Raw genomic sequence first — 69,966 nt, 5'->3', positions numbered from 1 at the left:
AGACTGTCAAAAAAAAAAAAAAAAAAAAAATTTTTTTTGGAGTGAGGCAGACAATGCTGACTCCACCACTTAGTGGGCCTGTAACTTTCACGGAGTTTGTACCCTCTAACGCCTTATTCCCGCTTTTGGCTGATGGAGGGAGGCAGTTAATTATTGCCACCTCACAGGGTTCTTATGAGGATAAAGGAGATAAATATATGGAAATTTTACATTTACTCTTAAAACCTTGAGGTGAAACCACAGCAGTAAGCAGGAAAAGAAGGAGCTGCCCTCAGGGTAAATGCCAATATCAACGCAATAATCCAGAGCTGGACTTTAAGCAGAGGGAGAGCAGAATCAACTCGGGTTCCCAGATTATGCCTGACACAAGGAAAGGGGCTAAAGGAATTGCAGGTCTGTAGCTGTCCAAGGCTGTTGCAAACACAAGCCCAAATCTTCTCTGGAAGAAAGAATCCTGAATTCAGCTCCTAGGTTTTCCACGGACTGAAATAAACTAAATCAAGGATTACAAAACCCTTCTCTCAGGGAATGCATTTCCAGTCATCCCTAAATGCCATCAGGGATTTGGCCCAGAAGGCTCCTTTCCAGTGAATGAATTCTGTGTGTGGCAGGATCTGGCTTCTCCTCGGGCTTTGATCTGGAGCAACCTGACCTCAGTTTCTTCTTAGAGGGAGAATGTTTGCTAACATTCTGATGCCCTGGACTATTCTGCTTAGCTAATGCACTGGCTTTGCTAAGAATCAGATTTTACTTTCTGTTGCTATGGGGTTTTTTCTTCTTTTTTAGATATTTTGCCAGTGATCTTATATAATTTTATGCCAGAAGACTTGGACTCAAGCATTAAGATGTAAGTGGACATCTGGTGTGACTCAGTCTTGCCTTGTAGGTCTGCTTATGATTAGAAAGGGGCATACCTACATTGTAGGGATATGGGTGGGCTTCAGTTAGTACATAGGCTGCAGCATTTATATTAATTCATACATAATTTATGTATGTATGAATGAATTTATTAAGTTGGCACTGACAGCCAACTTAGATCTCAGTATTGTATCATCTGTAAAGTCTCAGGTGTTCTCATTACGAAGACTTCATGCCCTATGGAAGTCACAGTCCATATAGATCAGTCTCTATGTGGTGTCATGTTCAAGATACACAGAATAAGAACTAGAAAAGTAATTATAGAAGAATTTTATTAACTTGCTTTTCCAAAAGAAGATGAGAGTGGATCAATCTCATGAGTTGTAGCAACACTTCTCATATTCCTAGGTCTCTTCCCCTCTACTTCTTCCCTTCTGTGTCCCCCAGCACCTTTCGTTTGCTGCCTCCACCTCTCTACCACGTTTTTCACCTTCAGCCTCCCTCGCCTCCACTTTTCTCACCTCCTATCCCTCCAACTTTCTCCCTGGGTCATTCTCCCTGCCATAAAATCCTTCTTGATCCATTCTTACAAAAGTCTAGAGACTGGTCTGGCAATGACAAATGTAGGGAGTGAGGGATGAGAAAAGCTTGTGGAGGAGTGGGGAAAGGACCATCAGGCAGTTGCATTCACTTTGGTGGACCGGGGGAAAAGGGAAATTTGTGGATAATCCATGGTGAATATTAACTTTTATAACAGCATCTTATGCCTATGAAAGATAGATACTCATATAATTATAAATGTATGTTACTTAGTGCTTCATATTGTTATTATAATAAATATTAAAAGTAATCTATACCCCAACGTTCTTTTTTTAAAAAAGTTTAAAGTAGCTTTCAAAGATGCATACAACATAATAATATGTTCTATTTTTAAAACAGTCAAAAATATCTAACAAAATAATACATGCATTTCCCCTTGACCCAGCAATCCTATGTCTAGAAATCTATGCCTAAGATATGTTGGCAAAAATAGAGAATGAAATACACAAACCGCTGTTCACGACTATGTTGTTTGTAGCAGTCAGAATTGGAAACAACCTCAAGTGTATTGCAGACCTTACTATAGTAAGATACGAGAGGAATAAAATATGAAACATCACCCAGTGAAGAACTATGGAGCTAAACAAAGGAATGAGGATTATCTCTATAAACCATTACAGAGTGATATCCAGGATAGCCTCTTATAAACAAAAAAAGAAAAAGAAAAAACCAAGGGGCAGAACTATATATAAAGATTGCTACCTTTCCTCTAAGGATGAAAGATACATATTTGACTGTATTAAAAATGAATGGGAAGATAAGTTAAAAACTAAGGAATATGATTGCTCACTGGGGAGGAGGGAACAGGGTAGAGGAGACACAGGTAGAAGACAGATATTTCTAAACGTGTTTTGTTGTGTTGTTTTGTTTTGGGTCCATGTTATTTTTTACGTAGTTATAAAACAAAAACTTGAATTTTTAAAAATTCTGAAAACTTGGGGAAAAAATTAATCTCACATTATGAAATCTGTGGCTTACTCAATAGTGAATTATTTCAAATGACTTTAAAACATAATAATTTGACTGTTTCCGTGTACCTCAAGGAGGTTGAAGTATGGGGATGGGGAGTAATTACAGTGTTATTATTTTTATTTTAATAGAGTAAGTAACACATTGTATTAGTCCTTCCATTAATGTTACTGGGAACCAAGACTTGTATGGTATTAAAATTCCTATTATCTGAATTTGAATTGGAAATATAAGTATCGTATCATAACGAAATTATATCGCCAATAAAAATTATGAACTTCCTAACTTTGCCTATTACACAGACCTGAAAGAAATAAATCATCAATCCATTAGCAACAAGTGCCTCTCAGCACCTAGATCACCAAAAGTGATCAGAACTTTCTGGAAAAATAACTCCTTCAGATCTAAGTCAATAAATGCATAAAATGAGCCTGGAATATTTTCTTGTACCAGATTTCAAAAATTCCTAGGGTCACATCAAAAGACAAAAGGCAAATGAAACTAACCTGAAGAAGTGTTCACTGGCCAAAAACAAAATAATTGGATCATCAAAAAGAATAATGACTGCAACTCATTGAAATGCATCAAATATGCTAAAAGTCCATAAATTAATAGTGATATTTTAAATAAAAGAATACCAACTATTAATTTCAAAAAGAGACAAGGGAAAAATATTAATTTATCTTGGCTTTCTTATGTAATCTGCATTTTGTGATAACCAAATAATAGTTGAGGGAAAGCTATTCTTTATAGAAGAATTACAACTAATAAAAGAAAAGGGCCTGGGTGCAGTGGCTCACACCTGTAATCTCAACACTTTGGGAGGCCAAGTGGGGAGATCACCTGAGGTCAGGAGTTTGAGACCAGCCTGACCAATGTGGTGAAACCCCATGTCTACTAAAAATACAAAAAAAAATTAGGTGGGCCTGGTGGCCCACACCTGTAATCCCAGCTACTCAGGAGGCTGAGGCATGAGAATTGCTTGAACCCACGTGGTGGAGGTTGCAGTGAGCTGAGATTGCACCACTGAACTCCAGCCTAGGTGACAGAGCAAGACTCTATCTCAAAAAATAAACAAATAAAAAAAAAAAAGGGAACCATAGGATCAGAATATCACTATGTTGCAGTCCTAATGAAATAATGATAAAGATAAAAACCATCTAAATCTGCTAAACTCATTAATTAAGATGTTGTGGGGAACGTTATAATGGATAGGTCAGGCTGACACCATCTGATCTTACTGATCAATTAAGAAAAGAAAGGCAATCAGACATCACATGTCTCCTAATATAACCCTGCAGGAACTGTCCAACACTAGCACTGAAATATTCACATTAAAAAATCCAAATCTGGCTGGTCATGATGGCTCACACCTGTAATCCCAGCACTTTGGGAAGCCAAGGTGGGCATATCACGAGGTCAGAAGTTCAAGACCAGCCTGACCAACATGATGAAACCCTGTCTCCATTAAAAATACAAAATTTAGCCGGGCACGGTGGCACGCGCCTATAATCCCAGTTACTCAGGAGCCTGAGGCAGGAAAATTGCTCGAACCCGAGAGGCGGAGGTTGTAGTGAGTCAAGACTGTGCCACTGCACTCCAGGCTGGGTGACAGAGTGAGACTTCAAAACAAACAAACAAACAAACATATCTGATCAGGCCTGTAGATAATCTAGAAGAAATATGAAGTATGAGGAAACGTCTCAGACAAAAACCACAAGAATGTATCAGCAAAGTCCAAAAAGTGAGCAATTCTACAAGATATATGAATTTTTTTTTTCCAAATAAAAGAGGGAAGGAGGACTGCTACCAAGTTAAAAAGAATTGAGATATACAACCCGATGTGATGTGTGGACTTTCCGATTGAATGAAATCAACTATAAAAAGGCATATTTGAGATAACATCGACAATTTATTTATGCACTAAATTAGATGATTTTAAGGAATTCTTTTTGAAGAATTATGAGGAATTATGAAGAACGATTATGAAGAATTTCTAGGAGTTGCATTTGAAAATTTGAAATTAAAAAAATTTTAGCAGTAAAAACAAAAGCAGAAGGTAAAGGGGAATAAAACTGTAAATAAGATGGATCCAGGACTGGATTTGGTGCACAGATGTATACATGTGTTACAGGAGTACCACAAAACAAGCTCTATGTTTGCAGCTACCAATGTGAGAAGGGCGAGAAAAATAGTGAGAAAGTGTTCAGTACCTATTCAGCAAAAACAAACAAGATTTTTGGGTAGAGCATCATTCTAGTGCTAAGTCCTGAGCAAATCCTCTGCCCTGGATCATCACTCAAAACAAACCCAGGACAGCTTCCCTTCAAATCAAATTAGATTTGCCAAACATTTAAATCCCTTACTCCATACCCCAACTACCTGAACTGTATGAGACCAAAAGATCCCTCATCATTTAAGAGACATTTATTGAACTCTACTATATTTCAGTATGTGTGGTAAGAGTAAAGTATTTATTTACAAAGAAGGCAGGTTCTGCTGTCAGTGAACTTAGAGTCTATAGGGATTTGCTGGCATTCATATAACCATCAGATCATGCAAAGATGAGATAGGTCATGAGAACGAATAAGAAAGATCTCTGGAAGTAGAGAAGGATTCCACTTCAAATTCTCAGGACAATTTAAGGTTTCTTAGAGAAACGCCATAACTATGTGTTGTTGCACAAGATGGGTTTTGCTGGGGTTGGCATTCCACATAAACCAAAGGCAGAGGTGGTCTGCACATTCTTCTGTGGTGCTTGGTACGTGAGCTCCCCTCTTATCCAAGGTTTGCTATCCGTGGTTTCAGTTACTCATGGTCAACCATGGTTTGAAAGTAGGTGAGCACAGAGCAATAAGATATTTTGAGAAAAAGAGATCACATTTACATAATTTTTATTACAGTATATTGTAATCATTGTTCTATTTTATTATTGTTAATTTCTTACTGTGTGTAAGTTTTATTTGTTTGTTTGTTTTGTTTTTTGAGATGGAGTCTCACTCTGTCACCCAGGCTGGAGTGCAGTGGCGCGATCTTGGCTCACTGCAACCTCCACCTCCCAGGTTCAGGCGATTATCCTGCCTCAGCCTCCCAAGTAGCTGGGACTACAGGCATGCACCACCACACCCAGCTAATTTTTGTATTTTTAGTAGAGATGGGGTTTCACCGTGTTGGCCAGGATGCTCTCAATCTCTTGACCTCGTGATCCGCCTGCCTTGGCCTCCCAAAGTCCTGGGATTACAGGCATGAGCCACCACACTCTGCCCACTCTGTGTAATTTATAAATTATCATATATCATATAATTTATCATAGGTATGTGTGTATAGGAAAAAACGTAATATATATAGGTTTCAGTACTATCTGCAGTTTCATGTATCCACTGGAGATCTTGGAATGTATCTCCCATGTATAAGGGGGGACCACAGTACAGAGACAAGCATTAAATTAGTGTTTACAATTGACCATCAGTCAGAAAAATTATACACAAATTTTGATAGGCTCCCACAGTGGTAGAGATGTTTATAGGGTTCGAGGCCCTTTAATGACTATTCTTCTCCTTCAAGTAAAACTGATAAGTTATTAGTTAGTCAGACAGTAGCAGGGGCTTTCGTTCATTTGGTGGTATTTGTCCAGCTCTTGAGGTGCATTTGGTCTTCTGTGTTGACTTTTAGAAATGTCAGATTTCTAGAAATTCAAGTCTATATAGATTATTTTATTTATGCATACATATATAACATGTGAGTTATTTGATTAAATACATATATGCCTAAAAAGGTATATCCACATGTAAATATGTATTTATATGTATGTATGTATGTATTACATATAAGCACCTAATTTATGTAAACATCCATGGTTTTATTTTAAAAAACTGAATGCAATTGTCTATTCTCAGTGTCTAGAGAATTATTCAGTATGAGCTCTGTAGCAACACATAAGTGATAAAGTCTATAACGTAATGGCATCTCTCGAAAGCCAGCCTTGGGCCCTGTCCAGGTAGCTGAAACATTTGGCTGCCCAGTGCTCTGGAGGATTGCTAAAATTAGCTAGAGAGAAAAGAGGCAAATATATCTTAAGGATGGCCGGGAGCTGAGTCTAACTTCACTTCTTTTCCAATAAAGTGACTGTCAAAAACCTAAGATCTGGGCTAAAAAGGGCTTCAGAAAGCCATTTGATTTCAGTTCCAACTGATGTGTGAATTTCTTGTACAGCACAAAATTAGTTGTCTATTGCTACATAAAAAGTTGTCCTAAAACTTGGCTTAATTCACCCAAAGCAGTTATTATCTCATAAAGTTTTTGTGGGTCAGGAATTAACACATGGCTTAACTGAGTCATTTGGACCCAGAGTCTCTCATGAGGATGCAGTTAAGATGTTGACCAGGGTCACAATGCCCTGAGGGTTTGACTGGGGTTGGAAGATCCATTTCTGAAACAGCTCATTTGCATTGCTGGCTGTTGTTAGGAGGCCTCAGGTTTCTAGTCTCATGGGCCTCTTCAAAAAGCTGCTAGAGCACCTCCTGACATGATGACTGGTTTCTCCAGAGGCAATAATCCAAATACCACGGAGGTAGAAACCACAATGTCTTTTATAACCTACTACCAGAAGTAACACTGTCTTTTCTGCAGTATCTTACTTGTTACATAGTTAATGCTATTCACTAAACAAGGTATGAACACCAGGAGGCAAGGATCCTGGGGTGCCACCAAGTAGTCTGGCACACTCACCCACAGTCCTCCCACTGTTGCTTGAATGCTTGCAGTAATGGAACCTCATTCCACAAGGCAGCCTACCTTACCATTAGCCGCTGTGATGGAAATTACTCTCTTGCTTTGGGTTGTGATATGGTTTGCTTGTGCCCCCACCCAAATCTCACCATGAATTGTAATAATCCCCATGTGTCAAGAGTGGGGCAAGGTGGAGATAATTGAATCATGGGGGTGGTTCCCCCATATTATTCTCATGTAAATGAATAAGTTTCATGAGATCTGATGGTTTTATAAATGGGAGTTTCCCTGCACATGCTCTATTGCCTGCTGCCATGTAAGACGTGCCATTGCTTCTTCTTTGCTTTCTGTCATGATTGTGAGGCCTCCCTAGCCATGTGGGACAGTGAGTTCATTAAACCTCTTTCCATTATAAATTACCCAGTCTTGAGTATATCTTTATTAGCAGTGTGAGAACAGACTAATACAGGTTGTAACTATTATCCCCGTCTTTTTAATTCTTCTTTGTGTAGGGAGGCTGAGGAAACAATGCTAATCCCTTCTGGGGAAAAAAAATAATCCTTCAGATATTTGAAGATGGTAATTCTGTACCTTCTAGTCATCCTACCCTATGCTCCACCCCATTCTCCAGTTCCTTCACTTCTTTTTGTCTACGTGGGAGCTTTAAGATAAGACTCCTTATCCCAAAATATTTATTTAAGAATAGGTGAGGGCACTTGTCCCCTCCCCAGCTCTTCCCTCACCTGCTGTCTAGCTGTTGTGTCAGTGTCCTCACCTCTCCTAAGCAGGTCATCTACCCTGGGGGAGTGCCCACATGCCATCTCATCAGCTACCAAAGCTCAATTTTCAATCAGGAGTTTCATCCTTCTTTAAAAAGGTCAGCTGAATCCCATACAAATTTTATGTGGTAACAAGAGAAGGAGAAGAGAGCCCTGGCCCAGTAGGGCTTCTCGTCAACTTCATGACCCACATAAACCCCAGTGATCACTAACCTAAGACACAAAGGTCTAAGCAATAAAGAACTCTGTCTTGGGGCAGTCTATATTCTAGGGTGATGGGAATATTTCTGTCAGCAATAATTTTCTATTTTACCATCCTACTTCCCTTTTTGTCACCTAGATTCATTTTTCTGCCCAGCAGTCAGAATGACAGCTTAAAAATATAATTTAAATGATACTGCTCCCCTGCTCAATTCTGCAATGGATTCACATCACTTTCAGAGTAATATCCAATTTTCTCACCGTACATACAAGGCCCTACCTATCTTTCCAACTCATCTCTTGCTACTTCAGCCTCCCTCACTCTGCTCTTACCAAAATGACTTTCTTGCTGTTCTTCAAACATACCAGACTCTTTCCAACTCAACACTTTTGCCCTTGAGGTTTCTTTTACCTACACTCTTCCCCGGACCTTCCCATGACTTGCTGTCACTTCATTCACGTTTCTGCGTATCACCCTCTGAGTGGTTTCCATGAATCACCCTATTACCCTCTATTTCTTCACCATTAGTTCACTTTCATGTTAGTACTTATCACTAACTAGCATTATATTGCAGTAGTTGTTTGCCTATTTGCTTATTGTATTTGTTCAGCTTTGTTTTCTAATGCCAAGAACGGTGTCTGGCACTCAGTAACATCAAGTAAATAAAAGAATGAAACACCCATTAAAATGAATTTGCCTAGCCTGCTTTCTGAGTAGCGCTTGGTATCTGAGTTAATGATATTGCAAAATACATCATTTTTGAAAACATTCTATTTGGTACCTGAGTACCTGCTGACTGTATCTTGGTAAATCTATTCATGCCAAATTTCTTTCTGTTCTGATGATTCAAACCCTAGCAAAGTCAGACAGAGCTGAACTTGGTGCTAGTAATAAAAGCCTTTCCCTTAGGACAGCTCTTTGCAACTGAGAGATGTGGTCTCCTAAACCCCCAGGTGTAATTTGAGCAAGCAAGCAAGGTGAAACCCAAGCTGGTAAGGAGTAAGACAGGATACAGATGATGATATTGTTATGGCTGTTCTAAGACACAAGGGGGCAGCAAATCCAGTTCTTATTTATTTATTTAACCCGGTAAGAATCTTTTTTTTTTTTTTCAACTTTTATTTTAGATTAATGGGGGATATGTGCAGGTTTGTTACCTGGGTATACTGTTTGGTACTGAGCTTTGGAGTACAAATGATCCCGTCGTTCAGGTACTGAGCATAGTACCCAATAATTATTCAACCCTTGCCACTGTCCCTCCCTTCCCGCTCTAGTAGTCCCCATTGGCTATGGTTTCAGCTCTTATTTTTAAAGATAAAACAGGAATTTTGACAACTGTCATTAGTTATCAAAACTGATGGAAATGTTCAATAGATTAGATAAATCTATGGAGATTCAATCGATTAGCTAAATTTCAGTATGTCCACACAATGAGTTTCTTCTGGAGGAATGCATTAATAATTTCAGCTAAAATTTAAACCTTGGCCTAAGTTATAAAAGGACTGATAGGTTAAGGAGTGAGGGCTTAACTGTTACCAGGGAGACAGCCCATGTGTTCTCTCGGGCCACTGGGAACTTTGTGAGGACGTGAGCCACAGGAGAACACGCTTTCCCAGCAGGAAGTGGGGCTTCTGTTGAAATCAGGATTGTAAGATGCTTAAAACCTAACTGCCACCCCCTTGGGCCTACACACTGGGGCAGGAAACTTACCAAGATGTCCCTGTCAAAACGTGCTTTGGAGCCCACACTCTTAGCTCTTTTTCCACCCAAACTTTACAAAAACACCAAAAAGTTCAAAAATATTGAGTAATCACCTGTAATACTCTGAACAACAAGGAATAGTATCATGAATGGACCCGAAACTTAAAAACATTTTTTCAGGAAACGATCCAGATGGGAAGAGATTGCACAAAGCCTTGACCAACTAGTCATGTGTGAAAAGAGGGCCTGAGAGAAAAGTAAATGAATAAACCCCTTACCGGAACCTGAGAAAACCATCAAAGTAAAGCAGAAAGGCTCAGGGTGAAGGCAGGCATGGGCAGCTGAGGCGATCTGACCGAAGGAAGATGGGATAGAAAGAAAGTTGTCCCATTCCAGCAGGTATAGCTAAAAATAAAAATAAAAAAAAATAGAAAGTCATGGAAAGCAACAATGTAATCATTTTAAACATAGTTATGGAACAATGTTTGGTTACTATGTAATTCTTGAGTGATAAAGTAGGCTGCAAAAAAATCAATAATCCATAAAACTTAATAGTAGATAAGCTTTATTGAGCAACTACTATGTACGGGCACTATGCTAAGTGCTTGACATGCATTATCTCATTTAATCTTAACATAATTATCTATATGGTAAATTCCATGGTTATAGCCACTTAAAGGATAAAGAAACAAACTCAAAGAGAACTTGACCAAACCCACACAGCACCAAAATGCTACGTAGGCTGGTCTGACTCCGAAGCCCACGCTTTTAATGACTACAGGCAAGCCACACCTTGGCCTCTTACTCTCACATCACCGTATTCTCGCTGCAGACCATTGCGACTAAACAAGCCACAACTTTGCCAAGGATTCCTACCTTCCAAGCACCTACAGATTTCTACCTTCAAGTTATGAGCCCAGAAATTCCCTTGGTACTTCATCCCTACTTCATACTACACACCTATTAATTTTGTTCTTTCTTTCTTTTTTTAAGGGAGGGTCTCACTCTGTTGCCCAGGTTAGAGTGCAGTGGCATGATCATGGTTGACTGCAGCGTCAACCTCCTGGATTCAGGCAACCCTCCCACCTCAGCCTCCCAAGAAGCTGGGACCACAGGTGTGCACCTCCATGCCTGCTAATATTTTTTATTATTTTTGTAGTGACAATGTCTCCCTATGTGGCCCAGGCTGGTCTTGAATTTCTGGGCTCAAGTGGTCCTTCCACCTCAGCCTCTCAGAGTGCTGGGATTACAGGCATGAGCCACTATGCCCGGCCTATTAATTTCATATCAGAATTTTCCTATCCAGCAAAGCCTAGGATCTACTGACCAGCTTTACCGAAACCTCCAAGAGACCTCCACTGCTTCTCTCCCCATCTCTAACTGTTAAAGCAAATCCATCTTTCGGGGGCTAGCCCAAAAGCCATCTTTTCCCAGAAGCTTTCCTGATTCTCCCAGAAACAATTTCTCTCTCTCAACTCTGATTCCAGGGGTCAACTGTGGCTTTCCCTTATAGTCTTCATCCATGTAGATAAAAGTGCAGCCTCACACAATCCTAGCAACATGCACAGAGCCTATCAGAGAAAGCACTGGTTGTAGGTTCAGGCTCAGCCATAGGTAGATTACTCATATGGTCCCAGACCTTGCCACTGTGTCCATCCTGATTAGCTCACATTAGCAATCATAATTTTTCTGGCTTAATCAGTACCTAACCCAAGAAGCAGCTATAGCAGGAAGACCACCTCAGCTGAGACATGGGCAATGTGGGATACACAGCAAAGGACCTACCCGCAATAGGGCCTCCTCTCAGCTTCAGCTAAATATGCATTCTGGATGGAGAATACTCACTGACCACATACACAGTCACTCCCTAGAAGGAGGTATAAGCAAGAGTATTCAGGAATCATTGCAAAGAGAATGCAGGCAGACTCGAATCTTCTTGTTGCCTACATAAGGCCAAGCTAAAGGGTTCTTAGAGGCTGCCTGATCAACATTGGAGCTGAAAGTTCTAATATTGTGGCTCACAGTTCCAGAGGCCTGAGAGAGCATGACCATGGGAGCTCCTCCGTCATAAAATTTGCCATTACCAGGATTTTTCAAGGGGTGCCTTTGCACGTGTGTGGGAGGAGAGAGGAGGAGTTAAGGGAAAAACAGTTTGTTCCACATGGACTCTGACTTCACGCAGCAGCAGGCCCCGCTCTGGATGTTCCTCAAGATGACCCCTCTCCCTGGGGGTGGGGTCCTGACTTCTTTGGCCTCTCTGTGTTGCGAATATGACAGCCAACGTCATGCTCCTGCAAGCCTGGACCTATTAACACTGCCCAGAGGGGAGCAGCCGAGGGAGAGGCCCCAGAACAGGCAAAAGCCGCAGCTTCAGAAACCCACAAACCAAAAAGAAGGAGGTAGCAGCTACAGGACTTCACTGTTTTTCTTGGCTAGGGTGGCTGGGGGAGATGGCAGATTACAGCAGGGGGGAAAGTAAGAAAGGAAAATGGGGAAAGGAGAGTGGACGGAGAGGAAGGAAGAAAATATAATAGTGATAAATGGGCAAAAGGGAAGAAGGAAAGAAGGAGGAAAGGAGGGTCAATAAAGGAACACAAATAAGAGGGAATCTTTAGAAAAAGTAAAGCAGAGACTCAGAGAAACAGAGGGAGAAAGAGTAATACAAAGAAGAAGAAGAGAAGCCAAGGAACAGTCAGAAACAAGAACAATAGGAAGAAATAAAGGGGAGAGAGAGTAAAAAAAAAATGTGGATAAGACAGAACTTCACTGTCCTTCTTGGCTAGGGTGGAAAGACTAAGGAACAGAAGAGTAAGAAGAAAGCCACCAGGGGAAGCAGAGGTAGGAAGGGCAGGAATAGAGAAAGAAGAGCAAGAGACAGAGCCAGGAAGATTGAGAGACAAAGACAGACATGGGGAAGGGGGAGGGAGAGTCCTTGAGATAAGTGATACAGGTGGAATGAAGAAAGGAGAGAAGGAAAAGACAGTCCAAGAATACCAAAAAGAATCAAAGGAAGAAAGGAAGGGAAAAGAAAGAGAGAAAAGGGCAGAGAGCATGAAATAGGAGGAGGGAATTCAGAATGTGGAGACAAAAGACATGGGAGAAACAGGAAGCTAGAGAAACAGAAGCACAGAGGGAGAATTTGAAAGGGAAAATTTCTTCCCGTAACTCTCTACCTACACACCTGGACATTATCCCCTCCCAAGGGGCCTCTTAGGAGTCAGTTGCCTTGATGAACTAAAGGGGCTTGAAAAAGTGTAGATAACAGGAGTGGGTGTTAAGGAGAAGAAGAAAGCGGAATGGGAATAACAAACAGAAAAAAGAGAAGAGAAAATGTGAAAGGGTTGGGTTAGAAACAGGATGCAGGGGCTTTGTCCACCCATTGTCTAAATTGCAATCCTGTCCGAGCCTCAATTTTCTCACCCATTAAATGAAATGCTTACTTTACTAATTTTTTTAGGACAATTAAACTCAAGAATGTACATAAAGCACCTGAAATGCCAGACTCTCTTAGTGATTCTTTCTATTTTGTGGGTTGTAGTTCTGATGCCAACAATGAACTAGGTTACAGAAAAACAGAATCTCGTTTTACTCACCTTTATATTCCCATCCCTTAACACATACCCTGTTATGTAGATGCATCTAATGTGTCAAATGAATTGAACAAAGACAGAGAAGGGAAGATACAGAACTCTTAGAAGCAAAGAAGAAAAGAGAAATGGAGACAAGAGAGATAAAGAAAAGATTTTTTTTTAATGGAGGAAGAGAAATAACATAGAAGAAAAAGAAAAAGGAAGCAAAGAGCTTTGCTTTGGTGACGACCAGGCAGCTCAGTACAGAGCTCCCTCACAGTGAAATCTGTAGTTCTGTGGATCTCTCCCTGATGATGTAAAGCTGCCAGACTGACATTGAAGCCACCTTTGCAAAATTATGACTGAGACTGTGAAAGAGATCTAACTTAATCAACTCCATCTTGCTTCTAACCTCCAAGCTGTCCTTGTTCATTCTTGGGTGTAGGCTGAACTAACTTTGGGAGAAACTTAGTTTATACTTTATAATTTAAAACAAAAATGATAACAGCTCTTTCCCAAAGCGGATCTCCTTCTTGCCTGGGGACTAGACTGCCTTTGTAGGACAAATATTAGCCACAAGATTAGAAATTATGGTTTGGGAGTCATGCAGCTGGAAGTTACAGGATTCTGACTCTCTCTAAACTGCTCCTAAGGTCAGTGCTTGAGATATTTTGCAGACCCTGCACGTGATGGATCAACTGGCACCACCCAGATCAATAAACTGGCTCATTTGATCTTGTGGCCCCCACCCAGGAACTGACTCAGTGGAAGAAGACAGTTTTGACTGCCTATTATTTCATTCCTGGCCAATCAGCACTCCTGGCTCACTGGATTCCCCTTACCTCCCACGTTGTCCTTAAAAACTCTCCTCCCTGAATGTTCTAGGAGACTGATTTGAGTAATAATAAAAATCCAGTCTCCCACACTGCTGACTCTGTGTGAATTACTCTTTCTCTATTGCAATTCCCTTGTCTTGAGAAATTGGCTCTGTCTAGGCAGCAGGCAAAGTGAACCTCTTGGGTGGTTGCAACATGTCTGCCTGAGACCTGGATCTTCCATAAGAGCCAGAGCAGAGGCAACCCTGACGAGGGTCACAGGGATGTATGGAGGATTGAAGAGTAGCTCACAAAAATCTGTCACCTTTTGGGATGAAATTAAAACAAAACCCTCTGCCCAGCCTGACTTCTTCAAGCTTCATCTCATTTCAGCACCTATTCCCAGGCAGTAAGCTCTGTTTGTCAGAGCCACACCATCATCCTGCTGAGCACTAGAGAGCTCAGCCCATGGCCACCTTCAGCAGAAAATGAAGTTATGAAGTTAGTGAGGGCTCAGCAACCATCTCACCAAACAGAGAAGTTTGCCCCAAGCTGCAGAAGAACTAAATGGGATTGATAAATGAATGAATGAATCAGCCAAACACTTCCCTTAACTCTCTGCCTACACACCTGGACATTATCCTCTCCCTCTTAGGAGTCAGTTGCCTTGATGAACTAAAAATGGGAGTTTGGTATCAGAATCTATACGTTATGTTAGTAGATATCTGGGTAAATAGTGAATTGGCTAAATGAGCTCATTAAAAGCAGTGAACATGAAAAACAGGGGAGAAGTTCAGGCAGAAGAACTTGATAACCCAGTGACATCAGATGGGAAGGGACCATTCTGAGTATAACACGCTGTTTATCATGTGTCCTGGGAACAGGGTTGGGATGGAAATTAGAATGAAAATTAAAGAATGATTTTGCTAGATACTGTGTTGAACCCTGAGGCACAACATCATGGTCATGGTGCCCAGTAGCCAAATACAACACCCAAGAGAGAGGGATGTTCTTTCCCATAGAATGCTGAGGAGTTCTGTCATATGACAGCACCACTGCATCATGGTCACCCATCCCAGTGGGAGTTGTAGCACCCAGGAGACCAGCAGCAATGCCCAGTAAGGCAAGGCGTTATCCAATGGGAAATGGTAGCTCCTGAGAACTACCACCAACAGCCAAAAAAGGATTTTTGCAAAGGAGCAATCTCTTCAGGACAGGCAGATTGCAAGGCTTTGCTTCCAATATCATCAGGTAAAGTGTCTCTGTGTGGTTTCATTTCAGGTGTTTCTAGAAGGTAGGAAACATTGAAGTCCATTGTTGGGCAAAGACTCAGGGTACACCAAGTGTGTTTCTAATAACAGGGAATTTTTAGATGGCTCACAAATGAGATGGAATCTAGTAAGGCAACAAAAGTTGTGACAATATGCATCACACAGGGAACAAGGAACCCGGGAAAAAGACATCCTTTTCCTAGGCTATAAGATAATACCACTTATCTGACTAGAAGTGCTCATGGCTAGGACAAAGGCCAGAGAAAAGTCACCATACTAGATATTCAACAGGAAATGTGCAGTAAGACAAATATCTACTGCTATAGTTTATATATTTGTGTCCCCCACTCACCCCCAAAATTATGCTGAAACCTAATCCTCACTGTAAGGATACAAGATTGGGCTTTTAGGAGGTGATTAGGTCATGAGGGTAGAGTCCTTATAAATGGGATTAGAGCTGTTGTAAAAAAGACTCCAGAGAGCTCATTTGCCCCTCCACCATTTGAGGACGCAGCAAGAAGATGCTATCTATGAACAAGGAAGTGAGCCCTTGCTAGACACCAAATTTGCTGGTGCCTTGACCTTGGACTTCCAGCCTACAGAACTGTGGGGAATAAATTTTTGTTTTTTATAAGCCACCCTGTCCATATTAGTCCGTTGTCGCATTGATATTAGGAACTACCTGAGACTGAGTACCGTATGAAGAAAAGAGGTTTAATTGACTTACAGTTCCACGGGCTGTACAGGAAGCATGGCTGGGGAAGCCTCAGGAATCTTACAATCATGGCAGAAGGTGAAGGGAAAACAGGCACAACTTCACATGGCAGAACAGGAGAGAGAGAAAGTGAAGGAAGAAGTGCCACACGCTTTGAAACAACCAGATCTTGTGAAAACTCATTATCTCAAGAACAGGAATGGGGAAGTCTGCCTCCATGGTCCAACCACCTCCTACCAGGCTCTTCCGCCAACATTGAGTATTACAATTCAACATGAGATTTGAGTGGGGACACAGACCCAAACCATATCATTCCACACCTGACCCTTCCCATAGCTCATGTCCTTTTCACATTTCAAAACACAATCATGCCTTCCCAATAGTCCCCAGGGATCTTAACTCATTTCAGCATTAACTCAAAAGTCCAAGTCCAAAATCTCATCTGAGACAAGGCAAGTCCCTTCTGCCTATAAGCTTGTAAAATCAAAAACAAGTTAATTATGCCCAAGATACAGTGGGGATACAGCCATTGGGTAAATGCTCCTGTTCCAAAAGGGAGAAGTTGACCAAAATAAAGAGGCTACAGGCCCCACACAAGTACAAAACTCAGCAGGGCAGTCATTAAATCTTAAAGCTTCAAAATGATCTCCTTTATACTAGAGGTATAGCTGCAAGGCTTGGGGGCTTCCATGTGGCGTTAAGCCTGCAAGTGTGCCGAGGGCAAGAGTTGAGGCTTGGGAGCCTCCACCTAGTTTCAGAGAATGTACGGCAATGCCTGGATGTCCAGGCAGAAATCTGCTGCAGGGGTGGAGCCCTCATGGAGAACCTCTAGTATGGCAGTGCAGAGGGGAAATGCAGGGTTGGAGCCCCCACACAGAGTTCCCACTGGTGCAGTGAGAAGAGGGCCATCATACTCCAGACCCCAGAATGGTAGATTCAGCAGTAGTTTGCACTGTGCAGCTGGAAAAACCATAGGCACTCAATGCCAGTTTATGAAAGCAGCCATGGGGACTGTACCTTGCAAAGTCACAGGGAGGAGCGGTCCAAGGCCTTTGGAGCCCACCCCTTGCATCAGTGTGGCCTAGATTTGAGACATGGAGTTAAAGGCCCGTGAAGAGAGGGATCATTCTCTTATATCAGATAAGATAAATTTAAGGAAAACAGTATCAAATAGGATGTCTCAAGAAGTGCTTTTATAGGCCGGGCACAGTGACTCACACCTGTAATCCCAGCACTTTGGGATGCTGAGGTGGGCGGATCACCTGAGGTCAGGAGTTTGAGACCAGCCTGACCAACATGGTGAAACCCCATCTCTACTAAAAATACAAAATCCCAGCAGTTTGGGAGGCCAGGGCAGATGGATCACTTGAGGGCAGGAGCTCAAGACCAGCCTGGCCAACATGGTGAAATCCCGTCCCTACTAAAAATACAAAAATTAGCCAGGAGTGGTAGTGTGTGCCTGTAGTCCCAGCTACTCAGGAGACTGAGGCAGGAGAATCACTTGAACCCGGGAAGTGGAGGTTGTAGTGAGTCTAGATCGTACCACTGCCCTCCAGCCTGGACAACAGAGTGAGACTCCCTCACACACACAAAATATGTTAATCACTATTAGGCCACAAGAAAGCACCAATAATTTTTTTAAACAGAGAAATACTATTAATAGACAACTTTCTCTAATAGTAAAGATGAAAACTAGCAATATATAAGTTTTTAAAACAAAATTCTACCCCCTGGAATTTTTTCCCCACAAGTTACGGGGGTACAGGTGGTATTTGGTTGCATGAGTAAGTTCTTTAGTGGTGATTTGTGAGATTTTGGTGCACCCATCACCCAAGCTGTATACACTGTACCATATTTGTAGTTTTTTATCCCTCGCCCCCTCCCACTCTTCCCCTCAAGTCCCCAAAGTTCATTGTATCATTCTTATGCCTTTGCATCCTCATAGCTTAGCTCCCACATATCAGTGAGAACATATGATGTTTGGTTTTCTATTCCTGAGTTACTTCACTTAGAATAATAGTCCCCAATCTCATCCAGGTCACTGCAAATGCTATTAATTCACTCTTTTTTGTGGCTGCATAATATTCCATCATACACACACACACATACACACACACCACATATACATCCCAATTGCTTTATCCACTCTTTGATTGACACACACACACACACACACACACACACACCACATATACATCACAATTGCTTTATCCACTCTTTGATTGATGGGCATTTGAGTTGGTTCCATGATTTTGCAAGTGTGAATTGTGCTGCTATAAACATGAGTGTGCAAGTATCGTTTTCAAATAATGACTTCTTTTCCTCTGGATAGATACCCAGTAGTGGGATTGCTGGATCAAACTGTAGCTCTACTTTTAGTTCTTTAAGGAATCTTCACACTGTTTTCCACACTGGCTCTACTAGTTTACATTCCCACCAGCAGTGCAGAAGTGTTCCCTGGTCACTGCATCCATGCCAACATCTACTGTTTTTTGATTTTTTGATTAGGGCCATTCTTGCAGTAGTAAGGTGGTATCACATTGTGGTTTTGATTTGCATTTCCCTGATCATTAGTGATGTTGAGCATTTTTTCATATGTTTGTTGGACATTTGAATATCTTCTTTTGAGAATTCACTGTTCATGTCCTTAGCCTACTTTTTGGTGGGATTGTTTGTTTTTATCTTACTGATTTGTTTGACTTCATTATAGATTCTGGATATTAGTCCTTTGTCAGATGTATAGATTGTGAAGATTTTCTCCCACTCTGGGGGTTGTCTGTTTACTCTGCTGACTGTTCCTTTTGCCATGCAAAAGCTCTTTTGTTTAATTGGGTCCCAGCTATTTATCTTTGTTTTTATTGCATTTGCTTTTGGGTTCTTGGTCAGGAAATCCTTGCCTAAGCCAATGTCTAGAAGGGTTTTTCCAATGTTACCTTCTAGAACCTTTATACTTTCAGGTCTTAGGTTTAAGTCCTTAATTCATCTTGAGTTGATTTTTGTATAAGGTGAGAGACGAGGATCCGGTTTCATTCTCCTACACGTGGCTAGCCAATTATCCCATCATCATTTGTTGAAAAGGGTGTCCTTTCCCCACTTTATATTTTTGTTTGCTTTGTTGAAGATCAGTTGGTTTGCTGAAAGTATTTGGGTTTATTTCTGGGTTCTCTATTCTGCTTCATTGGTCTATGTGCCTAGTTTTATACCAGTACCATGCTATTTTGGTGACTATGGCCTTATAGTATAGTTTGAAATAAGTAATGTGATGCTTCCAGATTTGCTCTTTTTGCTTAGTCTTGTTTTGGCTATGCAGTCTCTTTTTTGGTTCCACATGAATTTTAGAATTGTTTTTTCTAATTCTGTGAAGAATGACGGTGGCATTTTGATGGTGAGTGCACTGAATTTGTAGATTGCTTTTGCCAGTATGGTCATTTTCACAATATTGATTCTACTCATCCATGAGCATGGGATATGTTTCCATTTGTTTGTGTCCTCTATGATTTCTTTCAGCAGTGTTTCATAGTTTTCCTTGTAGAGGTCTTTCAACTCCTTCATTAGGTATATTCCTAAGTATTTTATTTTTTTATAGCTATTGTAAAAGTGGTTGAGTTCTTGATTTGATTCTCTGCTTGGTCGCTGTTGGTGCATAGAAGAGCTACTGATTTGTGTACGTTAATCTTGTATCCGGAAACTGCTGAATTCATTTATCAGTTCTAGGAGCTTTCTGGAGGAGTCCTTAGGGTTCTCAAGGTAAGCCATCATATCATCAGCAAACAATGACAGTTTGACTTTCTCTTTACTGATTTGGATGCCTTTTATTTCTTTCTCTTGTGTGATTGCTCTGGCTAGCACTTCCAGTACTATGTTGAAGAGGAGTGGTAAGAGTGGACATTCTTGTCTTGTTCCAGTTCTCAGAAGGAATGCTTTCAACTTTTCCCCATTCAGTATTATGTTTCCTGTGGTTTTGTCATAGATGGCTTTTGTTACATTAAGGTATGTCCCTTGTATGTCAATTTTGCTGAGAGTTTTAATCATAAAGGATGCTGGATTTTGTCAAATGCTTTTTCTACATCTATTGAGATAATCACGTGATTTTTGTTTTTAATTCTTTTTATGTTGTGTATCACATTCATTGACTTGCATAGGTTAAACTATCTCTGCATCCCTGGTGTGAAATGCACTTGATCACGGTGGGTTATCATTTTGATATGTTGTTTGCTTTGCTTAGCTAGTATCTTGTTAAGGACTTTAGCATCTATGTTCATCAAGGCTATTGGTCTGCAGTTTTCTTTTTTGGTTATATTCTTTCCAGGTTTGGGTATTAAGGGTGATGCTGGATTCATAGAATGAACTAGGGAGGGTTCCTTCTTTCTCTCTCTCCTGGAATAGTTCAAAAGGAGTGGTACCAATTCTTTGAATGTCTGGTAGAATTCTACTGTGAATCCATCTGCTTCTGAACTTTTTTTGTTGGTAATATTTAAGTTACCATTTCAATCTCGCTGCTTGTTACTGGCCTGTTCTAGGTATCTAATTCTTCCTGATTTAAGCTAGGAGGGCTGTATTTTTCTAGAATTTATCCATCTGTTCTAGGTTTTCTAGTTTATGTGCATAAAGGTGTTCACAGTAGACTCGAATGATCTTTTGTATTTCAGTGGTGTCAGTTGTAATATCTTCTTGTTTCCTTTCTTAATGAGGTTATTTAGATTTTCTCTCTTCTTTACTTGGTTAACCTTGCTAGTGGTCTATCAGTTTTATCTATGTTTTCAAAGAACCAGCTTTTTGTTTCATTTATCTTTTGTATTTTGTTTTGTTCCAATTTCATTTAGTTCTGCTCTGATCTTGGTTATTTTCTTTCTTCTGCTGGGTTTGGGTTTGGTTTGTTCTTGTTTCTCTAGATCCTTGAGGTGTGACCTTAGATTGTTTGCGCTCTTTCAGACTTTTTGGTGCAGGCTTTTAGGGCTGTGAATTTTCCTCTTAACACCTCCTTTGCTGTAGCTTAGAGGTTTTGATAGGTTGTGTCATTAATGTCATTCAGATCAAAGAATTTTTTAATTTCCATCTTGATTTCGTTTTTGACCCAATTCTCATTCAGGAACAGGTTATTTACTTTCCATGTATTTGCAAGCTGTTGAAGGTACCTATTGGAGTTGATTTCAAGTTTTATTCCACTCTGGTGTGAAAGAGTGCTTGATATAGTTTCGGCCTCCCAAAGTGCTGGGATTACAGGCGTGAGCCACTGCGCCCAGCCAGAAAATATTTTAAAATATTTTGTACACTATTTGAAATGACTATGAAATGCTTTGTTTCAATCAATTAAAAAAATGGGAAATTGGCTTATCTTTTAGATACATTTAAAATGTCAAAGTCCTCCTTAAGCTTCAATAAAATAAAATCAGTCTCCCTAAAATGAATCAATTATAATGAATTCGTCAAAATATTTATATTGTGTTAACCTAATTTACCAAGACATTTCAAATTTACATCTCTGCATTAAAGACAGATTTAGAAATATACTGATTTTCTTCAAATACAGTTTTTAAAGTTACAATGATTAGATTTAAAGATATGTGTGATCAGTCAGTTTATGATTATGTAAAATAACTTGTCAATAGTTACAGGATAATGCAGGTAGGTAAGACACCTGTTCTACTATTGTGTGATTTCATGATTTAACTGGTGTAATTAGGAAAGGTTTTACATCTAATTTGAACTGTCATATCCACTTTTTTTTTTTTTTTTTGAGATGGAGTCTCACTTTGTTGCCCAGGCTGGAGTACAGTGGCATGATCCCAGCTCACTGCAACCTCTGCCTCCAGGGTTCAAGCAATTCTCATGCCTCAGCCTCCAGAGCAGCTGGGACTATAGGCACCCGCCACCACACCTGGCTAGTTTTTGTATTTTTGCAGAGACAGGGTTTCATCATGCTGGCCAGGCTGGTCTCGAACTCCTGACCTGAAGTAAACCGCCCACCCTGGCCTCCCAAAGTGCTGGGAAGATATACTTCTAATCACAGCATTTCCAACTATATATTTGGTTGAAACAGTTGAAACTGCCATTGCAGTTACAGCAAAGGTAACAAGAGGTAAATTTCTAATATGTAACAGGAGAGTTGACTTTTCATCTAGAGTTAGCACCAAAATCATTAAATTTGTATAGATATTTGCATTAGCAGAAATCCCATTTTGTTCATGTTGTTTTTAAATAAAGTGACTGATTTAAAATTTAGTTGCATTTTAAAAATCTGTGTTATGGGAGTGGTAAATTCCAGGCAGGGAGATGAGACAATTGTTAGAGAGGCAGGGATGGAGCTGAGTGGTCCTCCTGGTCTCCAGTGGCCTGGCGGTGGTGCGACGGGAGGGAGAGCGCCCCCTGGAGGTCTAGGCGGTTCCTGGCTCGTGTGCCCGCGGGAACTCAAGCACTAAGCCTCTGGCCCCGCCAGGGCGTACGAATCCTTTGCTCGTTTATCCAGTATTAAGTCATGCTGTGTGCTAAGTGCCGTGGCCAGGCAGCAGCTGCACAACGAGCTGAAGTAAAATAGAGAACTAAGGAAGAATGGGGGACCCCAAAGCCAACTTGGTGACATCACACGCCGGAGTGGGACCCACGGTCCCCGGCCACAGCTCAGAGGGGCGGGACCGCCCGGTCCGGGGCGGGGCCAGGGCGGGGCCTGTCACTAGGGAAACCGCCCTCCTAGTATCCGCGCGCGGCGGTTGAGCTGCGCCCGGCGAGGCAACAGCCTGCGAACGCCAGTTAGGGGAGGGGCGTCTCGGAGACCCAGAGACACCAAGGCCCCTGCGACGAGGTGGCTGCCGCTAGGGGGCGTCAGGACGACGGACCGGGTTCGAGTTGGGCCCGCCCTTTCCGCCCCCGCCCCAGGCCCTTGCACATCGGCATTCGCGTCGGAGAGCGGGAAAGAAGCAGTGGCCAAGGCGCCGGTAAGTAAATGTCCGTCGTCACCGGCCGCCTGGGCCCGGTCCGCCCAGCGAACAGGGCGGCGTGAGGGTCACGGGCTGGAAACAATGCCACAGCTCAAGCCGACTCCAGCAGTAGTAGCTTTTTTTTTTTTTTTTTTTTTTTGAGAAAGGGCCTCCATCTTTCGCCCAGACTGGAGTGCAGTGGTGTGATCTAGGTTCACTGCAACTTCCGCCTCCGGGATTCAAGCGATTCTCCCGCCTTAGCCTCCCGAGTAGCTGGGGTTACAGGCGCGCGTCACCACACCCGGCTAATTTTGTATTTTTAGTAAAGACGGGTCTCACCATATTGGTTAGACTGGTCTTGAACTCCCGACCTCAGGTCATCCGCCCACCTTGGCCTTCCAAAGTGCTTGGGATTACAGGCGTGAGCCACCGCGCCCGGCCTACAGTACTGGCTTCTGGAGGCCACTCAGGCACCACCTGTTTCTAGCTTGGAGAAGGGGAAACCGACAATAAAGTAGCCTTAAAGGGAACCGTGTTCCGGCTGCCACCTTTTCAGATGTCAGTATTGTCCAACTAGTGTCCCTAGAATTACCCAGAATGTGCGTGGCACTGATTCATCAGTGGTTTAATCGGCAAAACCAGGTGTCTTACCTCATCTGCTCACTGCCTCTTTCTAAGGCGTTCTCACAGTCGCAAACACTTTCTCTTCCTTCATTAATTCCAATAGGTAAGATTTTGGATTCTCCTTTAAGGTCCCCAGTTTCTCGAAGATAGCCCAAGGAATCTCGCCATTTCCTTGCCTTTTACACGTCTGGATTCATCCAGAGACGTAAACCCTGACCACCACCAGCTTCAAAGGGGTCCGACCCGTGCAGTCACATAGGGCTTAGAAGGGCCCTGTACTTATTTTCATGCTCTGCTATGGCAACCTTGAAATTCTTAATTTTTAAACCAGCACCCACCTCCCCTTCCTGCCCCCCAACACATTTTCATTTTGCACTGGCCCTGGCCTTAATTTTCATTTTCTCAAAGGCTGCCATACAACTATAAAAATATAGTTAAAAGAGATTCTTCTCTAGACGTGTCAGTAGTCACTAGGACATCAAGAGACAGGTGGCCTGATTCTATTAACTAGGAGTTGTTGGAATCATAAAGCCTTTGTGATCCAATGCCCACCCTCCACCCCTTCTCAATTTCAGAACCTGAGAGACTGCTTAGAGAAAACCTGAGAGGTTGTAAAGCTGAGCTGTCCAGTACCAAAACTCAAGGAACCACATGTAGCTGTTCAGCACTTGAAATGTGGCTGGTCTGAAAAAAGATGTGCTACAAACGTAAAACGCATACCAGCTTTTAAATTCTTTTCCTTTTTTTTTTTTTTTTTTTGAGATGGAGTATCCCTCTGTCGCTGGAGTGCAGTGATGCAATCTTGGCTCACTGCAACCTCTGCCTCCCAGGTTCGAGTGATTCTCCCGTCTCAGCCTCCCGAGTAGCTGGGATTACAGGTGCCCACCACCACACCGGGCTAATTTTTGTATTTTTAGTAAAGACAGGGTTTCACCACATTGGCCATGGTTGGCCAGGCTGGTCTCGAATTCCTGACCTCAGGTGATCTGCCTACCTTAGCCTCCCAAAGTGCTGGGATGGCAGGCATGAGCCACCACACCCAGCCAATTTTTCTTTTTCTTTTTTGGAGACAGAGTCTTACTCTGTTGCCCAGACTGGAGTGCAGTGGCGCGACCTCGGCTCACTGCAACCTCTGCCTCCCGGGTTCAAGTGATCCTCCTGCCTCAGCCTCCCAAGTAGCTAGGGCTACAGGCATGTGCCACCACGCCGGCTAATTATTTTGTATTTTTAGTAGAGATGGGGTTTCACCATGTTGGCCAGGCTGGTCTCGAGCTCCTGACCTCAGGTGATCCACCTGCCTTGGCCTCCCAAAACGCTGGGATTACAGGTGTGAGCCACCGGGCCTGACCTTTTTTTTTTTTTTTTGAGAAAGAGTGTTGTTCTGTTGCCCAAGCTGGAATGCATTGACTTAATCATGACTCATTACAACCTCAGCCTCCTGGGCTCAAGCATCCTCTTGCCTCAGCCTCCTGATCACAGGCATGCACCACCATGCCCAGCTAGTTTTTAATTTTTGTGTAGAGATGAGGTCTCACTATGAGAAACATACTCGGGCTGGTCTCAAACTCCTGAGCTGAAGCAATCCTCCCGCCTCCCAAAATGTTAGGATTACAGGTGTGAGCCACTGCACCCAGCCTAAAGTCTCATTTTTAATTTAAAATATTTTATCCATCTTTATATTAATTACATGCTTAAATGATACTTTAAGTTAATCAGATTAAATATATTCAAATTAATTTCACCTGTCCGTATTTTTTTAACATGACTCTTAGAAAATTTTAAATTGTAACTATATGGAACTCATGTAATATTTCTTTGGGAAAACACTATTATAAAAGTTTTAAGATATTGGAAACTTCTTATAATGTTCAGAAAAACTGCCTTCCTGTCCCCCCCCAAAAGAACTCACATTGACCCTTATTATCTCCCAGAAAATACCACTACCTACTCTTACCTATGTGATCCATATCAAACAACCTTATTAACCCAGCTCAACTCAAAGGCCTTGGCAGTTAAAGAACCACAGCCTAACTACAGATGGTCTAGGACTGCAGAATTATAGTCGCTTTTAAGAGAAAGGCTCAAACTTCCCCCAGCTATTGCATTAGACCAATTCAGTTGTTGGCAGACCTATCTCTACTGTTTTGGCTGTTTGTCCAGTTTTGCATAAGTAAACTGTAAAGAAATTATAGAGAAGGGAAGAAAGACGTCATCAAGGAGGGTGGTCACCTCACCAACTTTCACTCCAAATTATATTGTTACAAACTCTGGCATTGCAGCATCCTTGGCCTTACTTCTTTTTGTCAGTCATACCACTTTAAAAAGTAATTAGCTTTAGTGAAGAAATTGCCGCTGCTCTAGTCTGAAGCATAGATAGGGACAGAAAATGATCTCTAAATTTAAGCTTTCACTTGAGCAGTTTCCATTATTTATGGAGTATAAAATGGGTAGATTCCCATATCTTAACCTTTAGTGTTTTGAATGGCTCTCAAAAGCAATGTGATGCAGGAAGATGTTAGCTCTACATCAGTATGTACTGGATGAGGTCCTAACCCAGTCCTCCTAGAGCCTCTAGTTCCATGGAAAATAACAGAAAAAGAGTTCTTACTGTTAGTTCACATGAGTGCTGGTTGTTCAAAAGAACCTGGTGTCTCTCTCTTGCTCCCTCTCTCGCCATGCAACATGCCTGCTCCTCCTCCACCTTCTACCAAGAGTTAAAGCATCAGAAGCCTAGCAGATGCTGGTGCCATGCTTGTACCGCCTGCAAAACTGTAAGCCAAATAAAACTCGTTATGAATTGCCCAGCCTCAGGTATTCCTTTACAGCAAAGCAAAATGGATCGACACACTTGGTTTATGTCTTCCTCTGGAAAGATATGGCTCTGTTTGTGAGCTACCTCACCCACGACTGTGTTTTGCCTATTCACTGCTTACCCGTCTGTATTAGTCTTCCACACCACTGATAAAGACATACCCTCGACTGGGCAATTTACAAAATAAAGAGGTTTATTGGGCTTACGGCTCCACATGGCTGGGGAGGCCTCACAATCATGGCAGAAGGCAAGGAGGAGCAGCATCTTACGTGGGTGACAGAAGGGCAAGCAACTTGTGCAGGGAGACTCCCATTTTTAAAGCCATCAGAGCTCATGAGACTTTTCCACTATCACAAGAACAGCACAGAAAAGACCCGCCCTCATGATTCAATTACCTCCCACCTAGTTTCTCCCATGACACATGGGAATTGTGAGAGTTACAATTCAAGATGAGATTTGGGTGAGGACACAGCCAAACCATATTACCATCCCATCATGAGGCTCAGTCTCAGCTATGCTTCTGAACTGCTTTGCCTCAGGAGCCACAGTATTTGACAAAGCCTTAGAAGCTGGATCTCCACCCCAGTAGACACCTGCAGGTGACTGAAATGAGATTGCCCTATCAGGGTGGGAAGATCTATCCTCATGCAGCCATGTAATTTCTTAAGAAGTTAAGGAAGGTTTAAGCGAAAAAGCCTTGGCAAGTTGAGTTGGGAAAGAATGTCTACCACTGGCTCAAATTACTGCCTTTCTGAGGCTTCTCTTTCACCCAACATGCAAAGGTCAATCTTATGTGCAACAGCCCCTTTCAACCATGATCAACCATGATCAGGTCAGCACTCTGAGATAGGATTGAGGTGTGTACACCACAGAATGCAAAATATTTGGGAATCCCTGGAAGCATGACAGAGGTGGGAACTGCAAGTTGAAGCTTAAGTATTCCTCCTGGCACTGAGAAAGGCTTGGTCTTGTCCTGATCTCTGGCTTTTGGTAGTGAAGCCACCTGGGCCTGTAGTTTTATTACAAGATTTTTAACTATACAATTCAGCATCTTTAATAGACATAGAACTACTTAGGTTATGCACTTACATGAGCTTTGGTAGTACCCATCTCATAAGGAATTTGTCCATTTCCTTACAAGACTTGATGACTAAGTTGACTTTATGGGCATGCAACAATTTGTGATATTATTCTGTCTGTTTAATGTCCTGAGACCTGTAGCATTATCCCTTTTATCATTGCAGACGTTGGTAATTTGTGTCTTCTCTCTCTTTTTTTTAATCAGTCAGGCTAAAGTAGTTTGGGCAATACTGACATTTTGAGCTGGATAATTCTTTGTCATATGGGACTCACCTGTGCATTGTAGGATATTCGGCAGCATCCCTGGCCTCCACCCACTAGAGGTAGCAGCACTCCTCCAGTGGTGACAACCAAAAATATCTCCAGACATTGCCAAATGTCTCCTGAAAGGCAGAATTGCCCCTGGTTGTATACCACTGCTTTAAACTACTTTATCTCTGTTACCATGTTTTCTGTTTCAAGCGTTTTCATTTAATGTGTATAAATTTTTATCTGCTGAAATTCCCCTCTGGTCATTCATGTTCCTGTCTGTTTTTTTCCACTAGAACCTTCAATATATATGATTAATGTATTAATTAAATTTATTTTAAGTTCCCCCTCTCTTAGCGCTAACACTTAAGTTATCTGTGAGTGTGGTTCTGTTGATTACTTTCCCTCTTCACAATGAATTGTTTCTTTCTTTTTCATGCTCATAATATTTTATCAAATGTCAAGCATCTTGTGTAGGACAGTGGGGGGTTGAGATAATCTGTGCCCCAAAATAAGCATGCTTTTTCTGCTAGGTCAGTAATGTGGGGTCTTGAATCAGTCTACTCAGTAGTTAAGCCGGGTTTGGGTTTTATTGGTCCATCTTCAGTACACCAGCAGGTTCGATTTCCTCTATTACCTTATGCTTAGGGTAGTGTGCTAGAGGGATTTTCTCAATATCCTATTTCATTCTCAGCTTCCAGCCTTCACATTGAGCCTGTACCACACAGGAGTCTCTCTCCATGCTTTTGCCTTTCACCCTGTTTGTTACTTGGTGCTTGCTATCTTGGTAGAGGAGGCCAGAAGACTATTGGTCATCCTGGTCCAACCTCAGTCTTGGATAAGGAATGGTCTGGGCAGATTTTTTGCCTTTTCCACAGTAAGAGCTTACTTCCCTGTATCATTCTGATTTCACACTGCTATGAAGAACTACCCGAGACTGGGTAATTTATAAAGGAAATAGGTTTAATTGACTCACAGTTCCACATGGCTGGGGAGGCCTCAGGAAACTTACCATCTGGCAGAAGGCAAAGGGGAAGCAAAGCACATCTTAGGTGGTGGCAGGAAAGAGAGAGTGAAGGGGGAAGTGCCACTTTTAAACCATCAGATCTCATGAGATCCCCCTCACTCTCACAAGAACAGCGTTGGGGAAACCACCCACATGATCCAATCACCTCCCACCAGGTCCCTCCCTCGACAGGTGGGGATTACAATTTGAGATGAGATTTGGGTGGGGACACAAAGCCAAACCATATCATTCCCCTAACAGATCTTCATCACCAAGGGAGGCTCTCTGTAGTCTCCTGCCTTGTCCCAAGTCTTTTTCATCAGTACCCAGTAGAGATGATGGAAGAGAGACTGAAAGTGGAAGCAAACTGTCTTTATGTCTGAGGCTCCCAGGGTTGATTTTTTTGTGTGTGTTTTTTTTGTCTGAGGCTCCCAGGGTTTGGTTTTGTTTGTTTTAATTATTATACTTTATGTTCTAGGGTACATGTGCACAACATGCAGGTTTGTTACATATGTATACATGTGCCATGTTGGTGTGCTGCACCCATTAACTCGTCATTTACATTAGGTATAATCTCCTAATGCTATCCCTCCCCCCTCCCCCTACCCCACAACAGGCCCCAGTGTGTAATATTCCCCTTCCTGTGTCCAAGTGATCTCATTGTTCAGTTCCCACCTATAAGTGAGAACATGTGGTGTTTGGTTTTCTGTTCTTGCGATAGTTTACTGAGAATGATGGTTTCCAGCCTCATCCATGTCCCTACAAAGGACATGAACTCATCCTCTTTTGTGGCTGCATAGTATTCCATGGTGTATATGTGCCACATTTTCTTAATCCAGTCTGTCATTGATGGACATTTGGGTGGGTTCCAAGTCTTTGCTATTGTGAATAGTGCTGCAATAAACATACGTGTGCATGTGTCTTTATAGCAGCATGATTTATAATCCTTTGGGTGTATACCCAGTAATGGGATGGCTGGGTCAAATGGTATTTCTAGTTCTAGATCCTTGAGAAATCGCCACACTGCCTTCCACAATGGTTGAACTAGTTTACAGTCCCACCAACAGTGTAAAAATGTTCCTATTTCTCCACATCTTCTCCAGCACCTGTTGTTTCCTGACTTTAATGATCACCATTCTAACTGGTGTGAGATGGCATCTCATTGTGGTTTTGATTTGCATTTCTCTGATGGCTAGTGATGATGAGCATTTTTTCATGTGTCTGTTGGCTGCATAAATGTCTTCTTTTGAGAAATGTCTGTTCGTATCCTTTGCCCACTTTTTGATGGGGTTGTTTGTTTTTTTCTTGTAAATTTGTCTGAGTTCTTTGTAGGTTCTGGATATTAGCCCTTTGTCAGATGAGTAGATTGCAAAAATCTTCTCCCATTCTGTAGGTTACCTGTAAAGCCAAAATTGACAAATGGGATCTAATTGAACTAAAGGGCTTCTGCACAGCAAAAGAAACTACCATCAGAGTGAACAGGGGTTTTATACTCTCATGCTAGTCCACACGTGACCGTTAGCAATTCATTAACAATTTTAGCTGAATTCTTATCACCGTAGGAGGTACTTGATGTGTCTTCTTCAGTGCTCATGTCCCTTTGCTCCTTTGCCAGGCCAGTCTTTCCTTGGATTTCAAGCTACTTTATTGGTCTGTGACCTTAGGTAGGGTGACCAGTTGTTCCAGTTTGCCTGGATCTGAGGAATTTCCCAGGATATGGGACTTTTAGTTCTAATATGGGGGAAGTCCAGTTGGTCTTCCTAACCTCAGTCCTCTGAGTTTCAGGAAAAAGTATTTCGTAGTTTTCTGGTTGTTGGTATAGGAGCGATGCTCTTTCTAGGTTTCTACATCCTGGGCAGAAGACAAATTACGGAAATATTTATGCATGTTGAATATGGACAAAAGTGGTTCTTGAGATAGTGAGAAATCATACGGGGGAAACATCTGTTTCTTACTAAAGCAGGGGGGTTCTTGTGAAATCTTCCCTAAAATAGAGAATAAGCAAAAATCATTTCAGTATCTGCCATTCTTTTGTCTGTCAGCATCAGATTTATCTGATTACCTAAATGAACGCTCGTTGAAGAGCTGGGTCCACACCTATTCCTTCTACACCTGTAGTTAGCATTCAACCAGCACCAGACTTATACTCTACTCCCAGCAACTAAGCATCTTTCATAGATTTTTGAGCAAAATTTTTTTCAAAATAAAAATCTGTATTCTCTCTCATCAAAGGAAGATGGCTGAGTAGCAGTAATCTTCAAATATTAATATTGACCATTTCTGGGTGAATAAGCCCGTGTGTGTACACATTCATGTATAATCTTGCTATCAGCTGCCTGGAGGCATATTTGGTTTATGTTGCCATGGGCAGTACCTCTGGTATTGTGTTTTTTATTTCAGATATTGTGGGAACCAGGAGTGTTTCTGACTCCTACAACCATCACTAATGGTTATGTGGTAGGCAGCCTCCAGGAAATGCTCTGTATCTGGTGTGACGACGAAAGCTTTATCATGTACTCAATTACTCTTTTGAGTATCCTTGAGTATCCAAGAAAAATATAACCTCTTGAGGAGCTTATGGTCTGTGTATGTGACTTCCTATTAAATAGTCAAGATAGTGACATTAGTACAATAGAATCAACACAGAAATCTTAAAACTGGGAACATTTATAATTTCAACAACTGTAGGCTTTATACAGCTGTAGATATAAAAATAACAGCTAAGACCTGTATTGTGTTTTTTATGTGCCAAGCATTGTCCTAAATGTTTTATACTCATTACTACACTAAATCTCTCCCTATATAAGCTTCCTAACAACCCTATGGTGTTAAATGTTATTATCCACATATTACAGATTAGAAAAATAAGGAACAACAGGGCTAAGAAATGTTTTCAAGGTCACACTAATAGCAAGTGGTGGCAGTGAGACTTGAGCCCGTGCAGTTTGTTTCCACAGTTCTTTTTTTCTTTCTCTTAATGAGAAGGAGTCTCCCTCTGTCTCCCAGGCTGGAGTGCAGTGGCGTGATCCTGGCTCACTGCAACCTCCGCCTCCTGGGTTCAAGCAATTCTCCTGCCTCAGCCTCCCAGGTAGCTGGGATTAGAGGCACCTGCCACCAAGCCTGGCAAATTCTTACATTTTCAGTAGAGACGGGGTTTTACCATGTTGGTCAGGCTGGTCTTGAACTCAAGACCAGGTGATCTGCCCGCCTCAGCCTCCCAAAATTCTGGGATTACAGGCATGAGCCACTGTGCCCGGCTCTCCAGAGTTCTTTTTAACCACTGTGACAGTGGTCGCAAATACAGAAGACAGAAAATATTTCAACTCGCAGGATGATGTAGAGAAAGTAAGAGTTGTATATGTGAAAAAAAGCCTTTTAAATACCACTTTGATTTTAGGCCATGTGCCAACCAAGGATGTACAAAAAGCTGAAAGAGGACTTGCTAAGGAAAATAAGTTAGCAAGTGGTACAGTGATGCCCTGGGCTCATAAGTCAACAAACAGCATGAAATATACAGACAGTTGTGCCCATTTGATAGAAGTGTCATGTGATGCAGATGACAGTAACAGTGGAAGTGCTAAAAAAAAAAGAAAAAAACTTGCAAGAACAGCCCTACCTCTGCATATAAAATACTTGAGTACTTTCAGTTTCAAAATTAAAGATTGCTCAGAAACCACTTGCCATACAGAAGAAATTTAGGATGAAAATTTTTATCAAATGATTGAGAATGTGTTAGGTCATTCTTAGATTGCTATAAGGAAATACCTGAGACTTGGTAATTTATAAAAAGAGGTTTAATTGGCTTGTGGTTCTACAGACTGTCTAGGAAGCATAGCACTAGCATCTGCTCTGCTTCTGAGGAGGCCTCAGGGAGCTTTTATTTATGGCAGAAGGTGAAATAGGAGCAGCCACATCACATGGCAAAAGCAAGAGTGAGAGAGAGAGTTGGGGAAATGGAAGTACCACACACTTCTAAATTACCAGACTCACAAGAACTCACTGTCACGATGGCAGCACCAAGCCACGAAGGATCCATTCCCATGACCCAGACACCTCCCACCAGGCCCCAACCTTCAGCACTGGTGATTACAATTCAGCATGAGATTTGGGTGGGGACAAATATCCAAACTATTAGGTTGGTGCAAAAGTAATTTTGGTTTAATACATCAGAGAATAAAACCAATGAATGGAAAGTAGAAAGAACTTTGCTTTGAAGATGACATCATGGATGTGATCAACTCATGTGAATCAAAGTAGATTCACAAATGACTAGAATATCTCACAAACCCTGAGACTGGTTCTTGTAAGAGAATACACAGGAAAGACAAGACAGTCAAGAATATTCAAAGCATTTGGCGAGGGCCGAGTAGGATGATTGATTTTCAAGTCAACTGATTATTACAACAAAATATATGTAGGAGATGAAGTATTTTAGCCTAGCCCAAGGGAAATCACTAATATCCTCTCTATACTTACTGGGTAACCTAGATGATACAATACAGCTCTTATTAAGTGGCACTTATTTATGTGTGAGTCTGATATTCTCACAGAGGCACAAAAAAAAAAAAAAAAAAAAAAGCTGGGGGGTGGGGGTGTATAATGGTGGCCTGGGAGTAGGGAGGAAAACTCAGATTGTGTTAAAAGATACAATGCAGAAATTTTATAGGTTGGTTTCTTAAGGTTAACTTTATAGTCCAAAAGGTAGCGAGGGTTGATAATCCAGTACAATTTGTAGACATTAATGAAAAGATACTACATACTTTGTGCTTTACTGTAACACATTTTATCCTTAAGACAAGGCAAACAACCATTTAATATAACAAGCTTAGCTAAGTCTTGATAGTTTAGAATTTTCTACTCAAAATAATTGAGTGAGGATGTCCTTTTGTGGAACGAATTACGTGTTTAAGGTATTGTTGTCAATGAGGAGGAGGAGCACTGCTGTCCTAAGATCAACTCTATTCTGAGGCCATGGTTATGCTTTTGTTTAAAAAAAAAACAGATTATTACTTTCTAAATCGAAGTATCCCAGAGAAGACTGGGTTTGAGGTTTGGTGAAGGTTACATTTTGAGTAAAGGACACAGAGGACATTGGATTGGCAGTGTTCATTGTGTGTGGTTTTTCATGTCTCCCCAAATCCTCCCAGGAGATGTATTTAGGCTGCTAAAACCCACTGTTTTACCTGCTCAGGAAGCGAGCTTATCAAACATCTTTTATCCTCAACTATATTATCCTGAAATTGCAGCGTATTAACTCACATGGTTGCAAAAACTGCCTTTCACTAGTCTGACCATCTGGATCTAACATTCAATATCCAGGAACAATCCTTGCTAAGCTATCATCATAGTCTTGCCACATTGCCTGCAGTTGATATGATAATGATTAGGCATCATAACATAGAGTCATTTTGCAACAGTGGAAGGAGAGGATGTTGTAAGGGATGTGTGCATACAGCTCTCTGCAAGCAAGAGGTATAATGGGGCTGAGCAAAGCAACAGGTATAATAGGGTCCGGCCAGGTGTTAACCACATAAATGGGGAGACGTATCTGGACTTCGGATGTGTTGTGATGTTTACAGGCATAACAAAACCCAGCTGCATATTTTTTTTGCCATAGCCTCAGCCAGTAGCTTGCCACAGGGAGGCATTACACACAGACCTTGCTGTGGGAACTATTTGATTGTTCAAATACCTGTCTGGTACATCACCAGGCACAGGCAGCTACTGACTAGCTGCCAGAATCAGTAACTATAATAACTGTTATAGGCTAGGCTTGCTGGCACATGCCCCTAGTCCCAGCTACTCAGGAGACTGAGGCGGGAGGATGGCTCAAGGCCAGGCATTTGAGGCTGCAGTGAGCTAGGATCATGCTACTATGCTCCAGCATGGACAATAGAATGAGACCCTGTCTCAAAAAGAGAGAAAGAAATGTATATAAAAAAGCTGTTATAATGGTTTCCTCACAAACTAAAGGTGAGGAGGGCTTGTATAATAACTATGTTGATACCATGAATCAAAAAATGGCAAATATTACTGTTTTTTGAAGTTTTTGGAAGAATCTAATCCCCAAAAAGAGCCTATTTTTCATAAACACAAGAAACAGGTGTACACATCCCAGATTTTATTAATGTTGTTTGAGGATTTGTGAGTGGGAATTCAAAAGCAAGCACAGGCTGCACTGATCAGTTTAATATTATATATTTCAATTTTTTTTGTCATTGCCTCTCTTTCTGCAAAAAGACTTCCTATATTTTCTCTTAAGGTTTTCACAAATTTCAGGCCAATTGATGAACACTACTTTCACCCACAGGTAAGGTTTAACTGAAAATAGTAAGATCATACTGTTGCTCTTACACACTGGATATTTTCTTTTCAGATTTTATTTGGAGAGAAGCAAGCATCTTTGCCTCTTTGGAGTAGGAAATTCAGACTTGAAAAAGGTAGGATTTTCTTCCTCTGTCTTTCAACTTGTGAAAAAAATTAAAGTGTAATTTTCAAAAGTGGACACTTTGTTAAAAATTTAAGATAGTTTAGTTTTGAAGATACTTCTAAATTAGGGATGAAGGCTGTAGATAGTATATCTGAATTTTAAACTGCTTTAAATATGGTTTTCAGAAACTTAAACTTTTCTTGTCTTAATTTTCAAAACTATTTAATTTTGTGAACTAATTACATTTCAAACTAAAGTGAAAGGAGTTATGTCTTGGAAATTGACAAACTTTTGCATTTTATACTTTAGGCACTGATTATAAATGAAGGTGGCAGGATGATGGTAGACAGGATTTACACCATGACATTTGAACTATATGATTGAATGGGAAAGGGAAACCAGTTATCTCATTATGCATTAAAATAGGCACTAAAGTGTAAATGTGTAGTTTAACAAGGGCACCTGTATAATTACTACCCAGGCTAAGAAATAGAAAATTACCAGCATTCTAGGAAATACATGCATATTGCTTCTAAGTAACAGCCCTTCTCCTCCCCACAGGTGACCACTATCTTTACCTGTATACTAAAATTCCTTTTTTCATACCACTGGTTCCCAAAGTTTGGTCTGGCATCAGCATCATCTGGGAATCTGTTAGAAATGCAAATTCTTGGGTTCATTCTCTGATCTATTACATTTATGTATTTTTTATGGGATGCATATTTATATGATAAAATATCAAGCAATGATTCTCAAACTTTAACATGTATCAGAATGACCTGAATGGCCTTTTAAAACACAGATGCTGGGTCCTACCTAGAGTTTCTAATGATCTCTTTCTATTGTCTGTTTTAATCATTGATTCCAATTTTCTTATATGCTGGATACGTTTGACCCTCTGCTAGTCATTGCACTTGAAATGTCATTTTGTGGAAATAATTGTCTGGCCTACAATTAAGATATTTTGCCCCAAAGATCACACGTATTTGCTTTTGTTGGGTACCTGCAAGTACTACAAGTTTGGGCCCACCTGTTCAAAGTTTGGTATTTCCTGGACAACTCAGAGGAGTCTCATCACATTCAGATTATTACAATTCTTGTTCACCTTCACTCTGAAATTTTGGATCCCAGATTGTTGTAGGAGAAGGTCTCCTGACAGACTCCCTAACTTTTATGAACCCAGGGTTTTGTTTGCAATCTCCTCTGTACTCTGAAAGGCTGTCAAAATGGAGTTCCTAATGTTCTGGGATTAGCAGTGCTTTCAGTGAAAAAGTGGCTTCAGGCTTGTTTGCTTCTCTTGATTCTTTGCTTCTCTTTACTCCTGGCCTGATAATTCCTTACTATTTTGTAATCTCTTTGAGGCTTTTAAAAAGATTATTTGAAATATATTTTACCCAGTTTTTTAGTTGTGTTGCTTTCAGCTGTCAGACTGACCTAAATAACCTAGGCCATCATTACTAGAAATGGAAAATAAATTAATAAGGCACAATATTTTTCAGAGTACTGTGGTTTTTCAAAACATTAAAAAGCAATAGATGGGCTGGGCATGGTGGCTCAAGCCTGTAATCCCAGCTACTTGGGTGGCTGAGGCAGGAGAATTGCTTGAACCCGGGAGGCGGAGGTTGCAGTGAGCCAAGACGGCGCCATTGCACTCCAGCCTGGGCAACAAGAGTGAAATTCCGTCTCAAAAAAAAAAAAAAAAAAAAAGCTATAGATGTTTATATTTTTGGGAACAAAAAGTTCTTTTTGTTAGTCTACAACTTTAATCAGACATGGGACACACAAGATGGTTTGGATACAAAAACCCTTTTTTGTTAAAAGATTCCCAGAGTTCCATATTTAAAAATATTTATGACCTTTAACCTTATGACCTTAAATAGTGATATAACCTTTAACCACTCCAGAGTGCTCTGATATTTACACAGTGGGTTCCAGAAGTGCTTCCCACAACTTCAGAAAGCCTCACAAAATGCAGAGGTGTACCTAGTACAATATCCACTTCACGATTCGTGATACTGATATCAAACACTAGGGTCTCAGTCTAGGTCCCATTGCTTGCCGCACGAAAAGAAGCAAGTATTGCCAGGGAAGTATATTATTTTACAGTTGATGTCAACCAGAGAGACCAGAGCCAAACCTCAAATCCATCTCCTTGCTCCAAGCAAAGTTAGGGGTTTATATAGTGAGGAAGGAAAACAGGAGAGCAAGGAAGAGGAGTTGATCAACAGGCAGCAGGTGGTCGAATGGGGTATCTAGTAGCTCACTGTAACCACGTGCACAAAGACAGTGATTAGGGCTGGGTAAGGAAGAGGAAGTGGTCAACAGGCAGCAGGTGCATCTCGGTCTGGGTGCAGCGATTCAGAAAGCCACAAGATGCAGGAACTCCCAGTTCTGAGCTACAAATAACAGAGGGTGCTTTTCACATCACACAGAGACTTTCTAGCCATGGCACTTCTTAAGTTACAAGGCAAGTTATGGCCAACCTCCATCCAACCCTTAGTTGATAACTTATGTTTAAAACAACATATTGACCTTTAAACCAATATGACACCACCATTATTACTTTCACACAACTTGTCTCTTAAAAATCAAAATATTGCTCTCACAAGTGTAAAATTTCTTAATATAAGTTTCCACTTCTTATTATAAAATCCTACTTTATGAAAAGATGTGGAGAGCCAGGACCACCATGAAGCCCACTCAGTTTAACCACTTCCTTATAGATATATCTTACTGCATCCCATGTGTTTTGTTTGGGATATAGGTATTTTCCTTATGTAGTAGCACATGCTCCTCCTCTCTTCCCAGCTAGAATATGATCTAAAGACATGTGGTTTTAGACCACATTTATTATGGCTACCATTTCTTTGGTATTACTTTTGCATAGCTGGTCATATATAATAGCTGTATCACTGATTGCTGAGGTTGCCCAGTCAACTGAACTTTGGAAATTACATAACAAATTCTGTTTCTGAGCCTAATAAGAATTTTGAGGAACCATTTGATGGCCCTAGTGGTCTAGTTATGCCCAAATAGCTGCCACTACTGTATTCCTCAGGCAGCCATTGGTGTGCACATGCCCCCTATATCCAGTAAGTAGAATAATGAGGAGTGGGCCTATGCTTTTTGCCAAAATCCGGAGTCCAATTTTTGATATTCAATGTAGATGTTAAAGAATGGGACCGTTATGAGCACCCTGATGTTACAAGCACTAGTGCCTATTCCCGTGAACTCTCAGAATCATCTAGATATGGCTGAAGATTATGCTTAGTTCAGCAAGGGTCAGGAAATGTATGTCTTGGGGTTTAGGGATAGATCATCTTTCTGGCAGCTCAAGTTAAATGGCCGAGTATGATTGCATCTGATAGAGATTTGATAAATCTCACAAGCCTCCATTTCCACATGTGCTTTCTTTCAACTGCAGCGGGCCTTCCATTTATGATCACTTAATAAACTTCGCCTTTGCATAGGCTATCCAGGTTCTAGAATTTGCCCAGTTTTTAACGTGGTACCATGATTCCCATCTCTCAGTTTTCTGGAATGAAGTGTGTATCTCCAGTACTTGGGATCTATATTACCCTGTATTTGTAGCCTCTAGACTAATTATATAACTTGGCATATAACCAGAGGTATGTGATTCAGTATTTTCTTGAGAAAATTTAACTCCTGCAGGTCCTCTGAATCACCTGAGATGTGTAGGGCAATAAGTGTAATCATTCCTTTTAAGGTAAAACTGCCCTCATAACCGTAATTACTATTGTACTAGAATGAGGACTACTGACTTACTGGCTATAAGCTTATTTCAGTTGGTATTATAACCAGTTCTTTCAATTCTTTCACTGTCTCCAATGCAGATCAGATATCTCTTTGAGTTTCTTTTTAAAAGTTTCCATGAGAGTTAGTTCTAGCTAAGAGCTGTATGTCACTGGCATTGAACTGTCAGGAAATACCTGGTCAGAGCTCCTAGCCCAAAGCGTCTCCAAAGGTGAGCACCCTATCATCCTGTTCACTGGAAACTAGTACTTGGAATAGTGCAGTAAACTCTTTGTCCTACTGTAGTTATTTATCTTACTGCAGTAAATTTTTCTTAGAGAATACTTTCACACAAGATTGGCTTCAAGAACCCTAACCAGTACAACCAGGGTTCCCAAGGGAGAGGATGTTAGACCCTGGGTTTGTTGGCAACCCAGTCTAGTTCTTTCCCTGCATTCTTGAAAGCTTTTTTCTGAAGTGGTTAGAGCCAAGTAGTCACTGATAGAGATTGTGTAGAGGGAATTCATATACAAAGGGTAGAACAGGGTCTGCTAGATAGCTAGCTAAAGTCAGCATGTGGTAAATTTAGGAAGAACTGTGATTGGTAGCTAAAGGTTCTTTGCTGCTAATGTACGGGAAGAAAATAAAAGGATTGGACAGAAATAGTAGTGTGCCTTCCCTATCTTTATCACCCATTTGTCATTTTCAGGCCTATTTGTTATTCTCTTAACCTGTAGACTCTACAAGGATACTTATGGCTTAGTTTCCAGTGTTTTATATTTCATGAAACATTTGTATCTCAACCACACCCCACCCTATACCCCAACTTACTTACCTACTTATCTGTTCCTTGCACATAAAGTCTCCTGCTCCTGGAAGTTCCCAGTGGGAAGGTATACAAATCTGGGGACACTGGCCTCCCCACTAGGGCAGTTGTCTCAGAAGTGTCTGAAGTTTGGATATTAGGGTTGAAGAGCAGACAGTACAATTAGCACTCTTATTTCTTCTGGTATTTCCTTACCATGACGTTTATGGGTTGCCCATCAGTTTGGGCTTTTTTTTCCACCCCATTTTTCAATACCTAGACTAATAAGCATTTCTATTGACAACTTCCTTTTTCTCTTTTTTAAATTTCCTTCTATTTTCTTTGAATTATTTTGAGAGCTGAAATTCACAGAAGTATCCTAAATTATCTTTTCCCAAATTGTTATAGGAAAGACTGCTAGTTATCTACTCTGCTATTCGTTCTTCTTCCTTTTTCTTTAGCAGAACCTGATGTGTATGGGGTTGGGGGCACCATGTACTCAGCTAAAAAACTATAGTGCCCATCCTTCATTACTGATAAGGATGGCAGTGGAACACGGTTCTTGCCAATAAGGTATAGTCAAAGGTATTGAGAGAGATACCTAGTAAAGCTCCTTAAAAGCCAGTAGCCTCACAGCATGTAGTCTTTTGCCTTTCTTTCTTTCTCTTCTTCCTGCCTATATGTTAGGGGAGATGCTAGACATAGAATAGACATCTCACAACAGTGAGCCATAAGAGAGAAGCCAAGATAATAACTTGGGTCATATCTGAAAAGACTGAGTTAGACACTATGTGTGAACTCAGACAGTCAGAAACCAGTCATACTTTTTGCACGCTACCACTATCCCCGTTATCTTAGGGTTAGAAAAAACTGCCTTTATCATGACAGATTCATACAGTTTGTATATCTCCAACACTGTTTGCAGTAGGACTTTACTGCCATCATTTAATTACTCTCACAATCTGGATATAGACGTTATTTTGCACTGGAATCATTAAAAATAACTCCTTGTGTCTCTGTGCCCCAGGTTGATATTCCTTAATTATGGAGGGCCCAAGATCTTTAAAGGGAGTGGTAGCATGCAATTCAGTAGATGGCAATGTGGTCAATTTTGATAATTAGATAAAAATATTAGTATGCACAGCCAATGACTTTTAAAATAGTAATAACATGAAAGTACCATGAGGTAGTTTTACAGTGAATCGTGTGTTTTAAATGTATACATTCATGTTTTAAGTGTTGTGGGGATGAATTACTTGTTTTATAGATTTCTATTTTCAACCATATTTTCCTATTCTGTACTATTTGCCATACTAGAACACCGGAAAAGATTTAAGACCTCCAAATATAAAGGGTTATTGAGAAAGAGTTGCCAAAAAAGGGTCACATATAAGTTAGATAAGTTGTAGTTTCAAAATAATATCTCCAATATCTCAGTTTATAGAAAGATAATATTCTGCATGTACATCTGTCTTAACTGGAAGGCTCTTACAATATTAAGTTGTTAATATTGGAGCTTTTTCTAGCTAGATGGGATAATAGTTTTTTTAGTTTTCTATTGCTTTAATTTTTCTGTAATGAACTGGCATTACCTGTTTGTAACTTTTTTAAAAGTTGAAAAAAATTCCTCTTGATGGACATTTAACAAGAGAAGCAGAAGTATGCTGCTGAGAAATGAGTAGCATCAGGTCAGGAACAGGGGGAACAAAGGGACTCCTGCCTTTGCTGCTGATCCACCATCAGACTCCTCAGACTGCTGCTGGCTCCTGAGCTGCCTGTGGGATCTTGAGTGGCAGTGAGCGCTCGCTGTGACACCAAAGATCCTCTTTCTTGTCTTGTTATTTCTTCATGTTACCTTATCCTGTTCTATGTTCATAATGTCTCCATCTCTCTCTCCCTTTCTCCGCCATAGTGGTGTGTGGTTGACTCTGTTTCTCGCCATGTCTTCTCACAAGACTTTCACCATTAAGCGATTCCTGGCCAAGAAACAAAAGCAAAATCGTCCCATCCCCCAGTGGATTCAGATGAAACCTGGTAATAAAATCAAGTACAACTCCAAAAGGAGACACTGGAGAAGAACCAAGCTGGGTCTATAAGGAGTCGCACTTGAGATGGCCCACATATTTATGCTCTATCAAGGTCATGATCACCTTACGATATCAAGCTGAAAATGTCACCACTATCTGGACAGTTGTACATCTTTTACTGGGAATATGTTTTTCTCTTTTTCTGTATGTTCTGTGCTAGTAGGGTGGATTCAGTAATAAATATGTGAAAGCTTTTGTTTCAAAAATGTCTCTGTCTAAAAACTGCCCCTTCATTTATTCAATAAGCATCAGGATCTGTGCTATATGTCAAACCCCTGGGTAATGCTGAGGATAAATGCTTAGCCAAATAGACCTTCAGCCTTTGGTGAGAGGGATAGATGCTACTCAGATCATACAGATGTATACAGTGGAACAAAATGAGATCAGGACTGCAGAGGAAAATAAGACACAGGAGGCAGAGTTCCTGGGCAAGTGGGGAGACCCACTTTATGCCTTCAGTATGTGTTCAGAACTCAATACAAGTTAAGACCTATAGGAAGCACGAGTCAAGCAAGTGAAGATTGTCATGAGGAGAACAAGTACTTTAGGCAGAGGAAACAGAGTGTTTGAAGGCCTCGAGCAGCAATGAGCATTTTATCCTTAGGGAAGTGAAAGGAGCATAGAAAGGAGATGGCTAGAGCATAGAAAGCAGAGGGAATGACTCTAGGTGAGTTTGCAGAGCTAAGTAAAGGCCAAATCACAAAGGGCTTTAAAAGTCATAAGAACATTGTACCTTTTTCTCCTAAGCAGTAAGCAACGATTGAAAGGTTTTGAACTGAAACCATACTTCAGTCAGGTTAGTTTTCACACTGGCTGTGTTACGGAAAATGGATTGGAGAAAGAGACAAGAATGGTATTGGATGGAGGAGGAGGCCATTGATAAAATGCGAATATCAGCGATCAGTTAAGGGGCAGTCACAGATTTTGTCATTTAGATCGCTACTCTATTTAACAGGACATGATCCAGAAGCAGTGGTAGGCCACGGTCTAGAATTTGTAACATTTCTAGCTAGCAGTCTCTGCCTGTCTTCTTCACTCTTCTCTACATGTGGGTTCTTGTGTTTACCATAAACTTCTGGACAGTGGTCATGTCTGAGAATTATGAACTAAGAGTTATGAGGTAATCTTTTTGCTCTTCCCAAAGTGTTGCAGCCACAGTTATTAAGAGAATTGAATGAGTAATGAGTGCTCATTGTGTGCCAGGGACTCTAGTGGGCACTGGCATATGGAGTGAATGAAGACTGAGTCCCTACTTCCATGGAACTCATTAAACTGGGAGCAGATCTTAAATCTTGCAAGTATGTAATACAAACTGTGAAGTGACTGTGAATACTTGCCTTGTCAGTTACTGAAAAAAATCTTAAGGAAATAATCTTCATGGATCCCAGTCTCAGGGCTACCTTGTAGGATCTTGCAGTTTGGCAGTTAGATGAAGATGACTGGCTAAGGGAGTTAATCAGGACTACAACTCTGCTAGAATTCCACTTGCCAAGCCACACGGTTGTGCAAAACTACATCTGCCCAGAAGGAAGGATACATTTTTCTTTGTGCTAAGGTGTCACGTAGGTCAGCTTCATCTCTCCCTCTGATATCAGGAGTGAATTCCCTATTCTCAAAATTGAATGGGAGGCTCTACCTCATAAGTATGTAGCTGCCCTGAGCACAGAAGTGTATAGGAGGTGAAGGTCTAGGAATGAGTGTAATTTTATGCTCATAAAAAAATGGAGAACACTCAATTCTCCATATTCATGGTCCCACATCTGCAAATTCAACCTACCACAGATTAAAAATGTCCAAAAATTATAATACAATAATAAAAAATACACATGAAAATACAGTATAACAATGATTTATATACCATTTACATTTTATTAGGTCTTATAAGTAATCTAGAAATGATTTTAAATATACAGAAGAAATGAATAGGTTATATGCAAATAACTATGGCCATTTCATCTAAAGGACTTGAGCACCTGTGGTTTTAGTATCGGTTGAAGTCCTAGAACCAATCCCTGGCAGATAACAAGGGATGACTGTACAAAGAAGGCCTCAGACATAGATACATTTTAAGTACATAGATAATTTTTTTAAGTGAGCCCTTTGTCTTCAGGGATTAGATCAACGTTGTATAGACCTAAGACAATGAGTCCCAGTGGTGGAACAGCGGAGGAAAAATCTGGTCTGTGTATCATGAGGTGGTTGTAGTAGGGTTAAGAAAATTAAGGGCATCATACTGGGAAAGCTATGATGGAAGAGGAAGGAGGAACCCGTATGTAAAATCGAGTATTGGTTTCTATTCTTTTTTTTTGGGGGGGGGGGCGGGTAAGAGTCTTGCTCTGTCGCCCAGGTTGGAGTGCAGTGGTGTGATCCTAGCTCACTGCAGCCTTGAACTTCTGGGCTCAAATGATCCTCCCACCTCATCCTCCTGAGTAGCTAGGATAACAGGTGTGCACTGCCATGCCCAGCTAATTTTTTACTTTTTATAGAGACAGGGCCTCTCTATGTTGCCCAGGCTGGTCTCCAACTTCCAGCCTCAAGCAGTCCTTCCACCTTGGCCTCTCAAAGTGCTGGGATTCCAGGCATGACCCACCACACCCAGCTTGGTTCCTGTATCTTGCGTCTAGTTAATTGAACAAAGCTTTACTTCCATAATCTTAAGATTTCTGGCCGGGCGCGGTGGCTCAAGCCTGTAATCCCAGCACTTTGGGAGGCCGAGACGGGCGGATCACGAGGTCAGGAGATCGAGACCATCCTGGCTAATACGGTGAAACCCCGTCTCTACTAAAAAAAAAATACAAAAACTAGCCGGGCGAGGTGGCGGGCGCCTGTAGTCCCAGCTACTCCGGAGGCTGAGGCAGGAGAATGGCGTAAACCCGGGAGGCGGAGCTTGCAGTGAGCTGAGATCCGGCCACTGCACTCCAGTCCGGGCGACAGAGCGAGACTCCGCCTCAAAAAAAAAAAAAAAAAAAAAAAAAAAAAGATTTCTGACTCAATTTTGAAATAATGGAATCTCAGCTTGTGAGAGTGATCTTGCTTCTGGGAAGAATTCTGCCACAGTAAGTTCAGAAACAAAAAGCAAAGGACTAGGATTCGGGTAGCTTGAAGTTATGGCTCTTCCCAACAGTTTTATGATGTTGGACAACTGGTAGAGACCTCTCTAGGCCTTAATTATTGTATTTCACCTGAATATATCAGAGAGCCGACTTCCTCACTGAGTTACAGGCCTTGAATGAGATTGAAAAAAGCTTCATAAAATGTGAGGCAATAAAACAAGGTTTTCATAAAATGCTGCTTTCGAGTGTCAGAGGTCTGACTCTGAGATGAGTTGAGCTGGCTGGGTTGGCTGACCCTCTCTACTTTGGTATGATCTGTTTCTTTTTTTTTTTTTTTTTTTTTTTTTTTTTTTTAATTATACTTTAAGTTCTAGGGTACATGTGCATAACGTGCAGGTTACATATGTATACATGTGCCATGTTGGTGTGCTGCACCCATCAACTCGTCAGCACCCATCAATTCATCATTTATATCAGGTATAACTCCCCAATGCAATCCCTCCCCCCTCCCCCCTCCCCATGATAGGCCCCAGTGTGTGATGTTCCCCTTCCCGAGTCCAAGTGAGCTCATTGTTCAGTTCCCACCTATGAGTGAGAACATGCGGTGTTTGGTTTTCTCTTCTTGTGATAGTTTGCTAAGAATGATGGTTTCCAGCTGCATCCATGTCCCTACAAAGGACGCAAACTCATCCTTTTTTATGGCTGCATAGTATTCCATGGTGTATATGTGCCACATTTTCTTAATCCAGTCTGTCACTGATGGACATTTGGGTTGATTCCAAGTCTTTGCTATTGTGAATAGTGCCGCAATAAACATACGTGTGCATGTGTCTTTGTAGTAGCATAATTTATAATCCTTTGGGTATATACCCAGTAGTGGGATGGCTGGGTCATATGGTACATCTAGTTCTAGATCCTTGAGGAATCGCCATACTGTTTTCCATAATGGTTGAACTAGTTTACAATCCCACCAACAGTGTAAAAGTGTTCCTATTTCTCCACATCCTCTCCAACACCTGTTGTTTCCTGATTTTTTAATGATTGCCATTCTAACTGGTGTGAGATGGTATCTCATTGTGGTTTTGATTTGCATTTCTCTGATGGCCAGTGATGATGAGCATTTTTTCATGTGTCTGTTGGCTGTATGAATGTCTTCTTTTGAGAAATGTCTGTTCATTTCCTTTCCCCACTTTTGGATGGGGTTGTTTGTTTTTTTCTTGTATATTTGTTTGAGTTCTTTGTAGATTCTGGAAATGAGCCCTTTGTCAGATGAGTAGATTGCAAAAATTTTCTCCCATTCTGTAGGTTGCCTGTTCACTCTGATGGTAGTTTCTTTTGCTGTGCAGAAGCTCTTTAGTTTAATGAGATCCCATTTGTCAATTTTGGCTTTTGCTGCCGTTGCTTTTGGTGTTTTAGACATGAAGTCCTTGCCCATGCCTATGTCCTGAATGGTACTACCTAGATTTTCTTCTAGGGTTTTTATGGTATTAGGTCTAACATTTAAGTCTCTAATCCATCTTGAATTAATCTTCGTATAAGGAGTAAGGAAAGGATCCAGTTTCAGCTTTCTACTTATGGCTAGCCAATTTTCCCAGCACCATTTATTAAATAGGGAATCCTTTCCCCATTTCTTGTTTTTCTCAGGTTTGTCAAATATCAGATGGTTGTAGATGTGTGGCATTATTTCTGAAGGCTCCGTTCTGTTCCATTGGTCTATATCTCTGTTTTGGTACCAGTACCATGCTGTTTTGGTTACTGTAGCCTTGTAGTATAGTTTGAAGTCAGGTAGCGTGACGCCTCCGGCTTTGTCCTTTTGACTTAGGATTGTCTTGGCAATACGGGCTCTTTTTTGGTTCCATATGAACTTTAAAGCAGTTTTTTCCAATTCGGTGAAGAAACTCATTGGTAGCTTGATGGGGATGGCATTGAATCTATAAATTACCTTGGGCAGTATGGCCATTTTCACAATATTGATTCTGCCTATCCATGAGCATGGTATGTTCTTCCATTTGTTTGTGTCCTCTTTGATTTCACTGAGCAGTGGTTTGTAGTTCTCCTTGAAGAGGTCCTTTACATCCCTTGTAAGTTGGATTCCTAGGTATTTTATTCTCTTTGAAGCAATTGTGAATGGAAGTTCATTCCTGATTTGGCTCTCTGCTTGTCTGTTACTGGTGTATAAGAATGCTTGTGATTTTTGCACATTAATTTTGTATCCTGAGACTTTGCTGAAGTTGCTTATCAGCTTAAGAAGATTTTGGGCTGAGACGATGGGGTTTTCTAAATACACAATCATGTCATCTGCAAACAGGGACAATTTGACTTCCTCTTTTCCTAACTGAATACCCTTGATTTCTTTCTCTTGCCTGATTGCCCTAGCCAGAACTTCCAACACTATGTTGAATAGGAGTGGTGAGAGAGGGCATCCCTGTCTTGTGCCAGTTTTCAAAGGGAACTTTTCCAGTTTTTGCCCATTCAGTATGATATTAGCTGTGGGTTTGTCATAAATAGCTCTTATTATTTTGAGGTACGTTCCATCAATACCGAATTTGTTGAGCGTTTTTAGCATGAAGGGCTGTTGAATTTTGTCAAAAGCCTTTTCTGCATCTATTGAGATAATCATGTGGTTCTTGTCTTTGGTTCTGTTGATATGCTGGATTACGTTGATTGATTTGCGAATGTTGAACCAGCCTTGCATCCCAGGGATGAAGCCCACTTGATCATGGTGGATAAGCTTTTTGATGTGCTGCTGAATCCGGTTTGCCAGTATTTTATTGAGGATTTTTGCATCGATGTTCATCAGGGAGATTGGTCTAAAATTCTCTTTTTTTGTTGTGTCTCTGCCAGGCTTTGGTATCAGGATGATGCTGGCCTCATAAAATGAGTTAGGGAGGATTCCCTCTTTTTCTATTGATTGGAATAGTTTCAGAAGGAATGGTACCAGCTCCTCCTTGTACCTCTGGTAGAATTCAGCTGTGAATCCATCTGGTCCTGGGCTTTTTTTGGTGGGCAGGCTATTAATTGTTGCCTCAATTTCAGAGGCTGCTATTGGTCTATTCAGGGATTCAACTTCTTCCTGGTTTAGTCTTGGAAGAGTGTACGCGTCCAGGAAATTATCCATTTCTTCTAGATTTTCTAGTTGATTTGCGTAGAGGTGTTTATAGTATTCTCTGATGGTAGTTTGTATTTCTGTGGGGTCGGTGGTGATATCCCCTTTATCATTTTTTATTGCGTCTATTTGATTCCTCTCTCTTTTCTTCTTTATTAATCTTGCTAGCGGTCTGTCAATTTTGTTGATCTTTTCAAAAAACCAACTCCTGGATTCATTGATTTTTTGGAGGGTTTTTTGTGTCTCTATCTCCTTCAGTTCTGCTCTGATCTTAGTTATTTCTTGCCTTCTGCTAGCTTTTGAATGTGTTTGCTCTTGCCTCTCTAGTTCTTTTAATTGTGATGTTAGAGTGTCAATTTTAGATCTTTCCTGCTTTCTCTTGTGGGCACTTAGTGCTATAAATTTCCCTCTACATACTGCTTTAAATGTGTCCCAGAGATTCTGGTATGTTGTATCTTTGTTCTCATTGGATTCAAAGAACATCTTTATTTCTGCTTTCATTTCGTTATGTACCCAGTAGTCATTCAGGAGCAGGTTGTTCAGTTTCCATGTAGTTGAGCGGTTTTGATTGAATTTCTTAGTCCTGAGTTCTAGTTTGATTGCACTGTGGTCAGAGAGACAGTTTGTTATAATTTCTGTTCTTTTACATTTGCTGAGGAGTGCTTTACTTCCAATTATGTGGTCAATTTTGGAATAAGTGTGATGTGGTGCTGAGAAGAATGTATATTCTCTTGGGGTATGATCTGTTTCTAAGTAGGGGTCTGGGCTCATCTGTCTTTAGGCTGCACCAAGGCCTGTGACTCCATGCTAGCATTGATGATTGAAACATTTTAATAATTTGTCATAAAGATCTAAGACAATAGGTAGTTTTCTGAGTCTAATATATTATGTTCTGAGCATAGGCCATCTGTCACCTAATGAAATCTGAGGTCAATTATAGAGGATTTTTGCTCCATTTGATGGGACCCATAAAATTTAGGTCACCCTCAAGCACCAGCACCAACCTTAACAGAGAGCACATATCAGAAGATACAGATGTCTTTTGTTTGCCACATATCATGTGAGAAAATATACATGAAATTGTAGGATGATGTAAATGGGCATGTTCAGTATAGGTCTACATTTGATCCAGCAATCCCACTACTGGGTATCTGCCCAGAGGAAAAGAAGTCATTATACGGAAAAGATACTTGCACACACATGTTTATAGCAGCACAATTCACAATTGCAAAAATGTGGAACCAACCCAAATGCCCATCAATCAATGAGCAGATGAAGAAACATACTACTCAGCCATAAAAAGGAATTAATTAATGCAATTCTCAGAAACCTGGATGAGATTGGAGACTATTATTCTAAGTGAAGTAACTCAGGAATGGAAAACCAAATATTGTATGTTCTCACTCATGAGTGAGAGCTAAGCCATGAGGATGCAAAGGCATAAGAATGACACAATGAACTTTGGGACTCGGGAAAAGGGTGGGAAGTGGATGAGGAATAAAAGACTACAAACTGGGTGCAGTGTATACTGCTTGGGTGATGGGTGCACCAAAATCTCACAAATTACCACTAAAGAACTTAACTTATGTAAACAAACATCACCTGTTCCCCAATAACCTGTGCAATTAGAAAATTTTTTAAAAATGTATTAGATGTACTCTTTGGAACTCAGATAACATCGCCGGAACACCCTAGTGCTTTGTTCCCAATATCCTTTCTAAGTCTGCACCAAACAGCACGGGCACTCTCCTCTCCTCATGTATCTTCCTTGATCATCGCTGAAACCTATGTAGAAGGATGAACTGGAGAGCAGAGTGCTGAAAACCCCTCTCAGCTGTCTTCTCACAGCCTTTCATCAGAATGGTATCACACTATCTAATTTTCCCCATCTCAGTATAATCTTAATTTGCATTCATTTGTTTGAGTGAGGTTGAACACCTTTTCATATGTGTAAGGCCCGTTTTTATATCGTGTGTGTGTGTGTGTGTGTGTGTGTGTGTGTGTGTTCCATGTTTTAAACCCATTTTCATGTTTTGAACTTTTTCCTCTCCATTTTTAAGAGTTCTTTACATATTAGGAACATTAGCCCTTTATGATGTATGTTGCAAATTTTTTCTTCAAATTTCTCCGTTGTATTTTTACTTTGCTTATGGTATTTTTCCACACAAAAGGTTTTTTATGCCACAACATTTACCAAATTGTTTTCATTATACCTAGATTCTGTGTCAAAATTGGAAATCCTTTCTCTATACCCATTTTTTAAATGAGTTTGCCTCACGTTTCCTTCCAGTACTTGTTTCTGTGCATTAATGAAATTATTATCTACATACAAAATCCCAAATATTCTATAAAAATAGATCCTAGAACTAATAGGTGAGGTTAGCAAGTCACTATATATATGGCCAATATTCAAAACACAATTGAATTTCAGTATTATAAAAATAAATGATTGGAAATTAAAAACTTTAAAATACTACCATAGTACCATTTACACTACATCAAAAAACAAAATAATCTAACAAAAATATGGAAAGGATTGTATGCTAAAAACTGCAAAACTGCTGAAAGAAAGCAAACTCTTAAATAATTGGAAAGATATACTGTATTCATAGATTGGAGAACTCAGTAGTGGTAAAATGTCATTTTTCTTCAAATTGACATATAGATTTAACACAATTCCAATCAGAAACATAATAGGCTTTCCTGTAGAAATAAGTTGATTCTAAAATTTATAAGGAAATACAAAGGATGTAGAATACCCGAAATAATTTTGAAAAAAGCCACAAACTTGGAGGGTTCATACTAACTGATTTTAATTTTTTTAACTTTTAAAATTTTTTGTAGAGATGAGGTCTCCCTATGTTGCCCAGGCAGATATCAAACTCCTGGGCTCAAGTGATCCTTCTGCCTTGGACTCCCAAAATGCTAGAATTAACAGACATGAGCCACCACACTGGGCCCTAACTCATTCTAACACTTACGGTAAAGCTATAGTAATTGAGCTAATGTAGGCTTGGTGAAATAAGACAGACAAGTAGAATGAAGAAACAAGACAGGAAATTTAAAAATAGATTCATACATAGAGGATCAATTAACTTTTGACAAAGGTGCAAAGGCAATTCAGTGGACAAAGGATAGTCTTTACAATAAATGATGCACATCTACATGTTAAAAAAAAAACCCACCTTGATCCATATCTTGTACCATATACAAAAATAAATTCTAATGGGATCATAGACCTAAATCTAATGGTATAAAGCTTCTAGAAGATAGCATAAGAGAAATCTTCCTAAGTTTGGGTGAGGCAGAGGTGTCTTATGCATGACAAGAAAAACACAATTCATAAAATTAAAAACTTGATCAGTTGGACTTTGTTAAATTTAAAATCATTTCTCTTTAAGACATTAAGAGAATGAAAAGTAACATCAGAAACAGAATATTTGCTCTCTCTAGATATCTCTGTATACTACATATATCTAATAAGAGCTTTATATCCAGATTATAAAAAGAACTATCAAAGCTCAATAATAAGGAAGCAACACAATTTATAAAACAGGCAAAGAATTTGAACAGACATTTCATCATAGATGATCTGTAGTTGGCAAATCAGCACATTAAAAGATGTTCATAATGATATTCAATTAATATCATTATTAGGATGTACAAAACAAAGCTACAGTAAAACACCACCATTGACCTATAAAAATGGATGAACATTAAAAAACAAAACAAAACAAAAAAAAAAAAAGCAAAAGAATACAGTTGACAATACCAAGTGCTGTCAAGGGTGCAAAGCAACTGAAATTCTCATACATTGCTGGTGGGAATAAAAAATGGGGAAAAGTTTGGGCATTTTTAAAGTTAAACCCGTATTTACTCCTGGAAAGTTTTCTTCTTCTATTACAGTTCTGTTTTTGTGTTTTAGGGACAGGGTCTCACCCTGTCATCCAGTTCAACAGTTCAATTGTAGTTTTAAATGATAGTTACATTGTTTTCTATTTCTTCTTCATGTACTCCAGTTACACCAGTGTTGCTTTGGACTGTCTTCCCCGTCAATCATTTTCTTCCTGACCCGTTTTACTACTTTATTTCATTTCATATTCTTGCTTGTTTGCCTGTCTTTCTTCAGTGCCTGTATTACATTTCCATCTGAGTACATTCTCCTCTGGGTGCTATAGCGAGGTGATGATGACCATTCCCACCCCCACACTCCAAAAATGTCTACTCAGAACCTGGGAATATGATCTTATTTGGAAAAAGGGTCTTTGCAGGTGTAATGAAGTATCTCAAGATAAAATAATCCTAGGTTTTCTGGGTGAGCCCTAATTCCAATTGCAAGTATCCTTAGAAGAGAAGGAGAGAAGACCCATAGAAAAGATGGTAATGTGGGAAGGAAGGCGGAGATTAGAGTGACGCATCCACAAACCAAAGAACGGCAAGGATTGCTGGCAGCCCTCAGAAGCTATGAAAGAGAGATAGAGCAGACCCTTCCCTCAGAGCCTCGGGAAGAAACAACCCCTGCCAGCCCCTTGATTTCAGACCTCTGGCCTCCAGAACTGTGGGAGAATAAATTCCTACTGTTTCAAGCTTTCGGTTTATAGTAATCTGTTAAGACAGCCCTAGGAAACCAACATAGGTACCCTCTTAAAATTTATGTTTCAATCCTAAGATTCTTTTTCTTTTTCTTTTATTTTCTTTCTGAGTTCAAGCAACATGCTGTTCATTACTTCCCATTTTTTTCTAAATCCATTAATATTTTAATTTCTGATTAAAGATAGTTTTTCAGTCCAGGTGCAGTGGCTCACGCCTGTAATCCCAGCACTCTGGGAGGCCGAGACAGGTGGGTCACTTGAGGTCAGGAGTTTGAGACCAGCCTGGCCAACATGGTGAAACCCCATCTCTACTAAAAATACAAAAATTCCCTGGGTGTGGTGGCGCGCACCTGTAATCCCAGCTACTTGGGAGGCTGAGGCAAGAGAATCTCTTGAACGTGGGAGGTTAAAAAAATGAACAAATAAATAAATAAATATAGTTTTTAAATTTATTGTTTGAACCTGGGAGGTTCAAAAATAAATTAAATAAATAAATAGCTTTTCCCATGTCTGTACACTTGTTTGAGGTTATTTGAGTCTGGAGTGTTGCATTGCAGTTTTCCTCTGCTTCATGGTCATTTTTGTGTTTACCTCCCTTGGAGTGGTGGAAAATTTTTACTACTTGAGGTGTGTTGAGTCTGTTTCTTTCTTTAAGTAGCTTTGCATAGATTTATTCCATTTTTTGTAATTCTTTTTGTGCATGTGGGCTAATTTACAAGATTCTTCGTTTAATGGTGCCCTCTTCTGTCAATGTGGTGAAGTACAGCTTCTTTAATGATTGTGTTTTGGTACTTGGGGGAGGAATATTGTGTCTTCTAGGAGATACCCAAGCCTGTTACGCACACTGAAAAATATAAAGCTCTGTCTTAAAGGCTTTACCTTTCAAATTCAGTATAGTTGAAATTTATTCTCTGAAGGAAGAACCTCCAAGAGCACACAACACAGTATCCTTTCGTTACCATCAGGTGATAACTTCACATTTCCTTATATGGGATGTTTCCTCTGAGCCATCCAATCCCACCTTCACCCTGCTGCCTCCTCCCGTGTGCCCTCTCTCTCTAAAAACCACTGTTTTGGTATGTCCCACAAAAGCCAGAAGGTGTAAACCAAGAAAGAAGCAGTGTGAGGGAAAAAGGAACAAGATTCACAGAGGAACAAAGGAAATTCCTGAGATGATGATGAAATGAAGTTCTAGGAGAACACTTGTTTAATGTAGGGTTAGAGATCACCAGTTCAGGAGGGACAGCGCCCCCACAGACTCCCTTCAAAAATGAAGCTTATCAGCAGGGCATGGTGACTCGCACCTGTAATCCCAGCACTTTGGAAGGCCGAAGCGAGCGGGTCGCTTGAGGTCAGGAGTTCAAGACCAGCCCGGCCAACATGACAAAACCCCGTCTCTATTAAAAGTACAAAATTAGTCAGGCGTGGTGGCACAGCCGTAATCCCAGCTACTCGGGAGGCTGAGGCAGGAGAATCACTTAAACCTGGGAGGCAGAGGTTGCGGTGAACTGAGATGGTGCCATTGCGCCTGGGCAACAAGAGCAAAACTCTGTCTCAAAAAAAAAAAAAAAAAAGGCAAATGGGGATAGAAAATGTAGCCATGAAACCCATAAATAGCTCAGCTATAAATAACATTTATATAGTCAAAACATACAATCTTTGAATATTGACTTAACCAAATATGATGCTATTATAACTACTTTAGGAGTGGGGTATAGAAGAATTGTGTGTGGATGAGGGGTGAATTGTAAGATGGCTAAATCTTTATCTTCCATTGTAGTAAATAATATTTAAAGTCAAAAAACAGATTCACGCCTTCGCCGTAGCGGCTTTTGCCGTGCACCGAAGAGAAGGAAAAGTAGGCCAGAGCCGAACTCTCTTCCTGCCAAGATGTCTATTGGTGTGCCAATTAAAGTGCTGCATGAGGCTGAGGGCCACATTGTAACATGTGAGACGAACACCGGTGAGGTATATCGGGGGAAGCTCACTGAAGCAGAGGACAACATGAACTGCCAGATGTCCAACATCACAGTCACATACAGAGATGGCCGAGTGGCACAGCTGGAGCAGGTGTACATCCGTGGCAGCAAAATCCGCTTTCTGATTTTGCCTGACATGCTGAAGAATGCACCCATGTTAAAGAGCATGAAAAATAAAAACCAAGGCTCAGGGGCTGGCCGAGGAAAAGCTGCTATTCTCAAGGCCCAAGTGGCTGCAAGAGGAAGAGGACGTGGAATGGGACGTGGAAACATCTTTCAAAAACGAAGATAATTTTCTCCATTGAACAGACCTTTGCCCTTTTTTCTTTCAGGTTATCTGAGTTCACTGGGGTGGGTGCTTGTGTATATGTCCTAGGTATCTTTTGACATCTTTCTCTTTAGATCAGGGGAAATGTTGAAGCTAAATAAATCTGGGGGGTTTTTTGTTCTGTTTAAAAATAAAAAATAAAAAATAAAATAAAATAAAGTCAAAAAACAAAAACATGGCAGTATAATCATATCCTTTAGGAAAATGAAAGTAAATACTATAATAAATGGCTGAATATTTGAAAGTGGTTGCCTCTGGGAACAGAAATGTATAGGTGAATGGGAGAGAAGAAATGGAGAATGGGTGCTTTCATTATGATATTGAGGTGATGGTCTGAGGATCATGCAGAAGCAGCATTAATGTAGCATTCTCCTGACTCTTCCATATCAAATACAGGCACTCCTCGACTTAAGGTAGGATTAAGTCTGAACAAACTGATATTTTCAACTTATAATTGGTTTATCGTGATGTAACCCCATTGTAAATTGAGAAGCATAGTGAATGCGTATCACTTTTGCACCATCCTAACATCAAAACATCTGAAGTTGAACCATAGTAAACCGGGGACCATCTGCGTCTTCACTCACACACACTACCACTCCTTCGTAGGCCAATTCCCCTCCACCGTCTCTACATCTTATATTCTAAGACTCAAATCAGGTCCTGTATTCTCCTGACAGTCTTCCCTGTTTGCTTGAACAAAACTGGTCTCTGAGCATTCATATTCATAGTCTATTGCACTTCTTTGGGCAGCTCATCATATTCTCTTTCATAGTATTAGATAAGAGTGATTTGGAACTTGCAGCAAATGCTAAGCCCTCAGAGGAGGCAGGGAAATCATAAATGCTTGTTCAATTAAAACAAACACATCCTGAGAGAGGATGCAGTGTCTTCAGAGCCCTTACTGGTGACCAGCACCCAATACGTAGAAGAGAGAAAGGGATGGGAAGGAAACAGTGGGGAATGGAATGGGGAGCAGGGAAATTAGATAAAGGTAGTCAGCACTCACCCCTCCAGAAGACATTTCTTAGAGGAGGACTTGAAACAAATATGCAGGAAAGATTAGTGAGAACTAATAGTTAGGATAGATAGTTAGTTAGTTAGGGTAGATAGTTAGGATGTTTGTGTTTTTGTTCTATATTTTTTCTCCAGCCTAAGACAGGTGCTAAGAAAGTGTCAAAGAATCTCAACAGCAAGTACTGTGGTGATCAAATCCTGTTCCTCACACCCTTTTATGTTCTAGCCACTGTTTACAGCCCCACTAAACGTTAACTGTGATGCCGTTGGTAATAATCGGAGTCAAGCGTCCACTGACTCTAGATTAATCTACCTCAAGTCTGACCTCCTCCAGGAATCCTTTGACCACTCATCTCACACAGGATTGCTTAATTCCCTGAACTCAGCACATTTCTTCCTGTATCTCTGTGAAGTAGGCATAATAGTGCCCTGGCCAGATCCCCTGAGATCTCTCTTCCCAGTTCTGTGCCTCCGTCCCCCAGGTTCTACACGATCTGCAGAAGCAGCCAACACCTGTGACCTTCAGAGACCTTCTCCCAGGCACTAGCCCCGGCTGACAGCAGGAGGTGCCTGGGTGCTCTGTATCTACTTGTACCCCCCTCCCCAGCTCCTTTGCTGTGAAACTAAATGAGGAGTCAGTCATTACTCTCTACAAATTTGGGTTGAAACTGAGACTTCACCCAAAGGTGATGCCTTTAGTCTCTGTTCCTCTCCTCTGCTGCTTCTCCCACTTCCTTACTGGTTTTTCCCTTAATAAATCACTAGCACCTGAATCCTTGACTTAGGATCTGATTCCAGGAGAGCCTGTTTTAAGACATTTGGCACCAAAAGTGGTCCTAGGATGCACACTTTATGGATGAAATTCTGACCAGATGAAAATGACTTCATGTCTTGTGTTAATAGGCCTGGCAGGCTGTAGCAATGCCATTCCTAGAACTTTCACCTGTGGTTAACTGAGACAGGAAACAGAAAAGAATGCTCTGACTTGCCAATATCTTCAGCGATTGAGAGATACAAGGGAAATCATTTATAGCTACTGCAGGACAATTTGATGACTATTGCTGAGTGTCCTGGAAGAGAGAAGGAGACCACGCCATTCAAAGCATAAAATTATATACCAAATGAAAAGCAGCTCCTGGCAAGGTAGGTATTAAGCTCTCAGAGACAGAGCATCTCATCAAATGACTCTAGGATCCGAGCTGCTTATCTTGAGCTGAGAACTTTCAGATGTTGGGCGGGCTCAGCAGCAATCTATCATGTGATAGAAGTGGTAAGTTTTAGATGCAGCTGCAGCAGATCCAGAGGGCATGGTAATCTGCATGAACAGGTGGCCCGAAGCCACATCACTCATCACCAATACAATGATACTTCTTCTTTGCTAACCCTTTGGCCTCATGTGGGAGTTTCCTTTGACCAGCTATTAGAGGAGGAAAATTACCAGGTCTGATTCATGGATATGTTATTGAATATCTTGGTATGAACCAAAAATTGACTATTACTGAACTGTATCCCCACTCCTGGGTGGCCCTAAAAGACAATGGTGAGAGACGTTCTCTAAGTGGACAAAGTTTGGATGTTGCATCTGGTCCCCTACCTTGTGTAGAGTGGGAAGTGCTATATGGTAATGATACGCATACAGGAGGTCCTCTATATCCACTGGTTCTACATCTGAAGATTCAACCAACTGCAGATACCAGAAATATTTGAGAAAAAAATGCAACAATAAATAAAACAAATTTTAAAAGCAATATAAGAACTATTTACATCACATTTACATTGTGTTGAGTATTATAAGTAATCTAGAGATGATTTAATGTATACAGGATTGTGTGCGTAGGTTATATGTAAATACCATGTCATTTTATATAAGGGACTTGAACATCCACAGATTTTGGTATCCAACGGGAATCCTGGAACAATCCCCAGTGGATACCAAGGAATGACTTTATATAGACTCATGGACAGTAGTGAATGGCTTGGTTGATTAACCAGGGGCCTAGAGGAAGAAAAATTGGAAAATGAGTAATAAATAGTCTAGAGATGAACATGTGGATTAACCTATGGAAGTGGTCGCAAAGTGTGAGCATCTTTATAGCACATATTTAAGGCCCACAAGTAAGCATCTGCCCAGAAGAGACATTAACCAGCTGGACAGAGTAGCTCTTCCAATGGATGTGAGCTCACCTTGGTTCTTGGCCATCCCAATGTTTGTTCGATAAGCCCACGAACAGAGAAGCCAGGATAGCAGAGACAAAGACACTATGTACAGACCCATGGGCTCCCTCTTACCAAGGCAGATCTAACTACTGGCATTGCTGAATGTCTGAGCTGTCAGAAACAGACGCCAACACTGGGCCCCAAATATGGTACTAACCCTCAAGTAAAACAACAAGTCACTTGGCAGGAAGTTGATTACTTTGGACTCCATCCACTCTGGAAAGTCAAACATTTTCTTCCCACTGGTATTGTCATGTATTCCAGGAATGGGCTTGCCTTTCCTGCTCACAGGCCTCAAACAACATCACTATCTGACGATGAAAGGTTAAAGAGCATCTGATTAACCAGCAGGGCATACTGTGTGACAGTGCCTTGGATGTCTGGCCATGGGCCCAAGACTGGAATCTACTCGTCCTATCACGTACTACATCATCCAGAGGCTGCTGGCCTAACGGTGTTAGGCAGAGTTGAAGTGCCAGCTTGGAGATGATAATCCTCTGAAGGTGGGGTCCTATGTTGTCAATAGATAGAATAATTGATTCCAGAATTCAAGTGGTGAGAGTAGAAAGTGAACCTACTTACCATCATTCCCACTGGGGGAATTTGGACTTCTTGTCTCCCTACACTCAGCCGCTGTGGGTCTCAAGTCCTGTTTCACAGAGGAGGTGTACTTCCACCAGGGGACACATTAAGAATTTCATTTAAAAAGCTATGACTGCTAAGTGATTGCTGCCACTATACCAGAAATAAAAGTCACCATACTAGCGGGAGAGTTGGCCCTGACATCATGAGGAGGTAGAATTGTGCTACCTAATGAAGGTGTGGAGGAATATGTTCAGAATTCAGGTGGTTCACTAGGACATTTCTTGATACTCCCATAACCAGCATTGAGAATGGGTAGTTACAGCAACCATGGCCTGATCAAAGCATGGTAGCCAGGGGCTCAGGCCTTTAAGGGTTGAAGATCTGGGTCGTGTCACCAAGAAAGCCACCTAAACTAGCAGAAGTGGTAGCCAAGGGCAAGGGAAATCGAGAAAGGGTGGGTAGAGGAAGAAAACGACAAATAGATGGTACAATCTCAGGACAAACTGCAGTAGTGAGCTTATTCCATTAACTATTTCTTAGAAGTTTCCCCAGGATCTTTAACCAACCAGAATTTTGAAGAAGCTGTGATGAGATGGAGTGAACTTAAGGATGGAGTGAGAAAAGCAAGATCATCTGTGAAGTACAAGAGGTGAACTATAGCAGATATGTTGATACTCACTCTCCAGATCCTCTCAGACCTCTACTATCAATTCTGTGTGTCCCAGCTTCTGCATGCTTTGGTGCAAATGGCTTAAACCCAAGATAATAAAAGGACTGATCTTGGGCATTGGAGCTGCCTACCCTGGTCCGCCTTTTCCACCACTTGACTGACATACCTAGTATGCATGGGATTTTTACGTTTTTCCCAACCACAGGGAGACTCATGAGCCAATTATTGACTGGGGGAGCATTCAAATGCTCAGTTCCCTGGCTTCTAGGCAGGAAATCCGTATTAGTCAGGGTTCTCTAGGGGGACAGGACTAATAGGATAGAGGTATATATAAGGGGAATTTATTACGGAGTATTAACTCACACAATCAGAAGGTCCCACAATAGGCCGTCTGCAAGCTGAGGAGCAAGGAAGCCTGTCCGAGTCCCAGAGTTGAAGAACTTGAAGTCCAATGTTCGAAGGCAGGAAGCATCCAGCATGGGAGAAAGATGTAGGCTGGGAGGCTAAGCAAGTCTAATCTCTCCATGTTCTTCTGTCTGGTTTTATTCTGGCCAAGCTGGCAGCTGATTAGATGGTGCCCACCCAGATTGAGGGTGGGTCTGCCTTTCCCAGCCCACTGACTCAAATGTTAATCTCCTTTGGCCACACCCTCACAGACACACCTAGGAACAATATATTGCATCCTTCAGTCCAATCAAGTTGACATTCAGTATTAACCATCACAACTTCCAAGGTATAATTTATACTCCAATATTCTCCATGGAATCGGGCTGAAGCTAGACCTTCACCTGAAAGTACCCTTGTGCTGGCTTCTTCCTCTTTCCTATCTTGTATCCATTCCTTACTGATTCCTCTAGAGAGCAATTTCCTAATCAATCATGACCACCCAAATCCTTAACTCAGTGTCTGCTTTTGGGAGAACCTGATGTAAGACACACTCCCTTGTACAGTATGAAACTATCCTATGCCATTAATTTTGCAAGCTTGTGTCGATACTTAGAACCAACAATGTTAACTTCACTCTTTTATGCATATACAATTTAACTTCTTACTACTCTGTAAAATCCTTTGAAAGCAAAGACCACGTCTCATTAATCTTAGTTTCCTCATCTGCATTTGGTAATAATAGTATCCTCTCATAATTCAACAGCTAACAACTTCTTAATAGTTGTTACAAGAATTAACAGTTAATATGTTAAGTGCATAGAAGTGTTCCTGGCAATGGCAAGTGATATATAAGAGTTTGTCACTAATGTTGTCATTGTTATCTTTGTAACCCCCTCACATGGCACCAACACAAGGCACAATGTATTTATGCTAATATCTTTCGGTTGAATGAACAAGTGAATGGGTGGATGGATGGATGACAGAACAAATGTAGTAATTTTTAAAAGCTCTAAAAGAGGAGGGTACAAAGAGATAGCTGCACGATTGGGGCACTATATTCAAATACTTTACAATGTACTTTAGGTCCAGACTAGAGAATCTGTTATAACTGAAAGTTGCTGAATTAGGCCATAGTTAAAAAAACTTCAATGTAAGGACAAATTTGGAAAGTGTTACACTTCGTAAATTCCACAAAAAGGTGTGTTTCAAACTTGCTGAATCAAAACACAGGTTCCACTGTGTTGTATAAAATAGCACATAGCAAAGCATTTTCACAGATAGCTTGTTTCTGGTTTTTAGGGCTGGATATTCATGTGTTAATACAAGGGCTCAACAGACTCGGAAATGTCACTACTTAGATTCTACGAAAAGTGCATTTGGGACCTGTTTCCTCAAAACGCAGGTTCAATTCTGTCCACTCTTGAATAGTGGGTTGGTGTTGGTGTCCTTCCTGCTGGTAAACGTGAAGCACTGCTATGAGGCTCCTAGTGGAATTTACTGTGGTCTGGTGAGAAATAACTCACACAAGTGAAACTGACGGAAAAAGAGGTGGAGATTACTAACCACTGGCCAAGCGCAGCAGACAGTGAAGTCAGCTTGGTTAGCACAGGCCAAACCACTGACCCTTTTCGCTTGGTGAATACTGCCTGGGACATTATAATCTACCACTGTTGTATTATTTGATTGGAAAAGCAGCTACTCAGGGTTTCTCTATATTTTGGCTTGCTCCTAGAACTCTCAGTGGAATACTGCTTTATAACTCAGTACTACCCAGGGCCACACACTTTCCCTGTGCAATATGTTCCAAGAATGGGATGTTCCACATTTGGAAAAGAAATGCTCATATAAAGTCCTCACAGACATTTCTCTTTTGATTTCCTTCTACTGTGATTTATGAAGCTGCCACGGCATTTGTCTCAACCTGAGCCGCAGAGTTGAACAGATTTTCATCATTTTCAGAGGAGTGTGCCTGTGCCTACAGACCGATTCTTTTCCATTCATGTAATCGGGTCTCCAGATGTGCCTTTGCCAAGCGGTTTTCCGAACTTCCTGATGAAGAAATGTATGAAACTTCTCCCCACCTGTTTTAAGGCTCCTTCAATCTCTCTTTGGCAAAATGGTAACACAAACATCTGAGGAAGCATCAGTGAGTGCTTGGATCATGCCCAGCCCTGAGCCTTCAGTCCTGGCCCCTGTTTATTCAGCTGGGCAGGCTCACCAGTAGGCTTCCACAGAGCAGAGATGTGGTGACAAACGTAAGACCTCATCACCACAGAAAGACAGACCAGATCTCATGTCCGGGGGGGAAAAAAAAGTCACTCTTTTCACTAATGACTTTAAAAATTCACTTATTCAAGCAAGCACACTACACTGCGGCTCCCACTATCATCCTGACTGGCCTGTGTGTGTGTGTGCTCAAGGACTTCCCCGTCACAGGCCATTTTTGCTTCCCGAGGCATTGCTTTGACCTAGATCCTTTAGTTGGGGATCTCACCCCCTGAAATGCCTACCCGAAAAGGACAGAGAGGCAATGACCTGAAGTGAACCTGTCATTACAACAGCCATCACTTTCCTCCTTTCCTGTCTTTCTTCTATGAGCACTAATGCCAGACACCAACCATTCTTGTGGCCTCTTCCTACTACCACGATGCTGCTACGGAAGCTGCAGACTTCTCATGCCACACTGAGATTTCAGTATTTCATAGGTATTGCAGATAATCTGAACTCATGGGGTCTTCTCATATTTTCACTGTAATCCTCTCTTCCTAGCCCACAAGACGGGGTCAAAGAACAATCAGCGTTCTTATTCCCTTCTATTGTGGCCTCTTGAACTTAGGCCTCAGGTTCACCTAAGCTCTGCCGCCTCCCCTATAGATGATTAGGGAGCTCCTTACCAGTGGGGCCTGGGGTACTGAAGGCTGGGGGCAGTGAGGGATACAAGACTACATATTCGGTACAGTGTACACTGCTCGGGTGACCGGTGGGGCACGGGGAGGCCCGTAGGGTCCCTATTTCCAGTCTCTGAGAGAGAGCCACATGCTTGAATGTACCCAGATTCTGCTGAAGTAAAACTCCTGTAACATATTTATTTCAAGTTTTAATGAAGAGATATTTCAATTTCTGGCCAAGAGGGAGCAAAAGAGACTGGATTTACCCTCTTACATGAAACAAAGAACATGAAAAAAACCCAATATTTAAGACATTGGAAATCCGGTAACAATGAACAGTGGATTCCTGAAGAACAGGAAACAAACAAGCTTAGAAGTGGTATCCAAAGGGAACAAATTTTTGCCAGGAAACTTAACTGCATCCCAGAACAAAGCTCAAGATATTGATCAAAATACAAAAATATCCAGCACCCCAAAAGAAAATATTTGCAATGTCTGGCATCCAATAAAAGATTACCAGTCATGCAAAGAAGCAGGAAAACGTTACCCATAGTTAGGAGTAAAATCAGCTAAAACTGACCCATAGATGACACACTTGATATAATTACTAGACAAGGACATAAAAATAGTTGTTAAAACTGTATTTTACATGTTCAAGCAGCCAAAGGAAAGATCAAAACTATAATATCTCAGATAAAAACACTCTGGATGGGATTAACGGCAGAGTTGATATTGCGGAAGAAAATGTAAGTGAACTTAAAGACATAGCGCTAGACACTACCCAAAATAAAATAGAAGAAAGAATAGTTTAAACAATTTGAAAAGGATCAATGAGCTATGGAACAGCCTTAAGCAACCTAATATTCATGTTATTTGGTTCTCCAAAGGAGGGTGGGCATGGGAGCCCACACCTATAATCCCAGCAAATTGGGAGGCTGAGGCAGGGGGATCACTTGAGCCCAGAGGTTTGAGACCAGCCTGAGCAATAAAATAAAAATTTTCTTTGAAGAGACAGGGCCTTTCTATGTGGAGGGAACTAGGCATGGTAGCATGCACCTGTGGTCCTAGTTACTCAGGAGGCTGAGGTCAGAGGATCGCTTGAGCCCAGGAGACTGAGGCTGCAGTGAGCTCTGATCACACCACTGCACTCCAGCCTGGGCAACAGGACAAGACTCTGTCTCAGGAAAAAAAAAAAAAAAAAAGATTTTCCAAATCTGATTAAAACTATAAACACAGATCCAAATAGCTCAAATAACCCTAAGCAGAAAAACACACACACACAGACACACACACACTAAGAAAACTACATGAAAGCATATCATACATTACTTAAAACTATTGATAAAGATTTAAAAATCTTAAAAGCAGTAAAAGAAAAAAGACATTGAGAATGACATTAGCAAGATGACAGAATAGGAATTTTCCAGCTCCATGTCTCCTCCCCCACCACACATACATACACAAATCCACTGGCAACTACTCACAGACAAAAACACCCTTGTGAATATTCCAGAACTTGAGAGTGAAGCTAAGACACCCCTTTGCACCACAGAACTGAGAACAGCCACATGCCAAGAATAAGAGGAGTAATTTCACTTTGGCCATATTGCTCCTCCCCCAATCCGGCAACGTGCCACACACAGAGGATTCTCTGGGACCCACAGCTGTTACACAGGGAGGAGAGAGTTGGAGGTGAACATTCAGCTTTGCCACCATTCTGGGACACTTCACAGGAAGCATTCTCTTGTCTCATCACACAGGAAGCACTGGGAGTATCAGCAGAGCTAAACATCTGAGATCACTTGGAGATAAAGAACAGATGTGGGGCTCACATCAACTAGTGCAGGAACCTTGGCAGCTGTCCTGCATTCAGGCCAGTGGAGGTGCACCACCAGAGAGGCTAGCCAACAGCGCTACTCTGCACGAAACACAGTCAACTCGTCTCTCAAGTTCGGGTACCTGGCCAGCTTCCACAGCCAGTCCTGTTACTCTCCTTGAAATTTACCCAGGCTGGGAGATAAGGGCAGGTCAGTGATTATCTGTAAAGGGAGTATCTGGCCCCACCAAGCTCCATCAGCCAAAGAGCTAAAACACCAAGCCTCAGTGCTCTGCTTAAGGTTACCCTGGAATGAGAAGCAAGCTCAAGTTCACGCATATCTGTGAAGCATCACCTCTGGCCCCATCCACTCGGAGTAGTTAAGTAGTGATCCGAGAAGCCTTGCTCAGCCTCACAGCCCAGCATGCAGTCCTGCCCAACTACAGATTAAAACTGCAGTACTGGCCAACCAGAGAAGACCGCCTATAACACGGCCTGCCCAGGAGCAATCAAACAGCTCAGCCTTACTGCACAGTCCAGCCACTGGTCTCATCAGACTGCAGAGCACAGCCAGCAGTTCGGGTTTTGTGGTTTTTTTTTTTTTTTTAAAAAAAGGAGAACATTTTATTAATACTAGCTGTTTTCAACAAATTCTTTGAATTCGTGTAATGTTGTCTTTCTCTGTACTTGATGCCCTTAATATTACAGCCATTTCTTTTATATATATGGTAAATTTAATTTCTAATTTCTTAAAATTATTATTTTATTTCAGCAGCTTTTGGGGGTACAAGTGGTTTTTGGTTACGTGGATGAATTCCACAGCAGTGAAGTCTGAGATTTTAGTGCACCCATCACCCGAGCTACAAATATGTAGTCTTTTATCTCTCACTGCCCCCAACCTTCCCTGCCCCATGTCCCCAAAGTCCATTATATCACTCAGTATATCTTTGTATCCTCATAGCTTAGCTACCACTTGTAAGTGAGAACACATGGTATTTGATTTTCCATTCCTGAGTAACTTCACTTAGAAAATGGCCTCTGACCCCATCCAAGTTGCTTCAAAAGACATTATTTCATTCCTTTTTATGACTGGTAGTATTCCGTATACCACATTTTCTTTATTCACTCATTAGTTGATGGGCATTTAGGCTGGTTCCATATCTTCACAACTGTGAATCGTGCTCCTATAAATATGTGTGTGCATGTGTCTGTTTCATATAATGGCTTCTTTTCCTTTGCATAGACACCCAGTAGTGGGATTGCTAGATTGAATGGTGAATCTGCTTTCAGTTTTTTTAAGGGATTGCCATAGACATTATACTAATTTACATTCCCACCAGCAGTATAAAAGTGTTCCCTTTTCATCACATGCTTGTGAACATATTTTGTTTTGTTTTGTTTTTTAATTATGGCCATTCTTGCAGGAGTAAGGTTGTATCTCATTGTGGTTTTAATTTGCATTTTATTGATGATTACTGATGTTGAGCATTTTTCATATGTTTATATACTTCTTTTGAGAATTATCTATTCCTGCCCTTTTCCTACTTTTTGAAGGGATTATTTGGTTTTTTACCTGTGGATTTGTTTGAATTCCTTGTAGAGTCTGGATACTAGTTCTTCATTGAATGAATAGTTTGAAATATTTTCTCCTACTCTGTGGGTTGTCTGTTTGCTGATTATTTATTTTGCTGTGCAAAAGCTTTTTAGTTTAATCAGGTCCCATTTATTTATTTTTGTTTTTGTTGCATTTGCTTTTAGGGTCTCAGTCATGAATTCTTTGTGTAGGCCAATGTCCAGAAGAGTTTGTCTTATGTTATTTTCTAGAATTGTTATGGTTTCAGGTCTTAGATTTAGGCCTTTGATCCATCTTGAGTTGGTTTTTGTATAAGGCGAGAGATGCAGATGGTTTCATTCTTCTACAAGTGGCTTGCCAGTTTTCCTAGCACCATTTATTGAATAGGACACCGTTTCCCCAATTTATGTTTCTGTATGCTTTGTTGAAGATCAGCTGGCTATAAATATGTGGTTTATTTCTGGGTTCTCTGTCCTGTTCTATTGGTCTACCTGCCTATTTTTATACCAGTACCATGCTGTTTTGGTAAGTATAGCTTTGTAGTATAATTTCAAGTCAGAACATGATGCCTCCAGATTTGTTTGCTTTGCTTAGTATTGCTTTGGCTATGTGGGCTCTTTTTTGGTTTCATGTGAATTTTAGGATTGCTTTTTTCTAGTTCTGTGAAAAGTGATTATTGCATTTTGATGGGAATTCCACTGAATCTGTAGATTGCTTGGGCAGTGTGGTCATTTTCACATTATTAATTCTTTGCATCCACAAACTTGGGGCATGTTCGCATTTGCTTGTGCCATCTGTGATTTCTTTCAGCAGGGTTTTGTAGTTTTCCTTGTAGAGATCTTTCACCTCCTTGGTTAACTATATTCCTAGATATTTTACTTTTTTTTTTTTTTTTTTTTTTGCAACTGTTGCAAAAGGGATTGAGTTCTTGACTTGATTCTCAGTTTGGTTGTTGTTGGTGTATAGCAGTGGTACTGATTTGTGTACACTGATTTTGTAACCTGAGGCTTTATTGCATCTGTTGATCAGATCTAGGAGCCTTTTGGATGAGTCACTAGGGTTTTGTATGTATACCATCATATCATCAGCAAGCAGTGATAGTTTAACTTCCTCTTTTCCAAATTGAATGCCTTTAATTCTTTCTCTTGCCTGATGGCTCTGGCTAGGACTTCCAGTACTATGTTGAACAGAAGTGGTTAAAGTGGGCATCCTTGTCTTGTTCCAGTACTCAGGGGGAATGCTTTCAACTTTCTCCCATTCAGTATGATGTTGGCTGTGGCTTCGTCATAGATGGTTTTTATTATTTTGAGGTGAGTCCCTTCTATGCCTAGTGTGTAGAGGGTTTTTATCATAAAATGATGCTGGATTTTATCAAATACTTTTTCTGCATCTATTGAGATGATCATATAGCTTTTGCATTTAATTCTGTTTACGTGATTTATCACATTTATTGACTTATGTATGTTAAACCATCCCTGCATCCTTGGGATGAAACCCACTTGATCATAATGTATTATCTGTTTGATGTGCTGTTGGATTCAGTTGGCTAGTATTTTGTTGAGGATTTATGCATCTTTGTTCATCAGGGACATTGGTCTGTAGTTTTCTTTATTTGTTATGTCCTTTTCTAGTTTGGGTATTAGAGTGATACTGGCTTGATAGAATGACTTGGGGAGGATTCCCTCTTTCTCTATCTTTTGGAATAGTTTCAGTAGGATTGGTACCAATTCTTTGAATGTCTGGTAGAATTCAGCTGTGAAACTATGTGGTTCTGGATGGTTTTATTTTGTTGGAATTTTTTTTATTACTGATTCAGTCCACTGCTTGTTATTGGTCTGTTCAGGATTTCTGTTTTCTCCTGATTTAATCTAGGAAGGTTATATGTTTTCAGGAATTTATCCATTTCCTCTAGATTTTCTAGTTTGTGCACATAAAGGTGTCCATAGTTGTCTTGACTGATCTTTTGTATTTCTGTGGTGTTCTGTGTAATGTCTCCAGTTTCATTTCTAACTGAGCTTGTTTGGATCTTCTCTCTTCTTTTATTGGTTAATCTCACTAACAGTCCACCAACTTTGTTTATCTTTTCAAAGAACCAGCTTTTGTTTCATTTGTCTTTTGTATTTTTTTTAATTGTCGATGTTTCAATTTTGTTTAGTTCCACTTTGATCTTTATTTCTTTTCTTCACCTGGCTTTGTGTTTAGTTTGATCCTGTTTCTCTTGTTCCTTGAGGTGTAAAATTTGGTTGTCAATTTGTGTTCTTTCAGACTTTGATGTAGGCATTTAATGCTATGAACTTTCCTCTTAGCACTGCTTTTGCTGTATCTCAGAGGTTTTGATAACTTATGTCAATTATCATCATTCATTTCAAATAATTTTTAAATTTTCATCTTGATTTCATTATTAACACCAAAAGCATTCAAGAGCAGATTATTTAATTTCCATGTATTTTTATAGTTTTGAGGGTTCCTTTTGGAATTGATTTCCAGTTTCATTCTACTGTGGTCTGAGAAGATACTTGACATGATTTCAATTTTCTTATATTTATTGAGACTTGTTTTGTGTGGCTTATGATACAGTTTATCTTGGAGAATGTTCCATGTTCTGATGAGAAGAATGTGTATTCTCCAGTAGTTGAGTAGAATGTTCTGTAAATATATGTTAAGTCCATTTGTTCTGGTGTATAGTTGAAGTCCACTGCTTCTTTGTTAACTTTCTGTCTCAGTGATCTTTCTAGTGCTGTCAGTGGAGTATGGAAATTTCCCACTATTACTGTGTTGCTGTCTATCTCATTTATTTGATCTAGTAGTGATTGTTTTATAAATCTTGGAACTCTGGTGTTAGGTGCATATAAATTTATGGTTGTAATATTTCCTTGTTGGACTGATCCTTTTATCATTATATAATGTTCTTCTTTGTTGTTTGTTTGCTTGTGTTTGGCTGTTGTTGCTTTAAAATCTGTTTTGTGTGATATAGCAATAGCTACTTCTGCTCACTTTTGGTTTCCATTTGTATGGAATCTTTTTCCACTCCTTTACCCTGAGTTTACATGAATTTTTACGTGTTAGGTGAGTCTCTTGTAGACAGAAGATATCTAGTTTATGTTTTTTTTAAATCCATTTTGCCATTCTGTACCTTTTAAGTGGAGCATTTAGGCCATTTACTTTCATATATTCATTACATTTTATAGGCCTGATGAGTTTTATGCTTTCAGGAGGTTCTGTTTTGGTACATATCAAGCTTTTCTTTCAAGATTTAAAACACCTCTGAGCATTTCTTGTAGTGCTGGTTTGGTGGTGGCAAATAACCTCAGCATTTGTTTGTCTGAAAAGGACTTTATTTCTCTCTAATTGATGAACCTTAATTTTGCTGGATACAAAACTCTTGACTGACAATTATTGTGTTTAAGGAGTCTAAAGATAGGACACCCAATCTCTTCTAGCTTGTAAGGTTTCTGCTGAGAAGTCTGTTTAGTCTGATATGTTTTCCTTTATAGGTTACCTGATGCTTTTGTCCCACAGCTCTTAGAATTCTTTCCTTCATACTGACTTTAGATAGCCTGATGACTTTGTGCCTTGGTGATGGTCTTTTTGCAATGAATTTCTCAGATGTTCTATGAGCTTCCTGTACTTGGAAATCTAAATCTCTAGCGAGGCCAGGAAACCTTTTCTCAATTATTCCTTCAAATATGTTTTCCAAACTTTTATCCTTCTCTGTTCCCTCAGGAACAACAGCTGTTCTTAGGTTTGGCCATTTTACATAGTCCCATATTTCTTGGAGACTTTGTTCT

The 69,966-nt window shown here is 40.7% G+C and overlaps 2 protein-coding genes across 2 annotated transcripts; both read left to right on the top strand.

Moving 5' to 3' along the window:
* The first annotated feature begins 22,897 nt into the window (after positions 1 to 22,897).
* On the top strand, positions 22,898 to 42,173 carry RPL39L (ribosomal protein L39 like). Its single transcript, XM_023214717.3, has 3 exons — positions 22,898 to 23,139; positions 35,269 to 35,332; positions 41,793 to 42,173. Exon 3 carries the CDS (start codon positions 41,821 to 41,823, stop codon positions 41,974 to 41,976), a length of 156 nt encoding a protein of 51 aa, XP_023070485.1. The 5' UTR covers positions 22,898 to 23,139; positions 35,269 to 35,332; positions 41,793 to 41,820; the 3' UTR covers positions 41,977 to 42,173.
* LOC111544265 (small nuclear ribonucleoprotein Sm D3) lies at positions 23,071 to 55,148 on the top strand. Its single transcript, XM_026455669.1, has 3 exons — positions 23,071 to 23,139; positions 35,269 to 35,332; positions 54,499 to 55,148. The coding sequence occupies exon 3, from the start codon at positions 54,609 to 54,611 to the stop codon at positions 54,987 to 54,989; it is 381 nt and encodes a 126-aa protein (XP_026311454.1). The 5' UTR covers positions 23,071 to 23,139; positions 35,269 to 35,332; positions 54,499 to 54,608; the 3' UTR covers positions 54,990 to 55,148.
* Positions 55,149 to 69,966: the final 14,818 nt, after the last annotated feature.

This window comes from Piliocolobus tephrosceles, chromosome 2 (assembly GCF_002776525.5).
Source record: "Piliocolobus tephrosceles isolate RC106 chromosome 2, ASM277652v3, whole genome shotgun sequence".
NCBI lineage: Eukaryota > Metazoa > Chordata > Mammalia > Primates > Cercopithecidae > Piliocolobus > Piliocolobus tephrosceles.
Note: the sequence above shows the minus strand (reverse complement) of the source record. Positions and strands in the feature narration are given on the sequence as shown.

Excerpts from the sequence above, each read along its gene's own strand:
- RPL39L (XM_023214717.3), top strand. The coding sequence starts at position 41,821 with ATGTCTTCTCACAAGACTTTCACCATTAAGCGATTCCTGGCCAAGAAA.
- LOC111544265 (XM_026455669.1), top strand. The coding sequence starts at position 54,609 with ATGTCTATTGGTGTGCCAATTAAAGTGCTGCATGAGGCTGAGGGCCAC.